Source organism: Camellia sinensis, chromosome 12 (genome assembly GCF_055761805.1).
Source record: "Camellia sinensis isolate YWXY chromosome 12, ASM5576180v1, whole genome shotgun sequence".
Lineage (NCBI taxonomy): Eukaryota > Viridiplantae > Streptophyta > Magnoliopsida > Ericales > Theaceae > Camellia > Camellia sinensis.
In genome coordinates, this window is record NC_138972.1 from 93,800,817 (window position 1) to 93,872,905 (window position 72,089).

Sequence of the window (72,089 nt, forward strand, 5' to 3'; positions counted from 1 at the left end):
CCCGCTCGAGCGCAAGTTTCCCCGCTCGAGCGGTCATGCAACAAAGGTACACGCTCGAGCGTAACCTTACCTGCTCGAGCGTACTGTAAAAGTACTGGATGGGTGAAATCCCCGCTCGACGCCCGCTCGAGCTTGAGACAAGACTCCGCTCAGCGCCCAATCCTCCGCTCGAGCGGACTGTAAAATAGTGCAGAGAGATGCTGGATGCTCGGATTCCACGCTCGAGCGGCATTTCCCCCGCTCGAGCGGAAGTGCGAAATCTGGAAAACCCAGATTGCACCTCCAAGCTCAAACTCAAGTTTAAATGCATCAAAACCCGACCTCTTGGGTTAAATTTCCAGAAAACACATGTAAACTCATAGTTAAACATGATTCAAAACTCAATTTGAGAAATCAAAGCCCAAGGGTGTTTTATTCAAACCCAATTTCAAACCAATTTCAAGAACAATATGAACATGCAACATGCATGAATTCAAACCAATGTCAAAGCTTCAATTTGATGCTCTAAGGAGCTAATTGTTTCCAAAACATGATGAAATCATGGACCATTACAAAATTATGGACATGCATGTGAGGAAACATGAACTTACAACCTCAAAACTCAAGAATGGCAACATGCATGCAACAATCAAGCTTCAATCCAACAACAATGAACCAATTCATGACTTAGTTCTACAGTGAAGCATGAATCATGCAAGAATAACTCAAAGACACCATTAAGATGATGAATGATCTACCTTAGGTGTAGAATTAGAAGTGAGGGAGCTCAAATAGGCAGATACACTTCAATTTCAAGCAATTCTTCAAGTTGACTAAGCCAAACCCCTAAGAACAATCCTATTCTCTCCCTCTCTCCCTCAAGGTCGGCAAGAACAAGAAGAAGGCTGAGGAAAATATTTTTGGCTCAAGTATAGTGAGCTCAAGGTGTAGAGGTAGTGGCCCACTCAAGGGAAAAACGGTAATTAAGTCCAACTCTTAAATTAGCTTATTTAATCTAATGTAAGCATACCTAATCAGTTTTCGGATAATTATACCATAAAATCTCATTAATTATGAAGATCATAAAACATCAATCAATTTCAGATTCGGCCGCTGATAAGGCCTTCAATTAGCAGTTTAAACACTAAAATACGAACAGATCAAACAAACAGTCAACAGATAAAATGCAATTCAAACAGATGTACTCATTCAATCCAGTTCCAGTTTTCAGTCAGTCAGTTCAGTACTTTAATCAGTTCAATTATCGGTCATAATCAATTCAGTTTAACGGTAATCGATGGTTATCGGTAATCAATCAGTCTTTAATCGGTAAACAGTATGAGGGTTGTTACACCTATACATATTGGTGGCCTCCCAGGTGTGTACAACACAAATATGGGGTTTAGGGCTAAAGAAAGTGGCCTCGGGGTGGTCAACATTAGCTTTTTAGTGAGGAAAACGGGCGACGGAGAGCGATGAAGAAATAAAGCTGGCTTTTTAGCACAATTGTTGGCCTCCCACCCTCCTACAAGCTTCCTAACAATGAAAATAAGGCCTCCACCAAAAATGAACCAAAACGGATGCGAAACGGAGGTTCGGGGACCGAAATGCGCGGCCTGGGGCCCCGAAAATGGGCTGTTAAGCACCGAAGGTGGCATTCGACCACGAAGTTGGTCTCTCGGGCCACAGTGTTCCTCAAAAGGGAGGAAATAAGGTGTATGCCAAAAACCGGAGCAAACGGAGGTGGTTAGGCGGTCCCGAACCAAGGCACACGGCCGTCGGCTCCGAAAAATCGGAAACCGGGCTTCAAATGGGAAAAATGGCCTACGACCACGAAACGTAGCCTACGGCCATTGAGAGATGATCTACGAGACCTCTCCCTCCCTTTGATCCTAGTTCGCAAACCGAAGCAAGGCACGAAAGAGTCCGGAAGTCCGGAGGCGAGGCTCGCAGCCGAGACTCTGAAACTTCTGAACGAGCACGACATGCAATATGACCGAGCGCTCAACTGGTGACGTCTGAGTCTTAAGGTCGGTCAAAAATAGGGTGTCTACAACGTGAAATTGAAGACATCTTCTTTCTTTTCGTGAATGTTGTCAATCCAATCACACTTAAACAACACATGTTTCTTCTCATTGGAATATCGAATATCAACAATATCTGTCAATTGTCCATAATAGTACACAAACCCCACACGAGGATTCTTGTCTTTTCGACTAGCATAACTTATGGTATCCGCCTTCAAAGCTACACCACAATTTTGTGTGGCTCGACGATCATCCATGGCCTTTACTCGATACCGAAACCCATTCAGTATATACCCGTTGAACCTCCTTGCCAGGCTATGAGGACCATTTTCCAATCGAATAATCTCTTCAGAAAATATGACATCAGTAGTCCTTCGCAAAGTTTGGACCTATTTAACATGAAAATGTAAAATTTAAAATGTAGTTCGACTTAAGTAACTAGAATCTATAGAGTTAAACACATACATGCTCCTTGAACCAAATGTGAAAAGTTTCAAAATGTTCACGCCGAAGCTGATGATCGTCAACACGAGGCATTTTGAGCTTAAGTACTTCAAGGTGTTTGCTGTGTAGATTAAAATTTGAGCAATACAAAAAATTTTGTTGAAAATTCAATAAAACATAATAAAATATTGAGTGAGTGACTTAACCTACTTTATGAATGGTTGAACCGCGCTTGTATTGAATAAGATGTACCGATGAGCTTGTACCCAAGAAGTATTATCAAGATAAAAGCTTGTGTTTTCACCAATAGCATGACCCAAATTATCAGCACCGCTATAGTTCTTCACGGGTCGACTAGATTTGGTTTCTACATCATTGAGATATTGTGCACAAAAATTCATGCATTCTTCCATAAGATATCCTTTAGCAATTGATCCTTCAGGATGAGCTCTATTCCGCACGTATTACTTCAAAGTAAGAAGATACCTCTCAATTGGATACATCTATCGAAACTGAATCGCTCCACCCAATAAGGCTTCATCAGCTAGATGTATAGACAAGTGCTCCATTATATGAAAAAAACCCAGAGGAAATATTTTCTCTAGATGACAAAGTGTTACAGCGATACGATCTTGAATATATTGCAAATCCGTCGCACGATTCACTTTCGAACACAATTGTCTAAAGAAATTGCTCAATTCAATGAAGGGTTCAATTACATTCTTCGGTAATGATCTTCGAATAGCCAATGGAATAAGTTGTTGCATTAGAATATGACTATCGTGGCTCTTAAGACCCCCAATACTTCTATCATGTGTGCGCACACTACGTGATATATTAGATGAATACCCGTCGGGAACTTTTACTTCCTTCAACACTTTCAAGAACAAATCTTTTTCATCCTTGGTCATCGTTAATTGTGCTGGTGGTAAATAGGCTTTATTCGACCCTCTTAACTGCAAATGTAGGGGTTTTCTAATATTCATATCTTGTAAATCACGCCGAGCATTAACACCATCCTTCAATTTTCCTGCAACCCCTAATATTGTCCACAACACATTGTCACAAACATTCTTCTCTATATACATCACATCGAGGTTGTGTCTTATTAGATTGTGCTCCCAATATGGCAATTCATAAAAAATACTCTTTTTCTTCCAACTATGGGTGCGATGTCCAACTTTCTCATTCTCTACCTGTCTCCTATGCCTCTCCTTAAAGTCATCCCTCTTGTATTGGGTTAAAATACCCTCAGATTCTAATTGTAGCAACATCTCAGTTCCAGACAACAATTTTGGTTTGAGTCTGACTTCCCGACTACCATCAAATGATACTTTATCCTTCCGGAATTTATGACCAATAGGTAAAAATCTGCGATGACCCAAGTATGATTGTTTCCTACTATGCTTCAACCAACATGATGTAGTTTCCTTATTACAACAAGGACATGTATATTCGCCTTTAGTGCTCCATCCTGACAAGTTTGCGTATGCAAGAAAATCACTAATTGTCCACAGTAAAGCTGCATGCATTTGAAACATTTGATTTGTTGATGCATCAAATGTTGACACACCCTCATTCCATAGTTCTTTCAACTCCTCAATCAACGGTTGCATATACACATCAATCTTGTCACCAGGTCTTTTCGGGCAGTCAATAAGCAGGGATAAAATTAGAAATGGTTGCTTCATGCACATCCATGGCGGCAAGTTGTATGGAATAAACACAACAGGCCAAGTGCTATGAACTATGTTCATCGTCCTGAATGGGTTAAAACCATCAGATGCTAAGTCAAGCCTTACACTTCGGCAATCATTACTAAAGTCAATATTTCGACGGTCAAAATCTTTCCATGCAAGGGAGTCAGTAGGATGCTTGAAGACACCATCATCAGTTCGTTCCTCTGCATGCCATCTCATGAACTTGGCCATCTTAGATGACATAAACAACCTCTGCAACCTTGGCTTTAAAGGAAAATACCTTATCTGTTTTGCAGCTATTTGTTTGCCACATTTGTTAGGACCATTTGAACCACCATCACCATTTGATTTCCATCTAGAACTGTTGCATATGACACATTTATCAAGATTGACGTCCTCGTTTCAAAACATGCAACTGTTGGGACATGCATCCCACGTCTCATACGTGAAGCCCAAATCTGTTATGACCTTTTGAGCTTTATAATATGAGTCCGGGAGTTTCACACCTAACGGGAACACCTCATTCAATAACTCATGCAACATGTCAACAGACTTGTCTGTCCACTGATTAAGCACCTTCAAATGTAGAAGTCGAACAATGAATGACAAAGATGTGAACTTCTGACAACCCAGATACAATTCACTTTGTGTATCTTGAAGAAGTTTGAAATACTTTGTAGTCTCTGCATTTGGACCAAGCTGGGGTTCAGATGCATGGGGATCAGGCCCCTGTGGTTCATCACCCTCAACACTTGTACCGGCATGTGGATTTCCCATAGCCCCTTGTATCATGTCAATCATATCATCCCCAATGTCTAAATTAGCTAATGTTTCATTCTCTCGATTACCATGCAGAGATACGTAAAATTCCCCATGATTAATCCAATGTTTGTATTTTTTAAAAAAACCATTCAAAATCAGATGCTCCCGTACACCCTCTCGTACAAAATAGTATCGATTCTCACACTTCCTACACGGACAACTGATCATCGAACTTTCAACCCTATTGGTGTAGGCAAACACAAGGAATTCATCAATCCCATTAATGTATTCGCTCGACATCCTATTTGGAAAATCAATCCAACTCTTATCCATCATCTGTACACATCCAGAAAAATATCTCACCAAAGTAACTCTAAATATAATACCTACGCAAACTAAGTAAATGATATCATTCCTCTCCGCAAACCAAGAAAGAGGGAAGACAATAAACCAAAATCAAATTCCTACATTAAACAATGCTTAAATGGATTAACCTTTTCTTTTTACTTCTTTATTCGAGGTGGGAAGAGAATACCACTCTCCAACTTAAAACTTTGTTGATAAATACCATAAGCATCTCCAAAACTACTCTTTATTTCAACTTGTAAAAATATATTTAAAAAAAAATTTAAATCATTCAAAATCAAAGCTGAATTATGATAAAAATGCAAGAATTTATTTTCAAGTACTAATGTACAAAAAGTAAACATAAATTTTTTTATTACAATTACCTTGGCCCCTAAACAAAATTCCGGGTTCCCCATGTCTCCATTAATTAAAACACCATACAGTAAAAGGATATCCCTCAATGGAACACAATATTGACGAGTCCTTATTGAATTTTTTTTGATTAACATTATTATTTTTATTTATTCGAGTTTAATTGAAATAGTTCTAGTAAAAAAAATCAATTGGGGTGATTTAGGTATGAGTGTTGTGACAGAAATAAACTAATAAAAATATTTTCAAAGTCTAATCGCATCTCTAGAACTAAAATTTTAATTAATTGCTTACATCTGACAATATGTTTTTCTTGTTTTTCAAAAGTGAAAATTATTTTTTACCCAAATAAATATATTTTTTATTGATTACAAAAAAAAAAAAAAATTGTCATATTAAACGTCAAAAAATACAAAAAAAAAAAAAAACCTAATAAACAGAATAAATAAGTGAAAATATTTTCAAAGTCTAACCACATCTCCATAACTAAAATTTTAATTAATCGTTTACATTTACAATTTGTTTGACTTTTCTTATTAGTGGTTACATTTGTAAGATTTTAATTTTTTTTAAAAAAAAATTGATTTTCACCTTTAAAGTGAAAAACGGGCGGAAAAATATTTTATATTCAAATTAACTTAATTTCTATTAACAACAAAAAAACTTTTTTTTCCAATCATACCAAATGTAGAAAATACTAAAAACATTTCTACTAAAACAAACAACGTGGAGCATAGCATAGCATACAACTATACAAATTAGTTTTTGAATTGATCAATGACTAAAAAGGTTACCCTTTTATGTATATCAGATTAGCCATGGAAGTTCTTATCATTTTCTGTTTTCATTTTTTGAAAAATACAAAACTTGTTTAATGAACTGTTTTTGAAATAAATTTCTGTTAACAAACCACTTTCTAAGAAAACCTCCAAAAAATTGCTTTCAAATTTTCAAACACATTTATTTATTCGAGTTTATTTATTTGTCGTTTACTTTTTAGGTCTCTATAAAAAAATTATCTACAAATTTATGTATATATATATATATAAATTCATCTACAGATTTATCTACAGGGAGTTATCTACAGATTTATGTATATATATAAAAACTATACACATTTATTTTCAAATTATCTATAAAAAAAAATTCCATATATATATATATATACAGAGAGAGAGAGAGAGAGAGAGAGAGACAGAGAGAGAGCATACGCAGAGAGAGAGCATACGCAGAGAGAGAGAGACTCGTCGCCGGACCACCGCTACCTGTCGTCGTCGCCGCCGCACCAGCGCAAGCCTGCTCGCCGTTCGTCCAGAGAGAGCCTTCTGCCTTCGTAGCTCGTTTGAGGAATTTGGGGGAAAAAAAATGTTTCAAACATTTAGGGATTTGGATGAAATGATCGAGCGGCAAGATGAAAGGGAAGAGCGGGGGGAATTTTTTTTTTTTACTTTTTGCGATGGTACGTTTTACACCGTCGCAAATGGTAACTAATTAGTTCATAAAACGGCGCCATTTTAATAATCCTTTTTTGCGATGGAAATTTGCCGTCGCAAATGGGCCACTTTTTGCGACAACAAACATATGCCATCTCAAAAAACTTTTTTTTGCGACGGTAAAAAACGCCATCGCTAATACTTCCGCATTTACTACCCTATCCGCGTAGTTTTATTACCAACGGGACAACACCGTCGCTAAAACCTTTATTTGCGACAGTTGATGTTGCCGTCGCAAAAAACCATTTTTTGGCGACGGGAGGCGCGCCGTCGCTAATTCTTCCGTGTTTTTTACTGCCTTTTCTTACAGTGAATACATTCATATCTAAATAGGACTTGAGACTCTATAAGAAATTACACAGAACTTAACCTACCATAAGTGTCTGAAAAATGACTTATAAATAAGTCTCCCTAAATTAAATAAATTATAATTATCAAATTAATGTAATTTTTAAAAACATTATGTACACGATTGAAAATATCGAAACGCCCATAGTCCAAACATGGCCCTCCCGCGGAGTGTACGAGTAGTTTGTGCAACTAGTCAAAACAAGTCAATGACACATGCTCGCATCACGTGACATTCAAACGGCCTAATGTGGGTTTCACGCCGTCTATTCTTTCACTCGACACCGTCTCCAGAGCGAGAGAGAGGGGCGTGTGGAAAAGAGTTGAGTTAAAATGAATTAACAAGATAAAATTTTATATTTAATTTATAATTCATGAATTAATTAAAAAAATAACTAACTCTTTAAGCCTAAGGTGGTGTTTGGCAAGTGGTTTTGGGGCTAAAATAGTCACAAAAAATAAAATAGGCTATTTTAGCCATAGCAAACAAAACATCACATCCAACCAATAATCATTACATTCTTCTCTCACAAAAAAAGTCAAAAAAGTCAAAAAATTCTTCCCAAACCAAATTTTTTAGCTCAGGCTAAAATAGCCAAAAAATTCAAAAAAGCCAAAAAGTTAAAAAGCCAACCCACATCCCAAACGGAGACTTAGTTATCTTGTGAAAGGATTTAAAATATATATATATATATATATATAATTAAATGAAATATAAATATACAAGCGTATACCCGTGCCTAAAGGCACGGTGTAAATAATATTAAGATTAAAATACAGTTATAAAAATATATTTAACAAACTGTACTCTACAATTCCAAACAAATCAAATATAAAAAAAAAATTGAATATCAAATGAAACAATTGAACAGAGTACTTAAATGGTTGGGTTTCACAGAGAATGAAGCTAATTATCAAGTAAAATGGGCTGCTGTAAATATTCTCTTAATATTAGTTCGTCATCAGGAAGCTCGATCCAAAATAGTAGAAGCCATGGCTTTGGGAAAGTCCGTTGGCTCTTGCATTGATATAATAGAGAACACATTAATTGACAAAGAAATATAGATATATTATTACCTTTTGTTTCTGCCAAAACTATGTGTGTGTTAGACAGATCAAAGAAAAATCTTTCAAAGTCTTCTAGTCACGGTTGAAAACTTGCTCCATATTGTGCAAATTTTATGAGAAGTCAAGAAACCTAACAGATTACTAATGCAATTCAATTTCCTTCAAACCTGTTTTAAGACTTCAAATTAATTACATACATTCATTTATGTGTTTACTCTCTTTGGTATTGTTTAGAATGTTGGGGCTAGTATTGTCGAAAATGCTTACTCACCCATTTCTTGGTGAGTTTTTCAGATACAGATGGAGCTCAAATCTAATTTTAATTTAAGATATTGTTGGTAGCTTAATAACACTATTGTTTATATTCATCTATAGTTGTAGACTCCTCTCAAGTCGTTTTGATGCTGAAGTGCGATTAAAATGATTAACAAATATCATAATGTTTTACTTTATCGGTCCCTCTTAAAAGATAATTTTTTTTTTAATTCTAAAATTTAAAAAGTTAAAATAAACTTTAAAACGTTCATTATTTTTTTCCTTTAATAAAAAACGTTAACTATTTTTAAATATTTCATTTAAAAAAAATAATATTTTTCAACTTGTCTTGTCATCCAGAAACTTGGGCACTCTTATATTTTGGTCTTGCACATTTTCCATGCAGAGGTTAACTGGGCTAGTGGTCCAAATTTCACATTTGAACTTGAGGATCTATAACCAACTTGCATGTTTGTTTACAGTATCTAAACAAACTTGATTTCCAAGTATTGTTGATCTAAAGATTTGGTACATATTGGATAAATTAATCAATTGACATAAAGCCATCAACCACAAAATTCCCCAGAAGAGAAAAAAAAAACAAAAATCACAATTGACATCAAACTTCACCCATCAAAACTATAGTAACTTTGATTCATATGCCCCCAAAAGGAGCTATACCCATAAAGCCACAATAAATTTTTAAAAAGAAAAACCAAAAAGAGAAAAATCATTGTACATCACATAAGTCTGGTTAGCTCCTAAAACTCCTGAGAAGCATAACCAATATCCCCTTTCCCTTTATCCACCTTCTTAGGCAACAGAGTCTGGTGAATGTGGTTTGTGGGTTTCTACACGTTTGAGAAAATGTGGGTGGTCATAGATTTTTTTTTTTTTTTGAAAGAGTAAGGAGTGAATACACCAATTTATAGAAAATTCAAAAAATTTATATAAACATTCAGCGAAACATTGGAGTGAATTCACCACATTTGAAACAACACATGACAGAAAATAGTAGAAAAGTGAGCGAACCTTTACCTTTAGTTTGAGAAGAGTGAGCAAAATGATCTGTTTGAGGATCGAAGACGAAACAGAATGTGTTTGTGAGATCAATTGAAAGTAAAGTAATAGCAATCAAACATAATAAAGTAAGCGTGTCTGAGACGTGCTCTGCTAGAGAGTGATTGAGCAGTAAAAAAATAATTAATCCATTCAAGTTTGGCTAATAATATTAAATGGTTTGAAATAGATGCAAGTCACACAACAATTAAAACCCCACTACACACTTGCCTTGATTCTCCTAAAACATAGAAGTCAAGTATGTGTTCCATCTAAGCTTCACGAATTGCAAGTACCTACTTTCATGTTCTCCCAAGTGATATAAATCAGAATTTTTGCAAATCCATTAGTTTCTCTATGGAATTCTAATTCCTCTCAATAATTTCTCAGATATCTTGCAGATTATAAATTACTGTGATGCCAAAGAATTCCCTGAATCTCTTGTCACTGTGGGTGGTCATAGATTTTTTTTTTTTTTTGAAAGAGTAAGGAGTGAATACACCAATTTATAGAAAATTCAAAAAATTTATATAAACATTCAGCGAAACATTGGAGTGAATTCACCACATTTGAAACAACACATGACAGAAAATAGTAGAAAAGTGAGCGAACCTTTACCTTTAGTTTGAGAAGAGTGAGCAAAATGATCTGTTTGAGGATCGAAGACGAAACAGAATGTGTTTGTGAGATCAATTGAAAGTAAAGTAATAGCAATCAAACATAATAAAGTAAGCGTGTCTGGGACGTGCTCTGCTAGAGAGTGATTGAGCAGTAAAAAAATAATTAATCCATTCAAGTTTGGCTAATAATATTAAATGGTTTGAAATAGATGCAAGTCACACAACAATTAAAACCCCACTACACACTTGCCTTGATTCTCCTAAAACATAGAAGTCAAGTATGTGTTCCATCTAAGCTTCACGAATTGCAAGTACCTACTTTCATGTTCTCCCAAGTGATATAAATCAGAATTTTTGCAAATCCATTAGTTTCTCTATGGAATTCTAATTCCTCTCAATAATTTCTCAGATATCTTGCAGATTATAAATTACTGTGATGCCAAAGAATTCCCTGAATCTCTTGTCACTGTGTTTTCAGATCAACAATTTAATTTAAAAATTATTTGAAAATAAATAAACAAATAGAGAATGCATCTAATTTCGTACCTATCCCAATTTGAAACAAATGAGTTAATATGTTAAAATTATTTTGGTGGGTTTGGCGTTTTTCATTAAAAATTATTTTGGTGGGTTTGGACCCTTCTCTTTCCCCACTGACTCCAATTTTATAAAGATGAAATTGAAACCAAAATCAAAACCCATTATAATTATAGGTATTTTGATTTCATCATAGACATATATAAACCCATCATATTTGCAATCCATCAATGTAGAGAGAAATATGTAAAGAGAGAAAATGTAAAGCCGTCACATTTGCAACTCCAAAAGACTTGTTTAGATACCCCTAATTTCTTTAGTTAAACAATTATCAACCAAATGATGGTTTAAAAAAAAATGGCATGATTTCAATTTCTTTAATTAAACAATTATCAACCAAATGATGGTTTAAAAAAAGGAAATAGCATGATTTCATGACAACCCATAATCTGCTACTATCTTTTCCTATTGATCGGTCGATTCAGTAACTACAATGATTATCAAACTTTTTTATGGACATTAGGGAACTCTACACAACTTTGCTCCTAAATAAATAAATACTATTTGGAATAGTTAAAAGAAAACAAAACACTCATAAAATGCGCTACAATCAAAAGCAGATTTATAGAATTTACTTTTTTATCGTGGCTCGCTCATCGCGCCGCTCTGGCCGAACCGAGACAAGTGAATCCGATTGTTGGATTTGATTTGGGGGTTGTTTGAGTGGTTGAGATTGGGGGTTTTATTGGGATTAGAGGAGAGTGAACTAGGTTTGGAGGGAGGAGAAGTGGGAATCAAGGTCGGACCATGAGAGGGTAAAGGAGGAGAGAGAAGATGAGTGGGATTAAAGACCTTTGAAGGCTTTTCAAAGATTCTCTTTCTTCGAATCACAAGACTCACAGCTACTGAGATTGTCGCCATTGTCACCATTTTGTGAAATTTTGTATAAAGAGAGTCTAATGCTGCACTCATAGAGCAAAGAAGAGATTGAAGAATTAAAGGAAACGGAAAGAGGGTGAGTTTAAGTAGGAGAAGGTGGGTTTGTACATTTCTTTTGAAATTTGGGGTTAAAATGTAATTTTTTTTAACTTTTTCCGTTTTAAATGTAACAAGAAGGATTAAATTGATACAATTTCAAAAAGTATAAGGATAAAATTGAAATTATTCGAAGTCTGGGAGTGTAAATATAGTATATAGTGCATTTCTTACAAACAGCATAGGGAAATTTCAATACAAGTTGTGATTGCAAATTGACTCGATAACAGATAAAATCAACAAAAAGATCAAAGAATTAAAAGAATGGTCCGAAACAAAGAAATAGAAGAACTGAAGTCATATGGATTCACAAACTCAATTTATAGAAGATATCTAAATAGTTCTGATGATTCAATCAATGCAATGAGCAGCCTGAATTAAGGTTTTTTTTTTTTTCGGATAAATGAGCACCCTGAATTAAGTTAGAGATGATATAGATGCATATAGCGCATAACAACATTATCAATTTCGACTGGGAGAAGGTAGTTTCTTGGTCATGACACTCATCACCACTTGGAAGGAGCACTTACAACTGGGAAATGATACATATATGATATATGTACAGAACATAAGTTTTGACAATTTTGGCAACAGACACGTAAATGACCAGATACATTCTTGATCATAACTACATGCAAATGCAACCATGTAACAGAAGATTCTCAATACAATGCCAATGACAGCCAATTCATCAGACTCTAGTAATGAGGATGGTGCTCATCAACCATCAATTATTGATGAAGAATCGACTGGTATTCAAGCAAGTACTTCAAACAGTTTTCAGCAGAGGATTCCAGTACCTAATTGTGAGAGCCTTCGGTTTTCCCAGATGCTGATGTAAAAGTGACTGGGTCGGTTGGATGATCCCTCACAGTTAGACTAAACACTTCCGACCTTGAATAATGCCCAACCACATCAAAATCAAACTTCGCACGTGCTATTTCCCCAAGATCTGTCCATCATTGGATCGTCATAAAATACCAATGACAAATAGAATTTTCTGGAGTATGTGACGCAAAAACCGAAGTAACTTTTAATATTCCAAATTGGTAACCTAAGATAGTTCAGATTGATGAATATGGGGAAGAACCTGATATTTCACTGAAGCACAAATAGTCACAAAGTGAAGAGAGAGAGAACGTTTGAAGATATATGCTCCACACAAGCAACAAGAAAACATTGAAAGATTCTTGCACTAGGCTTGGTTGCTATTAGAATGCAGAACTTTAAAAAAATAAAAATAAAAAAAAAATCATAATTTTATAATAAACTAGATCACAATATAGTCACATGATCCTATGTTATTTACCGAGAAATGCTAGAGACCCATATGTTTAGACCCACAAATTAATGATGTGACAAAGGAGTTGGGCCTTATATAATTAGGTGTGTAACAAAACAAATGTTGACACCTATTATACTACATCATTGTGGATCGAATTGTGGGAGTTTTTTTGTGGGTTTCAGACATTTTCTGTTATTTACCTATCCTGTTTCTTTTCAGAAAATTTATTTACTTTTATCGTGAACAACAATATGAGGATAAGTTAATGAGGTTTGGCATAGATTGTACAGAGAAACCATACCTAGATCAGCAGAGATAAGTGCCTCCCCATCATAATTGGGGCCCGCTAGAACAGTGCCTGATGGTGAAATAATGACGCTGCCTCCAGCACAAACAACAGAATCTGGTGTGGGATCTTCTTCTATTCCATGAAACACATAGTCCGGAGGAGGTGGGTAATCTTTCCTTCGGCAGAATTGGTTGGCTGATAAAACAAAACATCCACCCTCAAGAGCAATGTGGGTCATTGATGCTTGCCATACATCCCTTGCATCAGCAGTAGGTGCACAGTATATTTCAATGCCTACAAGGTTAAAGTTCATTACTAAATCAAGGTTCAAATATATATTATACAAAAAGAAATGGTAGTGAAAACCTAAGCTGACTTGGGATGCGGTAGGGAAAAAATATAAATAATATAATTTAAGCCTTTGATAGAGCAGAATGGTGAAAAATTATCCAGGTAGCCTACCCAATTTTTGATAACATAACAAACCTTTTGCATACATTGCTGTCCTCAGAAGTGGCATTCTATTTTCCCAACATATGGCAGCACCTATTTTCCCTATTGGAGTATCAAAAACTGGAACTGTTGATCCATCTCCAAACCCCCAGATTATACGCTCCAATCCTGTTGGCATCACTTTGCGATGCTTTCCAAGGAAATGACCTTGAGAATCAAAGAACAGAACTGAACAATACAGTGTATATCCATCTCTCTCTATCACACCCATCACTAAATATACCTTATATTTTCCAGCCATAGCAGCCAATCGATGAACTTCAGGTCCTGCATATGTCATAGATAAAAAATATCATACAAATTAATGGAAAAGTAGATTACATGTAAGTGTTACATGGACTATTAACTCTTCAATTCCATTCCACCTATTGTATCTATGTCCACTGGATAAGACAAGGGTAAGGGCAAGATATGTATCCAACCGCAGTACCCAAATTAGACACCTTTATTCGTTTTCTTTTAACATCAAGTTGGCCACTTGGATCCTCATTTTTTTTTTTTTTTTTTTTGTGTATTATTATTATTTAATGATGTTCAAGAAGAAGAAGCCCCACATTTAATAGTAGAGAAAAATGTATACTCTCTCACACATATGGAAATTAACCTCCTAAATCCAATTTAATCCAAGAACATTCCTAACTAATAACATCTCATATGCTATAGAACATATTTAAATTTTCAGGACATGTGCAGTACCCGTTACCAACTTTTGTATACATTTCCCTATATCCTAAGATTTACGATTCAGGGAGGTCCGGACACATCGAAGCCTGATACTCATTCCCGAGCACATGAAACAACCTATATTTGTACAGATCCATCCTAAGAAGAACATGAATCACTAAATAATGACATGTAGCATTTGATAAGCATCATTTCCTTCTCATTCTCTTCCTCTGTCTCTCGTCATTTTTTTAATTTCTCCGTAGCTAACACACATGCATACACACAAATACATCACTTAAAAGTGCCTCCTTAAACCAATTCAACTTCTAGAATTTGGATACTCTACATGAAACCCTATACCTCATCTAATTATACCCTACATATACACGCTCTATATGTATGTGTGAACACAATTTGGTATTGCATAGAATTTTTCCTAAAGCAATGTTTCCTAAAAAGTACATGCAGCCTAACACAATACAAAGAGTCCAAATAGATCACATTCATTTTGGATTGTGACTCTTAATCAACTTTGCCTAGACCAAACACAAAAGGACATACCAGGCACATCAATGGCTGCAGCATGATACTTCCGGAACTCCTCTTTACCGTTAGCTGTGCGGTTACCAATTGTAACACCAAAATTTGAGCCACGAGGATAACCACCCACAAAGGCTTCCGGAAACACAACTAGCTGGGAACCAAACGAGGCTGCCTCAGCCAGCAATCTCTCAGCCTTATCTGAAAAAACAGTCAAGATTAGACCCCCATAATATCCAGAATTTTCAATTAGTTTCAAAATAGGGTAGCTTAGATGGCATAGATAATAATGAAATCTATCAATATCTACCATTTCTTTGACTACTTCAGTATGATAGAAATTGCCCTCCATTTTCTAGTAAAGAGAATCAAAATGAAAGAATAAATTTGAATAATAGTTTGTATCCTCTCATGTTGGTTTTCAAAAAGTAAGAAACACAGAATTGAAATATGCCAAGGTGTATTTAGGAAGTCGTTAAGTGGAGTCCAGTTGAGATGCACCTTCTGTTATCTTCCAGTCTCAAATCAGCAAAAATCCTACGGTTTCATTTTTTATTTTTATCTATTTCTTGTTTTCAAAATAAAATGGAGCCCTATGATAGCTGGGATGAATTAGATAAAAATCAACAAAAACGCATGTTCAAAAAGCCTAGAGCTCTTGGTTATGCGTTATAGATCTATCCTCATTTAAAAGTTGAAAAATAAGTTATTTGGAGGCAGAAAATAAAATGGTACTACAAAAATTATGTTTATGTTATCTAGGTTCCTAAAAAATGACGTTAGCCTACATGGAAGAGTTGCATGGAGTTTCCAATCAGTGATTGCCCCACAAACATAAGTTTCCAGTGCTCCGAATAGCACCTTAAGTAAGCTTTCTCATGGAAACAAGATTGCTACAATGACCTAAATCCAGAAATTCAGGTTTATCATCATGTAACCCGAGTGGTAATATATATTAACAGTATATAAAGACTGAAACCATTAATTTGGCTTCGGTGCAAGTGCATTTTGGAGGCAGAGAAAGAAAGATACAGAAGAATGACACACTAGTTCGTTTGGGAAGTGGGTTGGCTTTTTTGGCTATTTTAACTTGGGGCTAAAAAGCTTTGTTTGGGAAGGACTTTTAGCTTTTTTGACTTTTTTGTGAAAAAAAAAATGTAATGATTATAGATTGGATGTGATGTTTTATTTTATTCGGCTAAAAAACCTATTTTGTTTCTTGTGGCTATTTTAGCCAAAAAAATCCCCAAACCCTCTTTCCCAAAGGACCATTTAGGAGGTCACATTTTAGATTTGTGAGCTAAGTACAACACTCTTGCTAATTGCTATCATCCACTATGATAACACCAATCTTTCACTTACAATTACATATCCCACTTTTTCGTTTTTGTTTTTAAGTAGAAATTACAAAAAGAAAAAAGAAAAACAACAGAGTTTGACCCTTGTAACTGTAACAAAATAAATCTTGAGTTTTTAATTTTATCAATTTAAATCATAATCTTTTGATTTGTTTTCAATCTTAATATTCACGTATTTTCATCAAGTAAAACCAATAGAAAAAAAGAATGTTTTAGCAACTAAACTCAATGTATGTGTATATAAAATGTCTAAAATATCATTTTTCATTGAGTTTAATAACTAAAATACCATTTTTCCATCGATTTTACTTTAACAAAATAGGCAAATAGTTTAGATTGAAAAGAAAAAAAAAATCAAAAGATTAAGGCAGTATTTGGTTTTTAAATGAACTTTTGGATTAAAAAATGCAAAAGTATGTTTGGTTTACAATCATTCAAAATTGTTTTTTCTCTCTCCTCTCTCCTTCTCTTTTTCTTTATTTTTTTTTTTTAGGACGTATGTGTAAATTCTAATAAATAGACTTATTGTCCAATAGATCCTGTAATAATTAATGACATTTTTCATCAAACACTAACTAAAAACATCACTAATTGTTAATTTTCAAAGACAATATAAAATTTTTGTCACAAAAAAATGTTACTAATTATAAGTTTAAGTTACAATTTTAAAAAATCGTCACAAAAAAAATCACTAATTTTCAACTTTCAGCGACAGTTTGAAAAATTTGTCACAGAAAAACGTCACTAATTGTAAGTTTTAGTAACAATTTATAAAAATCGTGACAAAAAAAAATCACTAATTGTCAATTTTTAGCGGCACATGCAAAAAATTGTCACAAAAAAATTATTTTTAGCGACAATTTTAGTAGGACTTATTTTCAATAGGACTTGATAGGAATTAAATTCAACTATTAAGACCTATTCGTAGTTTACCTTTTTTTTATACATCAATCAATCACTTTTTCTCTCCTCTCATGTTCTTACATTCTACACATCAATCAATCAATCAATTTTCTCTCATTTATTCAACTACAAAAAAAATACAAATTATCCCAAAACTATTTTCAAAATGTAGATGGCTTCTCTCCAATCCACATAGTGGACTAGAGCGTACCACCACGGGTCTCGTTTCGAGAATCTGAACCGTTCAATGTGTAGAACTCGCTGAATACTTTATCCTTGTAAAAAATCACGTTGGTCGGATATCGATAGTCCTTTAATCGGAACACATTTTTGTTAACAATTTATTTTTAAAATCATGTTTACCATTGACAAAAATGTGATGCGATCAAGGGACTACCGATATTCGATCAACGTAATTTTTTGCAGGCACAAAGTACTCGACGAGCTCTACACATTGAACAGTTTGAATCATCGAAACGGGACCCGTGGTGGGACTCACGGGCCCAATAGTATGCTTCAGTCTACCTCTCCCTCTCAAAATATATAAGCAAACAAGTTTTCAAATTTTACAAACTCTTTGCAAAAACCATCTTCCAAAATTGATTTTCAAAACTAAAGCAAATGAAACCTAAGGTTCAAATTGGCCAAATAGAAAATTCATTGTTTATTTTGTTTAAAGGGTCCAATCCTAATTTTTTTGATCCCCCCTTACTAATTTCAATTTAAAAATACATTATGCATATGTCCTTTGTTCATGAAGTTCAGGGCGATTTGGGCACAAGCTGGACAAGCTGCCGCTTTGAGTTTGAAAAATTAATTAAAAATAAGGTTTCAAAATTTTATTAATTATTACATTAATTTATAAAAAAATCCCATTGAAATTTAAAGAATCTCAACAAAATTCAGTTATGATTTAAAATTAATTAATGTGGTGAATTGCTTAAAATTATTGACTGGTTATTTTCCAATTATAGAATATGATTAATTATACTACTTGCAGCTACACTTTTCAAATTAAAATTAATTAAATCTTGCCTTTACTTATCTATGCCAAATGAAAGATGAGAGGGTAATTTGTGAACAAATTGGGCCAAGCTAGGAAAAGTCTTCTTTGGAAGTTAGGCCGCGCAATGGGCCGAGATAACAGCTGATGTAGCTTAGTCTTAGGCTAAGAAGACACTAGGTCGGCCAGAGATGGGTTGCCAGGGCCTGGACCTAACTATCTGAAGGTAATCCTTTATCGAACTGGGATGTTGTCAATAGAGAAGGCCGAGCTCTGTGTAGCTCGGCAAGGTACCATTTGGTGGCTCGGCTTCCGATCACACGGCCTAAACAGTAAGGGACCAAGATAAAATAGCTCAGTCAATAATGTATATTTGAGCATGAGGGTGTGGCCATCTCACCTGGCTTGTAGTGATGAGGGTGTTTTAAGGATAAGCATTATCCTTGGATATGAGACTCTTAGGAGGACTCTGCTGAGTAGAGTAGAGTCCTACTAGGATTATGCAAACCATCTCACTTGGTTGGTAGTGAGTAGAGTGTTATCAGGATAGACACTCTTCACTGGAAGTGTGATTCCTAGAAGGACTCTTATAAGGAGAGTTAAAATCTTGTCAGGCAGAATCTATAAAAGCTCATAGTTGGAACTATGTACAGGTATCACAATTCTTGAGTTTTTGTGTCTATTGTCTATTTGCTGACTTAGACATCGGAGATGTTTCCGGCACACACCTGCCAGTTAGCTCACGTTTGTGTTTTCAAGTATTAAATCGACGACGTTTGTAGGAGTGTAAACTTGATCAACAGGATTATACGAGAAAATTATTTCGTACTCGTACAAAAGATTAAATGAATTTGTAATTTTATCCGGCGAAAATAATTTAACTTATAAGTTGAATTATGTCAACTAAATTAGTAATTTTACAGCTAAACATGACAGATCAATGATGTTTAAGTGATTTTTGTTACATTATATTTACTTTTTATTTGATCCTTCATTTTAGATTATTTTAGTCATTTTTCTTATTATAAAAGTTAATGGAAGTAATTTATGAGAACTGTCAAATACTTTAAAAAAAATAAAATTAAACACATAATATTTTTTTTTTTTTAAATGTATGAAGGCCCGTATGAAAAGTGAATTAATGCTAGAGATAATGAGAGAGAGAGAAAAAAAATATATATATATGAAGATCATAACGAAAGATAATAAAATATTATACACTAATCAAAGAATAAAAAAAATTTATAAAATAATATTATTTTTATCATCCCTAGTATTATTCTTTTAGGTGGCCACAAATTAAATGTTAAAACCACGTGGTTTTGATATTTTCAAAGTTGTTTTATATTTAAAATGACGTCGTTTTGACATTTTTAGACCATTTGAGCCACAAAATTTGTAGCCACCAAGGCCCATTCTTAAAATGTCCCTGAAAAAGTCAGAGCGGGTCTGCCTGTCCTTCTTCACATTTCTCTCAGAGCAATCAAACAAACGCACAAACGGCGGTGTTTAGTATAAAATTCAGAAGAGAAATCAATATGGAATTCGAGATTCGAAAACCCTAGAGAAATCACACGAATGAATTCGAAGTAAAAGGAATCGAGCGAACCTAGGGTGGCAGGGGTGTCGTAGAAGACGGTGGAGGCCTGGACCACGGTGGCTCGAACCGTCGGAGCGGAGTCGCTGCCGCCCATATCCACCTCCGCGAACAGTGGTCCGTCGGTGGCTGGTGCAGGGACGAGAGCCATGCTGTTCCGAGTCGCTTTTTCTCTCTCCTCAGTCTTAGCACTGGCTGACCTTTTTGCATAGTATTTAAAAGGTTGTGGGGGGACCTTTCTAGAATACACTGCACTGGGACTGACGAGGCTGCTGCTTTTTAATTTAAAAAATATTATGAATTTTAAATAATTTATTAAATCTTTATTAAATTTTTTTACGAGTGCTGCTCCGAACTCTCTATACGGAACGAACGAACCCCAGCACTCCACTTTTACGTGGGCGGCTGCCAATGATATTAAAAAAAATAATAATAACAACAACAATAATAATAACAGTTTTTGATCAATCAAAACAGACCCACACTCCATTGGGTCTTATGCATTTTTCATTTTTTTATGTGAGTACGTGATTCATATGAATTTATATATATGTAAGTTCCACACTCATATAAAAGATTTGTTAAAAATTTTAATAGATTATTTGAGACCGTAACATAACTCTTCTAATTTAATTTGTAGAAAATAGTTTGTCGCAAATGAAAATTTTTAATTGGTAAAAATTATTAAATATAAGATTTTAATTGATAAGAGTCATTAAATAAAATATTTTTATAAGTAAAAGTCTTTAAAAAAATTTAATTGAATTATATTTTCATAAACTTTTATTGATAAAAAATATCTCCAGTAGACACAAATTACATCCTAGTTTTTATATGGAGAATGTTAATCAATGCATCTTATGCATTGTTTAATATTAAGAAATATATTAAAATATATATATATATATATATATATGTTTAAAATATAAAAAATATTTAAAAAATTATTTATTTTAATAAAAATACATTAAATTTAATATAAAATATTTTATATATTTTTAATTATTTTATATTTTATTTGTATCTTAAAATACTTGTTACCTAGACCTTTTAATGTTGAGCAGTGATGACACGAGGTAATGTGTGGCTATAATCGAAGGGGTTGTGGCATTTTGGTGAAGCATTGGGGCATACGTTTTGAGATCCTAAGTTCCACACTTTTTAGGACAAATTCTCAAAATTTTTGGTGTAGTGGTCTTAGGACAGTCCTTTAAGTGTTGGACAACCAGTGTTCAGGGTTTGGGTATAGGGTTGAGTTTTGAAAGCTGTACTCTCTGACTGAAATGGTGTGTACGTTGTAGAGTTGGTGCACACACACGAGGTTTGTTCCTCGTCCTACTCCGATTAATCGATATTAGGTAATTGATTCCAAAATCGACGGATGACAGGTTGGAGAGTAGGGTTGAATCTTGGAAGTTGTACTCTCCGACTAAAATGCTGTGTACATTGTGGAGTTGGTGCACACACCTGAGATTTGTCCCTCGTCCTACTTCGATTAACCGATATTAGGTAATTGATCCCAAAATTAACGGATGACAAGTTGGAAAGTTAATTGTTAACTAAAAAATCGTGTGGCTACGAAGAGATTTGAATTAGCATGTAAGAAGCTGCCAACTGTTCAAGGCCCCACGGATTTAGAAAGCAAATGGAAGCCATCCAATTTGACATAACTTCAAAATTTTAAATCACATTATCTCTCTATTTTTTTACATATTTTTTAAAATAAAAATTAAAAAATCAATTTTTAACTAACTTTTTAAAACAACTCTTTGTTTACCTTTTGGTTTGGATTATCTTATGTTAGTTATCTTTTTATCTTAGTTAGGTTACATCATCTCTCTATTGTATTATATATATATATTTTTTATAAAAATATATATATATGTTTATTTATATCATCTTAAACAACTGAAAAAGTATTTGGGTATGGTGTACCCATTTTGGGACTGTCGTTCAGCTTTTAGTATTATAGCACTCATGTAAAAAATTAACATAATAGAATATCAGTAATTATATATTTGAATTACATTTGTATTATAAAAAATACAATTATAATTTCAATAGTAATTATAGTATTTTTATAATATAAATGTGCTTCAAATATATAATTATCGATATCTGATCATCTTAATTTTTTATGAATATTCTATTTAACGAATCTTAAAAAATAAACAATTTTGATCACTAAAGTCGGCTCCAAAATGAACCCCATCAAGCCCAAATGCTCTCTTAATTTTGAATTGCCAATCTATTCCCATTTTTTTTTTAAATTAAAAGGTTAATAATTGAAAAATAAAAATATTTTTGAGCTTGAGTTGTACCTCTCTTTTTTTTTTGTCATTTATTTATATTATTTTGTGTCATGGTTTATATGTAGAAGTTGCATTGTTTTGGGAAGTTGATTAAAATTTAATTTTTAGTTTTTTTTTTTTTTTAAATGTGTAAAAAAATAGAATGATGGTATGACACAAAATAGTTTAAATATTGATTTTTAACTTTTAGCCAAGTTTTAAAATTGCCCATTTAGCATAATAAAATTATTAGATTTTTATTGAATGGGGCATTGTTTAATTGGCAATGTCATAATTGGCCAATTTAGGTTTTGTTTGGAAATAACGTTTTTTAGATTGAGTTTTTAACTTTTTGACTATCATTTAGTTAAAAAAGTTTTGTTTGAAATGAACTTTTAATTTTTTTGTAATTTTATGAAAAAAAATAAAAGTAAAATGATTATAGTTTGAATATACCTTTAGTTTATTGACTTCTTAACTTATTTTATCTTTTAGTGGGTTAAATTAGTCCCAGCCATCTTGCCAAATAACGGTTTAGGCTCCGTTTGGTTTAGTTTTTGAAACAAGTTTTGAGTTTTGAATTGTATTTTGAAAGATAAGTTGTTAAAAATAGTTTTGAAAATTGAAAATTTGTTTAGTTATGAATTTTGAAAATAATTTTGGGATGATTTATATATATATATATATATATATATATTTTTTACAATTGAATAGATCGGTGTGAGAAGAAATTTGATTGATTGATGTATAGAATGTGAGAGAATGAGAGAAAAGAGAATAAAGGGGAGAGAGAAAAAGTGAATGATTAATTGATTAATAAATAAAAAGAAAAAAGAGGAGGTGGGGGAAGAGAAAAATAATTTTGAAAAGAATTTTAAATCGGACCGGAGGGCAGTCATTTCCTTTTAAAAATTTGTTAGCCAAACATATTTTTTTAATTTTTTTATCCAAATGATAATTTAAAAACTAAACCAACAACTACCTTAGACTCTCTAACAATACTTAATATATATATATATATATATATATATTAAAATTATAGAAAAAATACAATAAAATCAATCTAGAAAGGAAAGGCCTCATTCCAACCCATTTTGTGGATTGAACGTGTTAATAGACTTGTGGAATTTATCATGTGCCTCATTTCGATAATTCAAACCGTTCAATATATAGAGTTTTCGATTACTTTATCCCTACAAAAAATCACGTTAATTGGATATTAATAGCTCCTTGATCGAAACACATTTTTGCTAATAATTTATTTTTAAAATTATATTTACTATTGACAAAAATATGATATAATCAAGAGACTATTGATATCCCATCAATGCGATTTTTTGTAAGAATAAAATACTCGACAAGCTCTACATATTCACGATTCAGATTATCTAAATAGGATTTATAGTAAACTTCACGGGCTCAAAAGCACAATCCAATCCATAAATAAACAGTACGATCCAAGCCCTTTCCACCTAGAAAGAACATTTTCATTTGAATAATCTAAATAAATACACTTTCTAATTTCTTATGAAAATATATATAAAAAAATAAAAAATAACATAACATAGAAAAGATAAAATAATAAATAGATATACTTTTTTTTTTAATTCATGCCAAACAAGTTCTCGATCTCACAAACAAACAACGCTTTTCGAAATTGTAGTGTGGGAGTGAACAATTATTCACTGCGCAAGTATATTGACGTGATAATGTAACAAAATAAGGATCACTCAAATATACATATTTACAAAAAAGTGTATATCATATATAAAATATCATAATTAAATAATTTTTAGTTATAATAAAAACAATAAATTATATTTTGTCCTTTTATAGTGCTTACTTTTTTATTTTGCTAGTTAAAATTTATTTTTTCTCACCCTGACCTTTTGTGTTTATAATTTTTCTCAATTTATGTTAAAAATTATGTAGAAAAAAATTGAGAAATTTGATGATAAATCCAATCTAAGAAGGGTGCAAAGATTAGGTCCAGTGAATATTTTTTGTTGGTGAGAAATCCATGCTTCGTGAAATAATTTGATGAGAAGTCTTGGAAGACATTTTGTTTTTAATTTTATCCATTGACTTTTTTTTATCTGTTTGACTTTTCATTGATTATCTGTTCAAAACTATATCTATATGTTCAAATTTTTTGTCTATTTGTTCAAATTTATATCCATCTGTTCAAAATTTTTGACAATATGTTCAATTTTCCCCCTAAATTCTATCTATCTATTCATTTTTTTTCACTACCAGTTGAAAATATGTGTTTATTTGTTACAATTATCATCATCAACATCAATTTTTTTCCAGATCTGTCTCATATATACACGCACTCACTGATATACATACATACATACACTCACAAATATACACAAACCCCACTATATGTTAGCAAAATCTTTCTCTTTCTCTCTTTACAACAGCAATTATCTGTTGAAATTTATACAGATTATAAAAAATTTCAACATATCATAATCTTTCTCTCTCTCTTTGTATACAGATTATCCTTTTCCATAATCTTTCAACAGATCATAATTTTAACATTTCTGCAATAACAACAAAATAATAATTTGTTTGCTTTATATCCCTCAATAAAGGAAGAAAAAAACAATAATAAGAAAAAATATATCCTCTCCTACTATATATACAAGTATCTTCACAAAGCATTTTCCGTCTCCAATCTCCGACATTGACGACATACTATTCATTCTGTTGTTCAAATTTTAAAATTAAATAAATAGATTTATGAAGAAATCAAATTATATATATACTAAGAACACATACTAATAATTACAACTAAATTTCAACAGAAATACACAAAACAATAAAAGGGTAAAGAGACGAAACCGAAGCCTGCACGGAAGCAGTTTCCTTAAAACAGATTTCGCCGCCTCACTGGTCGAGTGCTTGAGGAATCCCGGCGTCTGTCTCCCAGGATACGACGGTCAAAACCAGCTACGGCAGAAGCACTCTCTGTCTAGCTTAGCGAACAAAACAGTGGCAGCACTCTCTCACTGTAGGAACTTTCAGGCAAACTGACTTGTGAAATGGAAGTAAAAATTTCTGTGTTTGAGACTTGACAGGAGGGTCTCAATTTATACATGTATAGGGGAAAGAAGAAGAGCCTCCAGCCTTTATGGCTGTTCATAATGCACCATTAACCTCTGCAATAAAGACAGGAGTTACAAAACCCATTAATGCAGGAGTTACAAACTTTATTACCTTTTTTTCCATGAAGCTAACTTGATGAGGTAATTTTTCATTCAAATCTCAATGGTTTTTGGCCATTCTATCTGTGGTGTAAAGATCTCAATAAAAAGTATCTAAACCCATTTAGACCCAACACAATAGATGGTTGGGACCCACTTTAATTTTTAATTAAAGTCACCACATTTTAATATTAAATTAAAGTCCCAAAAAATATTTTTTCCAACACATTCCACCGTCCCTAGCTTCTGCAAATCTATAGATGGAAGTGTATACAACATATAGATACAGCTAAGTGAGCCCAAACCATAGATCTACAGATCTGTAGATCGACTTCTTCCTCTGCACCACTACGTAGTCGATTACCACCGCCACCGACATCACACTCGGTTCTCCACCAGCGCCGCCAGTGTAAATTTTGAATCGAGAAATATAAGATATTAGGAGAACACAAAAAGTAAAAGGTTTATAACATATCAAACATTAATTGAAAATTTGAATTTTATCTTTCAAATCAATCAAATTTAAATAAATATCATCAAAATCAAAATCCAATAAAACAATTCACAAAACAAAAAGAGAAATTAAGAACATATGAGTGTATATATATATATGTCTGCTAGATGATTATATATATACCTTTTGAGAATTCCATGCATCATGACAACCAGATGATCAGCTGAAGAAGCATCGGATTTGTTAGAACTCGAAATATCTTGAGTTCCATTGACCCATTTTCGGTGAACACAGTGTTCTCCACTACACCGTTTTTCCATTAGATTTTCATACATCGCTTCATCGACATTGTTGGTAGGTAGGGTTTTAGAAACACCAACTGTGTGTGTGAGAGAGAGAGAGAGAGAACAGCAGCAATGCAAGTGACGGCGGCGAGCGGCTCTACTACAATAGTGAGGTAAAAGGAGGAAGTATAGGGAAGAAAGAGAGAGTAGAGAGATAAGGGGTTGAAAGTATGGTTCTGAATACCAAATGATATGTTGGGGGGGGGGGGGGGGGGGGGGGGGGGGGGGGGGGGGGGGAATAATTTGGTTTTTTTTGGTACTAGTTTGTCTTTATAGACTAGATCTATAGACAAAGAAAATTCAAATTAAAATTTGAATTTTTAGCCTGAGTACTCTAGAAAATAATATATTGACAGTTACGTGGTATAAAAATATTTTATTATATATAATTCATATATCTGATAAAAATTCAAATTTTAATATAATAATATATTTTTATATTATGTGACAATTATCATGGTATTTTATTTTTTGTCCCATTTCAAGCAAAAGTTAACTTTAAGAATAAATTAAAAAAAAACTTAAAATATAAATGGCGAGAATGAAAAAAAAAAATTTTAAGAGGGTCAATGTAGGAAAGTGACTAAACATAAAAGGTTAAAGTGTAATTTGCCCATCAAAAAATAATAATGATTCATAATTAAATATTACATAAGTTATAATAAAAAATATTTTCAATCACAACTAAAACAATAATCACAAGAGAAAAGTTAGGGATCATAAAAAAAATTTCATGAAAATGATCATGAAAGATTTATGATCTTTGGATTACTTTGATTAATGTGTGGTGCTTTATTCTAAGTGTAATCCAAGGGTAACAAAGCTTTCATGATTATTTTCATGAAAGATTTTTCATGATACCTATCTTTGTTGTTTATTCTAAGTGTAATCCAAGGGTAACAAAACTTTCATGATTATTTTCATGAAAATTTTTTCATGATACCTAGCATTGTTGTAATCACAATGGTTAAAACCAATACCATAGTGAGTTACAACTAAGTTATAATTAATGACCACAATAGGTCATAACAAACACCATAATAAATTATAACCAAGTCATAATTATAATTAGTGTGATGCTAGGGATACCAAATTTTCTACCAAACAAATGACCAAATGTTTTACATGGGTACGGGGTCCGCAATTTTGTGGACCCCACACTCATGTAAGACATTTGGTCATTTGTTTGATAGAAAATTTGAGGCCTATAACATTTTTTTTATAAGTAACACCATAATAGGTCATAAAAAAAGACCACAAATGTCATAATTTGATTTTTTTGTACTAATTTGTCCTTACAGACAAAGTATTTTAGTGTCTAGACCTATGGACAAAGAAAATTCAAATTAAAATTTGGATTTTTAGCCTGAGTACTCTAGAAAATAATATATTGACAGTCACGTGGTATAAAAATATTTTATTATATATAACCCATACATCTTATACAAATTCAAATTCTAATATAATAATATATTTTTATATTATGTGACAATTATCATGGTATTTTATTTTTTGTCCCATTTCAAGCAGAAGTTAACTTTAAGAATAAATTAAAAAAAACTTAAAATATAAATGGCGAGAATGAAAAAAAAAAAAAAAAAAAAACTTTAAGAGGGTCAATGTAGGAAAGTGACTAAACATAAAAGGTTAAAGTGTAATTTGCCCATCAAAAAATAATAATGATTCATAATTAAATATTACATAAGTTATAATAAAAAATATTTTCAATCACAACTAAAACAATAATCACAAGAGAAAAGTTAGGGATCATAAAATTTTTTTTATGAAAATGATCATGAAAGATTTTTGATCTTTGGATTGCTTTGATTAGTGTGTGGTGCTTTATTCTAAGTGTAATCCAAGGGTAACAAAGCTTTCATGATTATTTTCATGAAAATTTTTTCATGATACCTACCATTGTTGTAATCACAATGGTTATAACCAATACCATAGTGAGTTACAACTAAGTTATAATTAATGACCACAATAGGTCATAACAAACACCATAATAAATTATAACCAAGTCATAATTATAATTAGTGTGATGCTAGGGATACCAAATTTTCTACCATACAAATGACCAAATGTTTTACATGGGTACGGGGTCCGGAATTTTGTGGAGCCCACACTCATGTAAGACATTTGGTCATTTGTTTAGTAGAAAATTTGAGACCTATAACATTTTTTTTATAAGTAACACCATACTAGGTCATAAACAAAGACCACAAATGTCATAATTGAGACATATGGTACACAATTCGAAAAAGAGTGTACATTATAGAATGAAAGTAGTTTCCATTCAGTCCATAATCTAGATGGGAGGACATTGCTTGAGCTTGTGAGGTCCATCAAGAGTTCGTTTCGATAATCTAAACTGTTTATTTTTTTTTAATATTTTGTTATTTATACAAAAAATTATATCGATTCAATAATTGTAACTTATTTAATGTATTATATTTGTCACTAGATGTTTTATTTTTAAAAAACATAATTTTTATTAATTTTTTTATAACAAAGGTAATAAGTTAAAGGGAAAATTATTTATAAGTCCTATTAGGGAGACTTATGCTACATATGGTCCTACTAAAAAACTTATGTTCCCATAAATCCTGTGGGAAGTTTGTTGACACATTTATCCTCAATATTAGTTGTTAATATCATAAATAATAGTAAAACCATATATAGGAAATTGAATGTTACCATAACTCATATCTATATAAACGTAACGTAACGTAACGTGACACCTACATAAACGTAACGTAACACCTATGATCTATAGTAATATGCAATTTCCTATATAAACGTAACGTAACGTAATGTAAACGTAACGTGACACCTATGATCTATGGCAACATTCAATTTATATGAAACGTAACGTGACACAAACATAAACCAGCAACATTTTCACATTTAATTTAAAAAAAAAAAAACTCATTAAGTTTGCGAAACGTAACGTGTTACGTTACGTTTATGTAAGTGTCACGTTACATTAAGTTTATGTAAGTGTCACGTCACGTTACGTTTATGTAGGATTTTGTGAAATCACTACAAAAAAATTTGTTTTTTGCGACGGCAAAACGCCGTCGCAAATACCCCAAACGCCGTCTCAAAAAGTTTTTGCGACGGTAAAATATCTTTTTGCGACGGCAAGTGGGGGTCGTAACAAAGGGGGTTGCAAAAGGGCTTTAGCGACGGCAAGTGTCGTCGCCATTGTTTTTGCGACGGCAAATTACTGTCGCCAATAATCCACAAAAATCTGGGTTTTTTGCGACGGCACAGTATTACCGTCGCTAAAAGAGCTTTTTGCGACGGTAAAAATCCCGTCGCTAAAAGTGTCGTCGCTAATGACTATTGTCGACGGCAACCTGAGCCGTCGCTAATGACTATTATCGACGGCAATTATACCGTCGCTAAAGGCCTTATTTTTCAATTCAATTCCCTACCTTTTGCGACAGTATTTGTGCCGTCGTAAAAAGCTTGGTACAATTTTCTTTTTGCGACGGGGTGTTCTGCCGTCTAAAAAAAAATTTTAAAAAAAAACTCTGTATTAAAATTATTAAAAATATAAAAATAACCTGTATTAAATGAAAAATAACTAAAAAAATCCAAAAATTACATAATAATATAAATACATACATAAACAAAAATTGGCACATGATGAAAATTCATAATGCTGTTCCATTCATAACAATACATAAATAAAAATTCATAATAATAAAAATTATGCCACTACATAATGTTGCATAATACATACATAATGTTGTTCACAAATTTAAATAACATAAATCAAAATCAAAATCAAAAGTTTTCGTCTTGATTCTTTCGTGGGTTACAAAAATAAAAGTTGGTCATAATCTTTACACGCCCGCATTCCACAAGAAGCAAACTGCTACTTAGGAAATATCTGAAAAAAACAAAATAAAAATAATTAATAACAATATAATGGTGTTAATATTTTAATTACAGAAAAATATAAAAAAATTAACCAAACCGGGAACCCGATTCGAGCCCCGTCTTCTCCCATAAGTCTCTCATGCCTAGGCGGTCGTGTGTAGGGATGGCAATTTGAAACCGACCCGACGGGGACCCGACCCCCCGACCTCGAATTGAGGGGGTTTTCCCCGAAAAATATCCCCACGGGGATGGGGATGGTATTTAAAAATTAATCCCCGAACAGATTCGGGCCGGGGACGGGGATAAGTGTTCCAACCCCGTACCCGGCCCCGTCCCCGTTCCCCGGCCCGGTTTATCCCCGAACTTATCCCCGTATATATATACTTTCTTATTCACTCATCTGCCCTCATTTCTTTATTCACTGATTTCACAAATCCATTCTCCTCCACACTACTCTCTCTCTCTCTCTCTCTCTCTCTCTCTCTCTCACACCCTAATCTAGTTTTCATCTTGGTCTTCATCTCATACCCTAAGCCCCTTCTCTCTCTCTTCTCCTCACCTCTGTTACTGCCTTGTCATCGACCACCACCAATCGTCAATGGAAGAACCACTCTTTTCTCTCTTCTCTTCTGTCCCTCTCGGTTTCACGCTCGGAATCACTCACGGAATCAGCCAACAGATCGTGAATCAGAGAATGGTTCTTCTGTCCCTCTCGGTCTCACGCTCGGAATCAGCCACAGATCGTGAATCACTCTCAAAATCAGATCGTGAATCATCCAACAGATCTCAGATCGTGAATCACTCTCGGAAACAGATCGTGAATCAGCCCTTAGATCGTGATCGCCAACAGATCGTGAATTAACCCTTAGATCTCAGATTTTTTTTTGATTCAGATATATATATATATATATTTTGAATCACTCTCTCTCTATATATATATATATATATATTTTGAATCACTCTCTATATCGTGAATCACTCTCTCTCTCTCTCTCTATATATATACATATATATTTGTTGATTCAGATTTTTTTTTTATTCAGAATATGTATATATATCTCGTTGTTGTTGTTGTTGTTGTTGACGAAGATTAAACATAGGATCATTATTAGATTATTATTGTTGTGTATTGTTGTTCATCTCAGATCTAACAATATTATTACTGTTGCTGCTATTTTATTTTATTTTTTATTTTTTTTTGCCCGGGGAATGTCCGGGGTCGGGGACGATGATGGGTCCCCCGTCGGGGATCGGGGTAATTTTCACCATCGGGGATCGGGGACGAGGAGGGTGATCCCCGGCCCCGCCCCGTTGCCATTCCTAGTCGTGTGTGCCAAGTTTCATGCTAAACTGACGCCGTTTGGTGATTTTGGAGCATTAACACCTTGAATTCAAGTTTCTTAAGAAACTAGTTTGCCTAAAATGAAATCCGACTCTAACTCTCAAACCGGGAACCCGATTTGAGCCCCGTCTTCTCCCACAAGTCTCTCATGCCTCGGCGGTCGTGTGTGCCAAGTTTCATGCTAAACCGACGCCGTTTGGTAATTTTGGGGCGTTAACACCTCGAATTCAAGTTTCTTAAGGAACTAGTTTGCCTAAAATGAAATCCGACTCTAACTCCCAAACCGGGAACCCGATTCAAGCCCCATCTTCTCCCACAAGTTTCTCGTGCCTAGGCGGTCGTGTGTGCCAAGTTTCGTGCTAAACCGACGCCGTTTGGTGATTTTGGGGCATTAACACCTCGAATTCAAGTTTCTTAAAGAACTAGTTTGCCTAAAGTGAAATCTGGCTTTAACTCCCAAACCGGGAACCCGATTTGAGCCCCGTCTTCTCCCACAAGTCTCTCGTGCCTAGGCGGTCGTGTGTGTCAAGTTTCGTGCTAAACCGACGCCGTTTGGTGATTTTGGGGCGTTAACACCTCGAATTCAAGTTTTTTAAGGAACTAGTTTGCCTAAAGTGAAATCCAGCTCTAACTCCCAAACCAGGAACCCGATTCGAGCCCCGTCTTCTCCCACAAGTCTCTCGTGCCTAGACGGTCGTGTGTGCCAAGTTTCGTGCTAAACCGACGTGGTTTGGTAATTTTGGGGCGTTAACACATCGAATTCAAGTTTCTTAAGGAACTAGTTTGCCTAAAATGAAATTCGACTCTAACTCCCAAATCGGGAACCCGATTCAAGCCCCATCTTCTCCCATAAGTCTCTCGTGCCTAGGCGGTCGTGTGTGCCAAGTTTCGTGCTAAACCGACTCCGTTTGGTGATTTTGGGGCGTTAACACCTCGAATTCAAGTTTTTTAAGGAACTAGTTTGCCTAAAGTGAAATCCGGCTCTAACTCCCAAATCGGGAACCCGATTCGAGCCCCGTCTTCTCCCACAAGTCTCTCGTGCCTAGGCGGTCGTGTGTGCCAAGTTTCGTGCTAAACCGACACCGTTTGGTGATTTTGGAGAGTTAACACCTCGAATTCAAGTTTCTTAAGGAACTAGTTTGCCTAAAGTGAAATCCGACTCTAACTCCCAAACCGGGAACTCGATTCGAGCCCCGTCTTCTCCCATAAGTCTCTCATGCCTAGGCGGTCGTGTGTGCCAAGTTTCGTGCTAAACCGACGCCGTTTGGTGATTTTGGGACGTTAACACCTCGAATTCAAGTTTCTTAAGGAACTAGTTTGCCTAAAGTGAAATTCGGCTCTAACTCCCAAACCGGGAACCCGATTCGAGCTCCGTCTTCTCCCACAAGTCTCTCGTGCCTAGGCGGTCGTGTGTGTCAAGTTTCGTGCTAAACCGACGCCGTTTGGTGATTTTGGGGCGTGAACACCTCGAATTCAAGTTTCTTAAGGAACTAGTTTGCCTAAAGTGAAATCCGGCTCTAACTCCCAAACCGGGAACCCGATTCGAGCCCCGTTTTCTCCCACAAGTCTCTCATGCTTAGGCGGTCGTATGTGCCAAGTTTCGTGCTAAACCGACGCCGTTTGGTGATTTTGGGGATTTAACACCTCGAATTCAAGTTTCTTAAGGAACTAGTTTGCCTAAAGTGAAATCCGACTCTAACTCCCAAACCAGGAACCCGATTCGAGCCCCGTCTTCTCCCACAAGTCTCTCGTGCCTAGGCGGTCGTGTGTGCCAAGTTTCGTGCTAAATCCGGTTCTAACTCCCAATCCGGGAACCCGATTTGAGTCCCGTCTTCTCCCACAAGTCTCTTAACTTAGAATGTAAAGAATGCAAAGATACATTTTAGCTTAGAATGCAAAGATACATTTTATACCTGATCTTCTGGTGGTGGTGTATATGGATTCTCATCTTCTGCAGATTCCCTAAATGCCCTGTGGCCACTCGATGCATCAGGAACCTATGATAGTCAATGCCTAATGTGTTAATCATATTCGAATTTTATACATAATCTTGTGTGAATATTGAACTATCAAACAATTTAATTTATATCGAACCTGTCTGTTGGGATCCACACTCGCCCCCTGTGACACAAAGGCCATCATCTCAGCTCTCATTTGCTGTAAATGTGTAGAGAACTCTGCTCGCAGCTCCTCCCTCAACTCATCCCTTAGCTCTGCACGAACCTGCTGCGTGATCTGATCAATAGTCAATGGCTGGGGTGTTGACTATGACGGCCCAGCACTATCTTTATACACCGCTCTCCGAGGCACAATTCTCCCGTATGTGCGACAATATCTATGTCCGTCATGACCTATCAACTCATGGAAAATGGCATTCCTAGCCTCCAAAGTCCGACCATCCTCAGGTAGCATAGAGAGTTGACGATTAAACTCATCCTGTATTGAATAAGACATACAAGTATATGCCAAATTAAGATGGTTGACACACAAAAAATAAACTTTAAATACAATCAAAGGTGTTTGGAAACTACCAAGGTCTGGATAACCTCTGGGTCATCTGCTCTACGTGTCATAAGCCAAATATTCATCTTATCAGTAGACTCCCCCTTATTGGTCATCTACATTTTTTTAGAAATATGAAAATTCGAATCCAAATAATTTGCAAATATACAATGTTTATTTATATACAAAAATAAAACAATAAAATGTAAACCTCATACCGTATCTGAGAGAAAGTAGTACGCCCTGTGGTATGAGCTATGCCGTGAGCTCGCTGATTTTTAACATTCCTACTTGTAATTTTCTGTAACAGGTTCAACAAATGTAAGTATGTAAATATGATTTGTATGTTTACATATCATAAATATAACTTATTTGTATACCTCAGCATCGGAAGTATGTCAATACTCCACAAGTTCTTCCTACTGGCTTGGCACAATGTGCAAAGGAACATCATCCTTCAGATTAGGATCAGAACTTCTAGGCTTGAAATACTTAGCCTTAATCTTGTTCTTGTGATCCTTCCATATGCTGTTGCAGTTTTTCATGCAGATTGGCTTGTATTCCTCTGGACATATATTCAAATTGTCCTATAAAACACAATTTCAAAGTTTAAATAATAATAACACAATTTTGGAATTCGAATTTGTGGACAAAAATATACTTTTACTTTCACATCCTTCCAGATAGCATCAACAATATCATCAGGCACATTGTTCCAGTCAAGAAAAGTAAGAGGAACAATGTTACCATTCCGCACAATGATGCCAAGTTGAGTAGTTAACTTCGCCACGTTATCCCCTATTGGGCATTAATTTTCATCAAATTGTATGTCCAGCTTTTTACCAGTACCCCACTCTTTAATGTCCTTGGCATATCCTCTACCACGCCTAGTCGAGGTTGATGAAGAACTAACATGACCTGCGAGATACAATAACAATAAACAATATGCAATGGTAATAAACAAATGCAAATTTAAATAATATGAATACAAATCGAATTCTTATACCTGAGGTAGGCTGTGAAGAAGTCGAAGGGTCTGCAAAATACAATGAGAATAAACAAGTTATATATAATGAGCATAAATAAATGTATGTTTAAATAATTTTCATACAAATCAAAGCAAATTTATATACCTGCGGATGGCTCATAAGCTGATGACTCTAGTAAGGATGATAGCTGCTGTGGTGCCACTGATGGTGGACGCACTGATGGTAGGCGTGGAGGCTGAGTACATGGTAATTGCTGTGGTGCCACTGATGGTGGTCGATACGGTGGTACTAATGGGCCCTCAGATGGTGGTGGCACTAATGGCCCCTCCGATGGTGGCCGATGTGATGTCTCCTCTGATGGTGGTGCTACTGATGTCCTGTTATGTAGCACATCAGACATCATGCGCCGGGGATGATCAGGCTTCCTCTTCCTTCCCATAATAATCTGCAAGCAATATAACATTAATTGACATTAGAAACATAGAAAATGGTTTGTTATCAACTATAATATGACATTAATTGAACTAATACAATTACAAAGACAAAGTAAATTAAGAAATTGATGATTAACTACAACCTTGGCCTTAATTGAATTACTAACGTTGATTAAATATCAGCCTATTTGAACATCAACTGTTTCCCCTTCTGCGGCTTCCCTCACCCAACCAACTTCTTCATCACGAAGCATTATATTTTATTCCAATTGTTGGCTCATGTATGGCTCGATTTGTGGATCAGTCGAACTCATATCAAATAAACCTCTTTGAGACATCTTCACCACGACTTACCAGTCTGGTTGTAACAGGTCTGCAACATACCAAACTTGCTCTGCTTGGGATGCCAAGATGAAAGGTTCATTGGTAATTCGATCATCTCGGTACAACAAATGATTGAAGTTCACCAATGTGTGTAGACGTCCCCGAACGCCCCGGGAGGGATGAGGTCCCGTTCTGTTCGTATTGGGGTTCACTACAGGTTCGGACTCTCAAATTGTCACGGTTCTAAATCTGAACCAAAGAGTCCAAATCCGGCAAATCGTTTTGAGAAAACAGATTTTTTTAGAAAGAAGTGCCAAACATGGACTGTTTCGCCAGATACAGAGTCGCCACCTAAATGTTTTATTTTGGGGAAATTTAGGAAACCCTGACTCGTTTGCCTAAGGCCACGTGTCCGTCATCACCAAAGTTTCCTCGGCTGGGGAACTTGGATACGATTGGGGAAGGTCACTTCGTGAGCACCCCCGCTCGCCCGATCAAAGATCGGCCTCTACTAACCATGATATCTAGTTTTGAAAACTTTATGCGTTCTTATTCCGGTTATTAGCCTAGATTTACTATGTGATGCGCACAGCATACAAGTATAGACTGGATCGTCTGAATTGGAACAAAACATTTCATGTTTATTCTTGAAAGTGGTTTGATGGTGCCACCCGCAAGTAGGCTAAGACGTGGATTTGCCACCCTCGGGTGGGTTTAGAAAAACATGATTTTGCCACTTATCTAGTGGGCTTAAAACTCATAGTCAATGCATTTATTCCAATTCAAATAATCCAACCTTCACCCACAGGCATTCATGCAGTTTATATCACGTAAGCACATAGCCTCATGGTAAGCATGCTATCATGGCAGTCACTCACACGCATGCAAGGATGCTAAAGCATAAAACTTACCGAGTACTCCAAGCCAAAACAGAAGCTAATTAGAAATCCATGCATGATCCTAACTATATAGAAATGCCTAATGCAACACATGCAAAAATGCAACTATAGAAGGCTCGGCTATTCTAAAGATGGCATGTGAAATGCTACAACTAACAAGTATTCAACTTGGAATTGAAATATAATGCAGTTAGTATGATGCGCTGAGCCCGGTGCATGCAAAACAGATGAATGAATGCAAACATGCTATCATACTGTATGCTAATTGAAACATGCCTTAATCTAACCATCATAAGCGGGTAAATAAAAAGGAGAAAGACGTGGGATTGGAAGACATACATCACGCACACGCACACTTATTACAATTGTGCCCTCACCCGGAGGGTCCGAATAAATAATATACAGTCCCAAATGAATAAATAATGCAGTCCCGAATAAATACAAAATCCTAATTAATTAGCAAATTAATCTAGGAAAGCAGTAAATTGCACGCAAATCCGTGGACTGCCTCATCTCTGTTCCAAATGATGAATGACGCATGCTCGGGTTACCTTGTGCGGAGAATCCCTTGCGATGCCCGGTTTGCCTCTGTTTGCAATTATTCTTGGGATGCGTGCCAGGCTCCGGAAGGTTGTTGATTTCTGATTTGCTGTAACAGAGAGCAACAAAAGGGCATGGCAAAGTATTTTCACATATGTATGCATGACTACTCTTCAGGGAGTGTAGTCCTCGATCCTCGTGCCACCAATCACGCATCTCGATGCATGATGGCCGTGGAGTCGATTTGCATGACTCAATATGAAATGAATGCACATATGGACACAACAAGGCCTAGACTCCATCATGGATAATCCGGAGTGTCGGTGACCAGGAATTGAGACACGTTCCGTCACTCGGAGTACGAAACGTCCCTCGTTTCCCGTGCTTGGGCTAACTCCTATCCCAAGCGCAATGCAATATGCATGATATGCATGAATGCAATTCTAACATGCAACCTAGCATACACAACGCTATGAAATGGCATACACAATGCGCGATGTAACATGACATACACGATGCTCTAACATACAACCTAGCATACGCAATGCTATGAATTGAAATGGCATACACAATGCATAATGGACTTACACCAACATGAATGGACCTCAGCCACACTCACATCAGTAGCCATTAGGTGAAAATGAGACTCTCGAAATGCGTGCACGCATGCACGCAAACCGGGGACCGAACCTAAGGCATGACATGCAACTCTAACAAGGCATGGCAAGGCATGGAACAAGGTATGCAAACATGCAAATTTCAGTACTGAAATATGATACAAAATGGTCCCGAATCACGGAAATATGGCACCCGATGCATGGAATGGTCCCGAAACTCAAAACTAGGCACATGAATTGACCTATAGCTATACAAAGCACGCATTATTTGATCATGAAGTCTAAAGACAGAGCCAAGGCAGTCCCAAATCATGAATATTTCTAGTTCAAAGCATGGCCAAAAAATGCTAGCAAGATGGACTAAAATAGCATGCAATTTTGACTAGCAAACATGGTTTACATGGCAAGTATAGGATGCACATGGAATCTCACCAAACCAGAAAAAATCAGTGAATAAAACATGTGAAAATAGGCCCAAATAACCACTGATATGCAACCATGGAATGCAAAAATGATGAGTTACTTTAGAGGGCCATGCAAGGAGTCATTAAGCACATGCAAGATAGACATTTGGCATGGCATAAAAAACTATGAAAATCAAATATGGTAGTCTCAAAACTCACCAAATTGACCCTAGAAAGTGACTCCAAAGCATGAAAAATAGGGTCTCTTTGGAAGGCCAAAATGACCACCAAACAAGTCAAGGTGAGAGGGGGTCACCCCCCTCTGATTTGGAGGCTCAAAATAGTGTCTTAGCCACTGAAAATCCACTGTATTTCAGTGGCTATAAGGCCAAACAAAGCATGCAACAAGGGCTTAGGTGTAAGGCTCAAAATAGGAGACAATCAAGCATACAAGGAAGCATATGACCTCAAAAAAAAATTGAACCTTAAACAAACTTGAATATGAGATTAAAAAAAGATATTTTTCAGTTTATGACAACTCTCAAAAACAAACACAAGTAAGGCTAATCTATCATGCAAAAATGGCCCTAAAAGAGAGAATAGAGACAAGGGACAGCAGCTGACCTCAAACAGTGAAGAACCCTTCAACAAAGTTGAAGAGAGGCTCAAAAAAAGACACTTTAAAGTTTATGTCGAGCTTCAAAAATAATCAAAAGTAGGCCTAAAATATCATGCAAGAAAAAGGCCTAAAAGAGGGATAAAGAGACAAGTGATAGCTTCTGGCCTCAAAAATAGGAGAGTCCTTCAACAAAGTTGAAGAGGAGCTCAAAAAAAGACATTTCACAGTTTATGACCAAATCTGAAACAGCTCACAAATAAGCCTAAAATATCATGCAAAAAAAGGCCTAAAAGAGAGTTTAAACACAAAGGGTGAGGAGGAGACCTCAAAAAGAGAAAGACCCTTAATAAAACATGGAGATGAGCACAAAATATGACTATTTAAAGTTCGGGTCGGAGCCCAAAAATGCAAGCAACAAAGGCTAAAATAGCATGCAAGATAGGGCAAGAAAGAGGGAAAATGGGACTCACCCTTGTAGAACCAAGCTTCAATAGCTTTTGGACCAGGTTTAGGAGCTCTTAGCCTCTGGAAAACAGCCTCAAGTTGCTGGAATGGAGTGTGGAGGTGTTGTGCTATGGATTGGTGCAAGAATCTTAGGGTTTTGAGGCTTGGAGTAGAGAGAGAGGGAGAGTTAATGCAAGAGGCTCAAAGCAATTTTTGTAACCCTGAAAAATGGAGCTGGGGGGCTGGTTTTATAGAGGAGAGGAGTGGAGGAAAGGGGGGGAAAATCAAATTCAAATTTCCCCCCCAAAAGACCCCCCCTCGGATACAGGATCTGGGGGGAAAATGAGGGCATAGCTGGAAAGAACAAGGTGTGGGGGTCATGGCCGGCCAGGTTCAAAAGGTTCAGGTGGCCGGCCGGCCACCCCCCATGGTCGGCCGGCCAAGGGTCAAAAGGGTTAATGCAAATTGCTGGCCGGCCACCCCAAAAAGGTGGCCTCCCATGTGTGCACAACACAAATATGTGGTCAAAACCCAGAAAATGTGAACCAGGAGAGAGAAAAGCCAACTTTTTAGAGGGGTTCAAATGGGTCAGAGACAATTGCTGGCCGGCCTATACATATTGGTGGCCTCCCAGGTGTGTACAACACAAATATGGGGTTTAGGGCTAAAGAAAGTGGCCCCGGGGTGGTCAACATTAGCTTTTTAGTGAGGAAAACGGGCGACGGAGAGCGATGAAGAAATAAAGCTGGCTTTTTAGCACAATTGTTGGCCTCCCACCCTCCTACAAGCTTCCTAACAATGAAAATAAGGCCTCCACCAAAAATGAACCAAAACGGATGCGAAACGGAGGTTCGGGGCCCCGAAAATGGGCTGTTAAGCACCGAAGGTGGCATTCGACCACGAAGTTGGTCTCTCGGGCCACAGTGTTCCTCAAAAGGGAGGAAATAAGGTGTATGCCAAAAACCGGAGCAAACGGAGGTGGTTAGGCGGTCCCGAACCAAGGCACACGGTCGTCGGCTCTGAAAAATCGGAAACCGGGCTTCAAATGGGAAAAATGGCCTACGACCACGAAACGTAGCCTACGGCCATTGAGAGATGATCTACGAGACCTCTCCCTCCCTTCGAGCCTGGTTCGCAAACCGAAGCAAGGCACGAAAGAGTCCGGAAGTCCAGAGGCGAGGCTCGCAGCCGAGACTCTGAAACTTCTGAACGAGCACGATATGCAATATGACCGAGCGCTCAACTGGTGACGTCTGAGTCTTAAGGTCGGTCAAAAATGGGGTGTCTACAACGTGAAATTGAAGACATCTTCTTTCTTTTCGTGAATGTTGTCAATCCAATCACACTTAAACAACACATGTTTCTTCTCATTGGAATATCGAATATCAACAATATCTGTCAATTGTCCATAATAGTACACAAACCCCACACGAGGATTCTTGTCTTTTCGACTAGCATAACTTATGGTATCTGCCTTCAAAGCTACACCACAATTTTGTGTGGCTCGACGATCATCCATGGCCTTTACTCGATACCGAAACCCATTCAGTATATACCCGTTGAACCTCCTTGCCAGGCTATGAGGACCATTTGCCAATAGAATAATCTCTTCAGAAAATATGACATCAGTAGTCCTTCGCAAAGTTTGGACCTATTTAACATGAAAATGTAAAATTTAAAATGTAGTTCGACTTAAGTAACTAGAATCTATAGAGTTAAACACATACATGCTCCTTGAACCAAATGTGAAAAGTTTCAAAATGTTCACGCCGAAGCTGATGATCGTCAACACGAGGCATTTTGAGCTTAAGTACTTCAAGGTGTTTGCTGTGTAGATTAAAATTTGAGCAATACAAAAAATTTTGTTGAAAATTCAATAAAACATAATAAAATATTGAGTGAGTGACTTAACCTACTTTATGAATGGTTGAACCGCGCTTGTATTGAATAAGATGTACCGATGAGCTTGTACCCAAGAAGTATTATCAAGATAAAAGCTTGTGTTTTCACCAATAGCATGACCCAAATTATCAGCAGCACTATAGTTCTTCACGGGTCGACTAGATTTGGTTTCCACATCATTGAGATATTGTGCACAAAAATTCATGCATTCTTCCATAAGATATCCTTTAGCAATTGATCCTTCAGGATGAGCTCTATTACACACGTATTGCTTCAAAGTAAGAAGATACCTCTCAATTGGATACATCTATCGAAACTGAATCGCTCCACCCAATAAGGCTTCATCAGCTAGATGTATAGACAAGTGCTCCATTATATGAAAAAAACCCAGAGGAAATATTTTCTCTAGATGACAAAGTGTTACAGCGATACGATCTTGAATATATTGCAAATCCGTCGCACGATTCACTTTCGAACACAATTGTCTAAAGAAATTGCTCAATTCAATGAAGGGTTCAATTACATTCTTCGGTAACGATCTTCGAATAGCCAATGGAATAAGTTGTTGCATTAGAATATGACTATCGTGGCTCTTAAGACCCCCAATACTTCTATCATGTGTGCACACACTACGTGATATATTAGATGAATACCCGTCGGGAACTTTTACTTCCTTCAACACTTTCAAGAACAAATCTTTTTCATCCTTGGTCATCGTGAATTGTGCTGGTGGTAAATAGGCTTTATTCGACCCTCTTAACTGCAAATGTAGGGGTTTTCTAATATTCATATCTTGTAAATCACGCCGAGCATTAACACCATCCTTCGATTTTCCTGCAACCCCTAATATTGTCCACAACACATTGTCACAAACATTCTTCTCTATATACATCACATCGAGGTTGTGTCTTATTAGATTGTGCTCCCAATATGGCAATTCATAAAAAATACTCTTTTTCTTCCAGCTATGGGTGCGATGTCCAACTTTCTCATTCTCTACCTGTCTCCTATGCCTCTCCTTAAGGTCATCCCTCTTGTATTGGGTTAAAATACCCTCAGATTCTAATTGTAGCAACATCTCAGTTCCAGACAACAATTTTGGTTTGAGTCTGACTTCCCGACTACCATCAAATGATACTTTATCCTTCCGGAATTTATGACCAATAGGTAAAAATCTGCGATGACCCAAGTATGATTGTTTCCTACTATGCTTCAACCAACATGATGTAGTTTCCTTATTACAACAAGGACATGTATATTCGCCTTTAGTGCTCCATCCTGACAAGTTTGCGTATGTAGGAAAATCACTAATTGTCCACAGTAAAGCTGCATGCATTTGAAACATTTGATTTGTTGATGCATCAAATGTTGACACACCCTCATTCCATAGTTCTTTCAACTCCTCAATCAACGGTTGCATATACACATCAATCTTGTCACCAGGTCCTTTCGGGCCGTCAATAAGCAGGGATAAAATTAGAAATGGTTGCTTCATGCACATCCATGGCGGCAAGTTGTATGGAATAAACACAACAGGCCAAGTGCTATGAACTATGTTCATCGTCCTGAATGGGTTAAAACCATCAGATGCTAAGTCAAGCCTTACACTTCGGCAATCATTACTAAAGTCAATATTTCAACGGTCAAAATCTTTCCATGCAAGGGAGTCAGTAGGATGCTTGAAGACACCATCATCAGTTCGTTCCTCTGCATGCCATCTCATGAACTTGGCCATCTTAGATGACATAAACAACCTCTGCAACCTTGGCTTTAAAGGAAAATACCTTATCTGTTTTGCAGCTATTTGTTTGCCACATTTGTTAGGACCATTTGAACCACCATCACCATTTGATTTCCATCTAGAACTGTTGCATATGACACATTTATCAAGATTGGCGTCCTCGTTTCAAAACAACATGCAACTGTTGGGACATGCATCCCACATCTCATACGTGAAGCCCAAATCTGTTATGACCTTTTGAGCTTTATAATATGAGTCCGGGAGTTTCACACCTAACGGGAACACCTCATTCAATAACTCATGCAACATGTCAACAGACTTGTCTGTCCACTGATTAAGCACCTTCAAATATAGAAGTCGAACAATGAATGACAAAGATGTGAACTTCTGACAACCCAAATACAATTCACTTTGTGTATCTTGAAGAAGTTTGAAATACTTTGCAGTCTCTGCATTTGGACCAAGCTGGGGTTCAGATGCATGGGGATCAGGCCCCTGTGGTTCATCACCCTCAACACTTGTACCGGCATGTGGATTTCCCATAGCCCCTTGTATCATTTCAATCATATCATCCCCAATGTCTAAATTAGCTAATGTTTCATTCTCTCGATTACCATGCAGAGATACGTAAAATTCCCCATGATTAATCCAATGTTTATATTTTTTAAAAAAACCATTCAAAATCAGATGCTCCCGTACACCCTCTCGTACAAAATAGTATCAATTCTCACACTTCCTACACGGACAACTGATCATCGAACTTTCAACCCTATTGGTGTAGGCAAACACAAGGAATTCATCAATCCCATTAATGTATTCGCTCGACATCCTATTTGGAAAATCAATCCAACTCTTATCCATCATCTGTACACATCCGGAAAAATATCTCACCAAAGTAACTCTAAATATAATACCTACGCAAACTAAGTAAATGATATCATTCCTCTCCGCAAACCAAGAAAGAGGGAAGACAATAAACCAAAATCAAATTCCTACATTAAACAATGCTTAAATAGATTAACCTTTTCTTTTTACTTCTTTATTCGAGGTGGGAAGAGAATACCACTCTCCAACTTAAAACTTTGTTGATAAATACCATAAGCATCTCCAAAACTACTCTTTATTTCAACTTGCAAAAATATATTTAAAAAAAATTTAAATCATTCAAAATCAAAGCTGAATTATGATAAAAATGCAAGAATTTATTTTCAAGTACTAATGTACAAAAAGTAAACATAAATTTTTTTATTACAATTACCTTGGCCCCTAAACAAAATTCCGGGTTCCCCATGTCTCCATTAATTAAAACACCATACAGTAAAAGGATATCCCTCAATGGAACACAATATTGACGAGTCCTTATTGAAATTTTTTTGATTAACATTATTATTTTTATTTATTCGAGTTTAATTGAAATAGTTCTAGTAAAAAAAATCAATTGGGGTGATTTAGGTATGAGTGTTGTGACAGAAATAAACTAATAAAAATATTTTCAAAGTCTAATCGCATCTCTAGAACTAAAATTTTAATTAATTGCTTACATCTGACAATATGTTTTTCTTGTTTTTCAAAAGTGAAAATTATTTTTTACCCAAATAAATATATTTTTTATTGATTACAAAAAAAAAAAAAAAATTGTCATATTAAACGTCAAAAAAAAAAAAAAAACCTAATAAACAGAATAAATAAGTGAAAATATTTTCAAAGTCTAACCACATCTCCATAACTAAAATTTTAATTAATCGCTTACATTTACAATTTGTTTGACTTTTCTTATTAGTGGTTACATTTGTAAGATTTTAATTTTTTTTTTTAAAAAAAAAATTGATTTTCACCTTTAAAGTGAAAAACGGGCGGAAAAATATTTTATATTCAAATTAACTTAATTTCTATTAACAACAAAAAAACTTTTTTTTCCAATCATACCAAATGTAGAAAATACCAAAAACATTTCTACTAAAACAAACAACGTGGAGCATAGCATAGCATACAACTATACAAATTAGTTTTTGAATTGATCAATGACTAAAAAGGTTACCCTTTTATGTATATCAGATTAGCCATGGAAGTTCTTATCATTTTCTGTTTTCATTTTTTGAAAAATACAAAACTTGTTTAATGAACTGTTTTTGAAATAAATTTCTGTTAACAAACCACTTTCTAAGAAAACCTCCAAAAAATTGCTTTCAAATTTTCAAATACATTTATTTATTCGAGTTTATTTATTTGTCGTTTACTTTTTAGGTCTCTATAAAAAAATTATCTACAAATTTATGTATATATATATAAAAAAAAATTCATCTACAGATTTATCTACAGGGAGTTATCTACAGATTTATGTATATATATAAAAATTATACACATTTATTTGCAAATTATCTATAAAAAAAAATTCCACATATATATATATATATATCTACAGATTTGTTTATCAATATACATTCATCTATATATATATATATATATACAGAGAGAGAGAGAGAGAGAGAGAGAGAGAGCATAGAGAGAGAGACTCGTCGCCGGACCACCGCTACCTGTCGTCGTCGCCGCCGCACCAGCGCAAGCCTGCTCGCCGTTCGTCCAGAGAGAGCCTTCTGCCTTCGTAGCTCGTTTGAGGAATTTGGGAGAAAAAAAATGTTTCAAACATTTAGGGATTTGGATGAAATGATCGAGCGGCAAGATGAAAGGGAAGAGCGAGGGGAATTTTTTTTTTTTACTTTTTGCGATGGTACGTTTTACACCGTCGCAAATGGTAACTAATTAGTTCATAAAACGGCGCCATTTTAATAATCCTTTTTTGCGATGGAAATTTGCCGTCGCAAATGGGCCACTTTTTGCGACAACAAACATATGCCATCTCAAAAAACTTTTTTTTGCGACGGTAAAAAACGCCATCGCTAATACTTCCGCATTTACTACCCTATCCGCGTAGTTTTATTACCAACGGGACAACACCGTCGCTAAAACCTTTATTTGCGACAGTTGATGTTGCCGTCGCAAAAAACCATTTTTTGGCGACGGGAGGCGCGCCGTCGCTAATTCTTCCGTGTTTTTTACTGCCTTTTCTTACAGTGAATACATTCATATCTAAATAGGACTTGAGACTCTATAAGAAATTACACAGAACTTAACCTACCATAAGTGTCTGAAAAATGACTTATAAATAAGTCTCCCTAAATTAAATAAATTATAATTATCAAATTAATGTAATTTTTAAAAACATTATGTACACGATTGAAAATATCGAAACGCCCATAGTCCAAACATGGCCCTCCCGCGGAGTGTACGAGTAGTTTGTGCAACTAGTCAAAACAAGTCAATGACACATGCTCGCATCACGTGACATTCAAACGGCCTAATGTGGGTTTCACGCCGTCTATTCTTTCACTCGACACCGTCTCCAGAGCGAGAGAGAGGGGCGTGTGGAAAAGAGTTGAGTTAAAATGAATTAACAAGATAAAATTTTATATTTAATTTATAATTCATGAATTAATTAAAAAAATAACTAACTCTTTAAGCCTAAGGTGGTGTTTGGCAAGTGGTTTTGGGGCTAAAATAGTCACAAAAAATAAAATAGGCTATTTTAGCCATAACAAACAAAACATCACATCCAACCAATAATCATTACATTCTTCTCTCACAAAAAAAGTCAAAAAAGTCAAAAAATTCTTCCAAAACCAAATTTTTTAGCTCAGGCTAAAATAGCCAAAAAATTCAAAAAAGCCAAAAAGTCAAAAAGCCAACCCACATCCCAAACGGAGACTTAGTTATCTTGTGAAAGGATTTAAAATATATATATATATATATATATATAATTAAATGAAATATAAATATACAAGCGTATACCCGTGCCTAAAGGCACGGTGTAAATAATATTAAGATTAAAATACAGTTATAAAAATATATTTAACAAACTGTACTCTACAATTCCAAACAAATCAAATATAAAAAAAAATTGAATATCAAATGAAACAATTGAACAGAGTACTTAAATGGTTGGGTTTCACAGAGAATGAAGCTAATTATCAAGTAAAATGGGCTGCTGTAAATATTCTCTTAATATTAGTTCGTCATCAGGAAGCTCGATCCAAAATAGTAGAAGCCATGGCTTTGGGAAAGTCCGTTGGCTCTTGCATTGATATAATAGAGAACACATTAATTGACAAAGAAATATAGATATATTATTACCTTTTGTTTCTGCCAAAACTATGTGTGTGTTAGACAGATCAAAGAAAAATCTTTCAAAGTCTTCTAGTCACGGTTGAAAACTTGCTCCATATTGTGCAAATTTTATGAGAAGTCAAGAAACCTAACAGATTACTAATGCAATTCAATTTCCTTCAAACCTGTTTTAAGACTTCAAATTAATTACATACATTCATTTATGTGTTTACTCTCTTTGGTATTGTTTAGAATGTTGGGGCTAGTATTGTCGAAAATGCTTACTCACCCATTTCTTGGTGAGTTTTTCAGATACAGATGGAGCTCAAATCTAATTTTAATTTAAGATATTGTTGGTAGCTTAATAACACTATTGTTTATATTCATCTATAGTTGTAGACTCCTCTCAAGTCGTTTTGATGCTGAAGTGCGATTAAAATGATTAACAAATATCATAATGTTTTACTTTATCGGTCCCTCTTAAAAGATAATTTTTTTTTTTTAATTCTAAAATTTAAAAAGTTAAAATAAACTTTAAAACGTTCATTATTTTTTTCCTTTAATAAAAAACGTTAACTATTTTTAAATATTTCATTTAAAAAAAATAATATTTTTCAACTTGTCTTGTCATCCAGAAACTTGGGCACTCTTATATTTTGGTCTTGCACATTTTCCATGCAGAGGTTAACTGGGCTAGTGGTCCAAATTTCACATTTGAACTTGAGGATCTATAACCAACTTGCATGTTTGTTTACAGTATCTAAACAAACTTGATTTCCAAGTATTGTTGATCTAAAGATTTGGTACATATTGGATAAATTAATCAATTGACATAAAGCCATCAACCACAAAATTCCCCAGAAGAGAAAAAAAAAACAAAAATCACAATTGACATCAAACTTCACCCATCAAAACTATAGTAACTTTGATTCATATGCCCCCAAAAGGAGCTATACCCATAAAGCCACAATAAATTTTTAAAAAGAAAAACCAAAAAGAGAAAAATCATTGTACGTCACATAAGTCTGGTTAGCTCCTAAAACTCCTGAGAAGCATAACCAATATCCCCTTTCCCTTTATCCACCTTCTTAGACAACAGAGTCTGGTGAATGTGGTTTGTGGGTTTCTACACGTTTGAGAAAATGTGGGTGGTCGTAGATTTTTTTTTTTTTGAAAGAGTAAGGAGTGAATACACCAATTTATAGAAAATTCAAAAAATTTATATAAACATTCAGCGAAACATTGGAGTGAATTCACCACATTTGAAACAACACATGACAGAAAATAGTAGAAAAGTGAGCGAACCTTTACCTTTAGTTTGAGAAGAGTGAGCAAAATGATCTGTTTGAGGATCGAAGACGAAACAGAATGTGTTTGTGAGATCAATTGAAAGTAAAGTAATAGCAATCAAACATAATAAAGTAAGCGTGTCTGGGACGTGCTCTGCTAGAGAGTGATTGAGCAGTAAAAAAATAATTAATCCATTCAAGTTTGGCTAATAATATTAAATGGTTTGAAATAGATGCAAGTCACACAACAATTAAAACCCCACTACACACTTGCCTTGATTCTCCTAAAACATAGAAGTCAAGTATGTGTTCCATCTAAGCTTCACGAATTGCAAGTACCTACTTTCATGTTCTCCCAAGTGATATAAATCAGAATTTTTGCAAATCCATTAGTTTCTCTATGGAATTCTAATTCCTCTCAATAATTTCTCAGATATCTTGCAGATTATAAATTATTGTGATGCCAAAGAATTCCCTGAATCTCTTGTCACTGTGTTTTTATATCAACAATTTAATTTAAAAATTATTTGAAAATAAATAAACAAATAGAGAATGCATCTAATTTCATACCTATCCCAATTTGAAACAAATGAGTTAATATGTTAAAATTATTTTGGTGGGTTTGGCGTTTTTCATTAAAAATTATTTTGGTGGGTTTGGACCCTTCTCTTTCCCCACTGACTCCAATTTTATAAAGATGAAATTGAAACCAAAATCAAAACCCATTATAATTATAGGTATTTTGATTTCATCATAGACATATATAAACCCATCATATTTGCAATCCATCAATGTAGAGAGAAATATGTAAAGAGAGAAAATGTAAAGCCGTCACATTTGCAACTCCAAAAGACTTGTTTAGATACCCCTAATTTCTTTAGTTAAACAATTATCAACCAAATGATGGTTTAAAAAAAATGGCATGATTTCAATTTCTTTAATTAAACAATTATCAACCAAATGATGGTTTAAAAAAAGGAAATAGCATGATTTCATGACAACCCATAATCTGCTACTATCTTTTCCTATTGATCGGTCGATTCAGTAACTACAATGATTATCAAACTTTTTTATGGACAATAGGGAACTCTACACAACTTTGCTCCTAAATAAATAAATACTATTTGGAATAGTTAAAAGAAAACAAAACACTCATAAAATGCGCTACAATCAAAAGCAGATTTATAGAATTTACATAAAGATTAAAAAATTAAAAATTAACAATTTGAGATGCATTTTGATACTAAAAAATAAATAAAAAATACCATTAGCAGCCCAAGCGATTTGTTGGTGGAAAGAAGTGGCCACTCAATCCTTTGCAGGCTCTGTCTTCCACATATTATTTTTTGCAGTCCTATTGAAAAAAATAAAAATATATCAACACGATTTGATTATATAAAATATAGAAAGATTGAATATATAAAATACATAATAATATACATAAAGATTGATTATTTTTTGCATTCCTTACTATGTTTCTTCACCATGTCTTCAACCAAAGATGAAGAAATAGTTTACGAATTTCCACACTTCGTTCAAGTGTACAGATGGCAGAGTAGAAAGATTAATATTGGGATTAGAATATAATTGTAATCCCAACCCTTCAATCTTATTATATAGATTATAAATTTTATATAAAAACACTTTGATGAGGCAAACAAACCCTTCTGTCAAACTAATAAATAGACAAATACCATTGTATATGAGCCAATATGCAAAAACACTTTGATGAACACTATGATATTGTTTTTTGCACATAAATTGCTTCATACGGACAACATAAATGCTTCACTGAAACAGTGAATAGAACTCACTTGAGAAGATGGGATGCCATCAGCAACTCAAGCTCTCCACCCCATACATAAGGCTTTCGAATTCTTTCCACATACGCATCAAAGTCTCCTTCAATGAACCTAAAACCCATGAAGAGAATGAATAAACACTTGCATTCAAATTTAACCATGTGCAATAACACTACCTATACACTTATCAAAAAGCTCACCATTCAGTCTATTTCCGCCTCGTTAAGACTTCATTCACAACCTACAAATCACACTAACTAATGTACTTCAAAAAAATAAAAATTAAGTTAAACCATACCTACTGTTTTCAAAGTGTTTGATGGAGGAAGTCTTGAATTGCAGCAAAGGAAAAGGTTGTACACAACTAAATTATCAATCTCAAGGGAAAAGGTTGATTTAAAGGCTTGATTTGAACTCACCTAAAGAAGCAAGCAGCTGGCAATTACCAGAATCAAGTGGTCTGCCACGACCCCTTTTGGAAGAAGAGGACTCCGAAGAAAAAGAAGAAGGAAAAGGAGGTGAGAAAGAAAAACCTGGTGGTGGTGATGATATAGATGGTAGTCTCAAGTTACCATTTGATTCATACTTTCGTGGCCTCCCTTTCTTCTTCACCAACAAACCACCGCCACCACCACCAACTACACCATCACCACTTGCAGTGGTGACCTGTAGGCTTTTCTCTATGTTCATGTTCATCACGTCAATAACAAATTGTATTAGTATTAAAGAATGAAATAAAAAAAAAATAGAACAAATAAGTCCTAAATTCAGACTTGGACATCAAATCAAAGGGAAAAAAAAAGCCCCGTCATTAACTAATGTACTTTAAAAAAATAAAAATAAAAAAAGCACACCAACAAATAGGGGAAAAAAATCTAAATCAACAACCAAATTAAACTCACCTTGGTAATGAAAAAAGAAACAGAGAATAACATTCAGATTAAAAAGTAACAAAGAATAACCCTCAATGGTGTATTAAGCATGCTAGATGATCTTCAACCATATATGTATTAAGCATACTACACTACCAGTTTTCTGATCATTAAATCAAATCTATATAGATAAATTACAATCAACTACCAGTTTTTCTGATCATCTACTGTAAGGGAATGTGTTTGATGTTTAACCAAATCTATATAAATTCCAGGGCATACATTATAAAAGGTTAAGGAAGAAATTACAATGCCTTTAATCGAAAAAAATTTACTGGGAAAAAAATTACAATGATCATTATATTTAATCAAAAATAGAACCAGCCAAGTGACAATTTTATCACATCAACACTGCATCACTGGAAAATAAAATGTTATCAGACATAATTTTGACAATGCCCTCAAGAGGGAGGTTTTGACCAAACCTTGTATCACTGGAAAATACAATGTTATCTGAAAAAAAATTAACAAACTAAAAAAATTGTGGGAGTTTCACAAACTTAAAAAATTTCACAAACTCAGAAGCTGTGGGAGTTTCCACTGAAAGTCAAAAAATTGGATTTGATTATATTATGGAAAATACAATGTTATCTAAAAAAAAATTCACAAACTCAAACAATTGTGGAAGTTTCACAAACTCAGAAGCTGTGAGAGTTTACAATAGCCAATAAAAAGACTTGAGGGAATAAATACTTTAATTAGTTAGAATTAGAGGGATTTACCTGTTGCAAAGAATGTAAACACTTTAATGGGAACCTCACAAAAATGAAAAGGCACAAAGGAAAAAAAGGTAGGTTTTAGACATCCTTACCTGCATATCTTCAGGCTTATGATCTTCTAAAATCTGTGGGATCAAGAGAATTCAATATTTCAGGCTTATGGAATTAGTAAAAACCTTCCCTCAGCCCCCAACCAGTTAGTTGAGTTAATTTTCACAATGCCCAAAAAAAAAAAAATACAATGGTCATTCTATTTAATAAAAAACAGAACCAGCCAAGTGGCAATTTTATCACATCAACATTGCATCACTGGAAAATACAATGTTATCAGATATAATTTTTACAATGCCCTCAAGTGAGAGGTTTTGACCAAACCCTGTTTTTTTTTTTTGAAAAAAAATTCATGAACTCAAAAGCTGTGGGAGTTTCCAGTGAACTAAAATGTATTAGATTGATTTTAAAAAAACCTAAATGACCCGTAAACAAAACCCTAAAAAAACCTGTTTGTTTATAGTAGTCACAGCCCGACATGGAGAGAAGGGGAGAGGCAACAACACTGAAAAGGGAAAAAGACTGAAACCAAACCCATTTGATACATATGCTAAGTTTCAATTACAATCTGAACCCAACAGATTCTAAAAAAAATATGAACGGACACATTACAGAATAAAACCCATTTGCTATGAAAATACATATGCATATACTAAGTTTCCATTACAAATATTTTTCCATTTAAAAAAATCAAACTTTGAATACAAAATTAAAAATAAAAAAAAAAATAGAGCAGGGAATTCTTAAAAAAAAAATCAACCCAATGGAACAAACACCCAATAGATTCTAAGTTTGAATGCTTTTCTATACATATACTAAGTTTCCATTACAATCTGAACCCAACAGATTCTAAGTTTCATTAGCAATCAAATACTTTTCCATTACAAATACTTTTCCATTTTAAAAAATCAAACTTTGAATACAAAATATTAAAAAATAATAAAATAATAAAAACAGAGTAAGGAAATAAATAAAATAAAATAAAATAAAAAAAACCCAATGGAACAAACACCCACCTGATTCTAAGTTTGAATGCTTTTCCATTTACAAATACTTTTCCATTTAAATATTAAACCAAAAAAAACTAACTTGGGTATTGGTATTTTCCTGGAAATTAAGCAAGAAAGTCAGTTGAAGGTCCCAAACAACTGTTGTTTCAAGATAGTAGCTCTTGTACCATAAACAATTTGACAACCTAACATTTTTCAAGTGTTTGCTTGGTTTTTCTAGGAAATAGATAAGCTATGTGATGAATGGGTTCCGGAATCTCTTATACCACCAATTACAGAAGAGATGTGATATAAGCCTCTAGTATTGGAAAGGTAAAATTAGTTTTGGTTTGTCTTTATATCTAAACCAAGATTGGCTTATGTGCGGCTCCATGCTTTATGTAAATGTGTTTCTTGCTTGGTACTACACTTATATCTTTTTCATGCACTATCCAACCCTTTCATAATTTTATTTTGCAAGAATTATTATATGTTGCCTTTTCCTTTTTCCTTTTTTCTTTCTTCTTTTCCTTTTTTAAGTTTTTCCCCAGTTAGGTTGGTTAGCCACTGTCATGTAGGTGTTCATTATTTTGAGTATGAGTAAAATCTTTTTTTTAATCACCATGTATATGTTAAGATCCAATAAATAGTGAATTCTTAAACATGGATCAAAGAGATTTGTCACTATAGCAAAGACATTCTTTCTCACGGGTTTGAACAGACACAGCCACAAAGAACATCAATTTAAACCATAGAGACACAGGTTTTCTGGCCTCAAGGAATATAGGGTTTGAGAGAGAGGGAGAGAGGTACCGGAGGGGGTTCGAAGCAAAGATGATGACGGTGGCTGTGGTGGTGGTGATATTCAGAAAATACGTAATTAACAAATCAATTTAAGGTTTAGAAAAACAAAAATCAAAATCAAAATGAGTACTCTGTTACTCTGTTATATGATCAAAGCCCCAACTCTTCTGGATATATGATGTAAGGGAATCTTACCTGAGAATTATGTTTGATCGTTCTGATTCTGTATTAATATGAGTGTAATCTGGATATATGTTTGATCGTTGTGAATGCAAATTCATTTGGAAACTCAATTGATAAAAATTTTAATACATCCTCATTCATTTTTATTTTTTTATTTATATTTTCAATTGCATAATTTTTTCTTTCTGAATTTAATATGATATATATACACACTCAAATAAAATAAAAATATACTCACAAAGATAATATATATAAAAAATCTATACAATTCTTTGTAATGTTTGGAAAAAATTTATAAAAAATCTATATCCAGATTCTTTGTAAAAAATCTATATATAAATAAAAAATCTATACAATCTATATCCAAATAAAATCTATACAATCTATATCCAAAACTAATCCAGATTCTTCTGCATTATCTCAAATAAAATAAAAATATACTCACAAATAATAAATCTATAAGAATATGAGAATGTGTGTTTATGTCCAGATTCTTTGTAAAAAATCTATATAATCTATAAAAAAATCTATACAATCTATATCCAAATAAAATCTATACAAGCTATAAACAAATAAAATCTATACAATCTATAGATTGACGAAGTACATAGTCACCACATTTAATCAGTTTATAAATGAAAGAGAGATAATCAGAAAATAGTAGAAAAATAGGGGTGTGATAAACGAACTCAGAATGATAGCAATCAAACATAATAAAATGAAAAAATTGTTGTAGTAAACAGAGTGATCTTTACCTTTAGTTTGAGAAGAGTGGGAGAATTCTGGTGCGACGCAGAATAGCCTGACAGAGAGAAAATTTGAAAATAAATCGTTTGTGAGATCAATTGAAAGCAAGAACAGAGTGATAGCAAGAAATCGCGAGAAAGTAGTCTATTAGATCTGTTTGTGAGATCAATTAAAAGTAAAGTGATAGCAATCAAACAACAGAGTGATCATCCAGATCATTGTTTCGAAAGTGCTAGATCAAATTCAAAAGAGTGATCTCGAAGATCATTGTTTCGAAAGCCCTAGATCGAATTCAACAACGCAATCAAATCGTCTGTGAAGCACAGTGGAGAGAGAGAGATAGAGAAGAAACTCAACAAGTCTCTTTTATGACAGAGTGATATTACCTAGACGGCGCCTTGAAGATCATTGTTTCGAAAGCCTTAAACCGAATTCAGCAATGCATATATCGTGGGTAAGTGGGAAGGTGAGAAGAGAGAAGGGAGAGAGATAAAAGGTAGAATAGAGGGGAGACGTGGGTAAGCAACTTACTCTTTGGGCGGGAAGTAAATGTATATAATTAGGATTGATATATATTTAAGCGATCTCAGCCATCTATCTAAGTAGACAAATGAATCATAACCATTAAAACGTCCTAGTAGGACAATTGTCGCTAGTGTATGCCCGTGCCAGTGATATTACCTAGACGACGCCTTGAAGATCATTGTTTCGAAAGCCCTAGATCAAATTCAGCAATGCATATATCTTGGGTAAGTGGGAAGGTGAGAAGAGAGAAGGGAGAGAGATAAAAGGTAGAATAGAGGGGAGACGTGGGTAAGCAGCTTACTCTTTGGACGGGAAGTAAATGCATATAATTAGGATTGATATATATTTAAGCGATCTCAGCTATCTATCTAAATAGACAAATGAATCGTAACCATTAAAATGTCCTAGTAGGACAATTGTCACTAGTGTATGCCCTTTCGTTTTAATAATTTTCATTTATTATTCTCTCTTAAGTTAAGAACATTGAGAATCAAGTATACCTAATAGATAGTATGCATTTGAGCAAGATAATCTCCTTTATTATAGACACAACTTCAAAATAAGAGGAACAACAAAATGGTGTTCTCCCTTTGGAACACCCCATGCCAACACGAAAATGGTGTTTTTGATCAAAATCCACATAGCAAACACCCACACCAAACCAAACCTATATAAGTTTACACAACATCAATCTGCCTTTAAATAATCTTTAACTTTATATAACGTCAATCATTTTCTAAGGTTGTCAACAATAAAACCAAAAATAGTGTAAATTCTACACTCGAACTCTATAGCTTTGCACCAATATAAACTTATTAACTTTATATAACGTCAATCATTTTCAAAGTTTGTCAACAATAAAACCAAAAATAGTGTAAATTCTACACTCGAACTCTCTAGCTTTGCACCAATATAAACTTATTGACGTGCAATGCATGTGCTTACACTACTACACATAGTCAAAAGATGCTTTATAAGTAAAGAATCATCTTTTAGAAAGTGTATTAGTATAGTCACAAATTACTTTCACATATACACGTGACAAAGTTTCAGATTTACACTTGAAAATGAAATGCATAATTACATACACTTGAAAATGACAAATCAAGATAAGTTTCTTCATCAGCAAAAGGGCAGAAATCAGTTGTGACAAAAGTAACTGTAAAACTAATGATGCCTAAGCTCTCCTACATTTCAAAACAATTACCAAATCATTTATAAGAAGTGTCTAGACGAAAATCGGAATACTTAAGACGAAGCTTTAAAGATAGAAGGTTTGGAATATATAAAGCTTAACAAATTGCTTAAAATTTGAAACATTCTAATTGACTCAAATAGCATGATGAAATTTTCAACAACCAATAAGAAATTCTAAAAAAATAAGAAGACTTTTGCTAATGAAAGTTTGAAAAGTGTGACACTACAAATTCAAACCAATTAAGATATTAATTTCAAAATCAATTAATTGAAAAATTCAAATCCTAATCATTAACACAAAGAAGCCATGCATTTGACCATGAATTTGAATCTTAGTAAATAAAAACTCGAACTCAGCTTTATAGCTTTAAAAAAATTAACTCATTAATTCTATAATTCTGTTAAGAGTCCGTTGAATTTACAAAATCATTGCATTCATATAATGTCCTAATGTGACTAAACTAATCATGTAAATGAAAAAGTACTTTAAATAAGAGTAATTACACAGATGATTAATTTGGAAGTCATTAATTACATCAACTACGACAATTTTAAAATTGAAATTGTTGCATTAAAAAATAACTATAATAAAAGGACTTTCAAATGGTCCAATAGTCATTTTAGTAACTATATATGAAATAAATAATAAAAAAATCAAATCAAATCAAACGAATTAAAGGAATGTTATTCAGAGAAAAAAAAATGTCTAATATGAATTGCTAGCATATCACTCATGCCTAAAGGCACTCCCATATAAACAACTTAAATGGTTGAATCTTTTCTCTATAAAAAATAAAAAATAAATCATACAACATAGAAGTTTGAAGAGATTACCTTAATTGGAGAGTTCAAGGGTGCCATTGGTTTGTTTCCTTCTATCAATGAACAACCCCTGACTCTTTCAAAAGCTTCTTCATCTCATCCAATTCCTATAGATTCATATCCAACCAATAGTGGTAGAGTATTTAGCATGAATAAGGAAGAATATCAAAAAAGCAAAAGTACTTAGGAACGTGACATATTTCAAAAAATTATTTAGGAACATAAAGTCGAAATAGGAGAGTATTTAGGAATATGACATATTTTCATAGTACATACCGTGGAAAAAAGTAGAAAATTTAAAATTTACTTCGCAAAAGTGTCACCTTTCCAAAAATATATATTTAAAAAAAATCCATTTTCACTACTAAGATAACTGTGGAACATAAAACTTTATAAAATTCATGTGAGTTTACCGCTTTGGATGCCATTTAGGATAAAGATGAAACAAATTGTCATATCTTTTCAAACAAATTGAACGAAGTATGCACAAATTGTTGCACACTCAAGATTGCCACTCTTTCAACACTCATCTATCAAAGAAGTGCACGTTTAGTTTAATATTGTAACTCCCAGAACAATAAATACAAAATCATTAGAGAGATAAGAAAAACTTAACCTTAAAAAAATGTAAACCTATAAAAGGTAGCCGATATTACCATTCGCTTCTAGTCTTCATTCACCTGTAAAATACAGAAAAGAGCCAATATGATAATTAAAAGAGACTACCCAATTTAAAACAAACACACGCATTGTCACACTATTAAAAGGTTTTTCATAGACCACCCAATTCAATCTAAACACAAACAATGTTGCACAATAATAATAGATTACCCAATGCAAACACTACCAAAAAACACAACACATTGTCAACACAGATACAAATTAATGACTGATAAAAACATTAAGTTACAAAAATCAATCAATATTTTCTTTGGGTTTTATTTTTTTCAACTCTTACTTTTTGTAACTTTCCTTAATTGATCACATAATGTTAGAGGGAAAATTTAAGAAGTAAGTGTTCCTAAGGTCTTTGGTATACAAAGAAGAGATTTCATTACATTATGTGATTAAATTCAAAAAGCAAACTCTTTGCTTGGCAATTCAACAACAAACTCTAACTAACTTAATTCCCCCATGATTTACAAATCAATAGAGCCCCAAAACCCCCATTTACTTTGTCCAAAAACCCAAATCACCCATTCAGATTCATTTTGCTTCCAAGCTTGAACTGAAAATTATGAATACTTCTGAAAATTCTAAATAAAATTGGAATATTTGTTAAGCAATACATGACTATAAACAAAATATCCAACCAACCCCTTGCCACAACAAAAACAAAATTTATCACAGCTTACCAATCCTCACTCCCAAAGAAAGAAAGAAAAAACAATAGAAAACCACAAAAAAAACCCAATAAATATAGAAAAACTTCATATCAGTATTTCAAAAGTAGCAAACTCATAAGTGTTTAGAATTAGAATGCATCAGAAACAACAATAATGCCTTTGCGTGATTTTTTTTTTGGTTGATAAATAATGCCTTTCATTGCGAATTGACATTTAATGTTTGAGGTTTTTATATTGGTACAAAACTTGGACAATGCACTATTGTTATGAGATTCAATTTGTGCTGTTTTTGTTTTGAAACAAAACAGCATGGTGAAGGACCTTTGGTAAAACATCTTATTCAGCAGTTGCAGCAACCATCAAAATTCAGCTTTAAATTTTTTCTCTACTCTTTCATTCTCTTCAACAAAGCAAAAAAAATTAGGTGCTACAAAAATCAACATTTTTTCTCTACTCTTTCATTCTCTTCAACACCGCACCTCATTACCAAACTCTGGATACTAATCTTAAAATGCAAGCTCCCATAGAGAGAGTGAGAATATTTTATAGAGCAACAACATGAAAGTAGTTTAAAAACCTAAGTACTCCATTTCAGTTTAAAAAATTCTTAGAATCTGAAACCAACAGATTCTGTAAATATTTAACCATATTTATAACGTCTATAAATACCCACAAATACCCACAAATCGGAAATCCATCTATAAATACCATATTTATAACTTGCGAAATATGAAATCCATCTATAAATACCAAATCTGAAATCCATCTGAAATCCATCGATTAGCAGTAAACTTGAGAAATCTAACCATATTTATAACATCTATAAATACCCCCAAACCTGAAATTCATGAAAACATGGTACTTAAAAACAAACACAAATCAATCTGTAAAATTCAACACAAAACATGTAATTAATAAACAAAACTTTAAATCACACCAGTGAAGCCTGTAATTACGATCTCCTTGCTATGTATTCATGAAATGAAGGAAAAGAACAGAGAGAGAAGGCTAAAAAATAAATCACACCAATCAAACCCGAAGAACAGAGAGAGTGGAGTTGGAACTGCAGCAAGCCAAATGGCAGTAAGGGAAATTAGTCAAAAAGAAAAGCAGAGAGAGAAGGGGAGAGGCAGAAATCGAGTGAAAAGGCTCAATCTTACCTTGCGAGAGCAGCGTCGGTAGCATGGACAGCGAAGGGAGCCGAGTTGGAAGGGTTGTAGGGGAAGGAGGAGTAGAGTAGCGAAGAGGGAGGGTGGGTATCGAAGGGTTCGAAGGGTCTTCAATGGTTGTGGTGATGAGAGGCAATGTGACAAAGAACGTGGGAGAGAGGGAGCTGAAGAGAACGAGTGGGAACTAAATGTATCTCTGACCATTGATCTAAATTTTCAAAAACCTTTCTTCAAAATTAAATGAAATATAAATATATTTTATTCACATTTTTTTTTATATTTTTAAATTTCTTTTTAAATTTTTTAATCAAATATAATATTAAGTTAAAAAGAAAATTAAAAAAAAAATTCAGATGCCCCGTGTACACCTTTCCAGCTAAAGCGACCGAAAGAGGAGAGAGAAAGTTAGAGAGAGAATAAAGAAAGAATTTAATAGGGAGGGAGAGAGAGAGAGAGAGATTGATGTGTTAATGTAGAGATGATGATGGGTGAGGCGTCGAGAGAGGCTCAGATATCAATTGCGGCTTCGTCGATGTTTCCAGGGTTTCGGTTCTCGCCGACAGACCAAGAATTGATATCGTATTACCTGAAGAAGAAGCTCCGAGACTTTGACAAGTGCGCTGAAGTGATTTCAGAGGTTGAAATCTGTAAACACGAGCCCTGGGACTTACCAGGTTAGACAGATTTGTTTAATTTCACGTTGCATAGTATAGTATAGTTACTAATCATCATTGTTATTGTTTCTTGTAGCTTCTCTCAGTATAATTGCTTTCTTCGTTCGATTATTGAATTGTATATTGACGATGCGAGTGGAAATTTTGCAAGTGACTGATGCTGTGTGTTTAATGGCTCAAGTTTTTTGTTTTGATCGCTGCTGTTTTGAATGATAGGCAATATACGATCTGAAATGTCGAGTAAAATTCTCTAGTTGGAATGGAATGCATGAAGAAATTACATGTCATAAAAATTTGAAACAAACGCCTTGTAATTACACTTTTAGTCATTATTATTTCAATTTTAATAATTTGGTTTAACTTTAGTTTCAATTTGATCGTTCCATTGATTTTTACTTAAAATACAAATTATGCTTCTGAAAATTACATCCCATCCTTGAAGTTCTAATTTCATAACAAATGACCATTTTTATTAATAAATCATCATGTCAATTAATATTATTTACTGATGTTAGAAATATATTTTAATTAATAATTCAAGTAATTTTATTATTGTATATTGGAGTATTTAGAAATTTCATTTTTTTTTTTTGTTAATTCCGTTAAATAAAAAATTCTGGCAATAGGGAATTTGTAATTTTTTCAAACCACAATAGCAATCTATGTTTTAAGAGGGTGTATTTGTAATTTATCCTTAAATTAATGAATTTGGGACACTTGTCAAATTCTCTTGAAGTGCATACCTTAAAAAAAAATGAAGAAATAATAACAGAAATTTAGATGGAATGAACCAAATTAAAATTAACCTTAAAAGTGTAGAACCAAATTGTTCAATTTGAAATAATATTATCAAAGTGAAATCTGGGTCGTATAATTTACACTTAATTTAAATTTTAAAATTTTCTTCCACTATCGGTTGATATGCCTCTTTCACAACACTTTGTTCACTTGCTACATTTGGTTATCTATTATAATTTGGTACTTCTCTTCTGATTCAAAACCTTGAAAATAACAAAATATTTTCATGATCAATTAAAATACTAATAAAAGGGTAATCTAGTGCATGAGGCTCATGCTGAAATGGAATCCAGGAGGGCAAGATGTATTCAGCCTTACAACCACTTTTGCAATGATGATTATGGCAAACCTTACCACTGGGCTAAGCCAGCCACAGACTCTTCTTAGACTAATTATGTTATTGTTGAAAAATTATATTTGAGAGTTATAAAATTATAGAAATTATGGCTTGGTTTTATGTAGTTTTCACTATATGTTTCAATAGTTCTTAGTTTTTTTATTGTACTAGAGTTTCTAAAATGACTGGGAAATGTCTCCTAGAAGTTTCCCTTAAAATTTCTTGAATGTTGCGTCTCTATTTGCAAAAAGAAAGGACTTTTTTGTTTGGAAGAGAACTGTGATATAAACCTATCTGGGCTTCTAGTTATATATCTTATTCTCATTTTTTTATGGGTATCAATATCAAGTGCCATTGTTAGTACCTATTTTTTTGTTCACATGCTTAAATGCATTTTTGTGTATTTTATAATAAATTATTCTGACTTGTATTAGGTATAAAGATTGATTAGTGATTTTCATACATTGCCAGCCAAATCTGTCATTCAATCAGATAATGAGTGGTTCTTCTTTTCTTCTCGTGGAAGGAAGTACCCAAATGGCTTACAGAGTAAGAGGGCAACTGAATTGGGCTACTGGAAAGCTACCGGGAAAGAACGAAATGTTAAGTCAGGTCCTAATGTGATTGGCACAAAAAGGACTCTGGTGTTCCACACGGGCCGTGCACCAAAAGGGGAGAGGACAGAATGGATAATGCACGAGTATTGTATGAGCGGAATGTCTCAGGTGATTAGTCTTATACTTTTGACAATATTGATTTTTCTGATAGATGTATCCGACTTGAATTGTTTTATGCGATACGGTCATTTGGAAAGCTTGTCGTATGAATACGATACCTACTCCAAGAACACTTGTACTGATGTTATGATTACAAGCTCTCTATCGTTCAATATTTCTCAAAATTGTCCTTCATCTAATAGTTAGCTAGCAACTTGGATGACCACATGTTAGTTGAATGGGACTTCCTTATATTTGGAGTTCCACGTGCCACACAAAATTTGATGAAGAACTGGTTTGGAACAATAAATTTACAAATTGCTTCACATTAATAATTAAAATGTTCAGCCCCAAAGTCTGAAGAATCTAGGTGGAAGTCTATTTTCTCATCACACTTGAATGGAATTTGTTATTTCTCTTCATAATTTCTTTATATATCTCATCTTTCTCATCACACTTGAAAGAAATTACGTAAAAGAAAATTATTGAAACATTTGGTAGATCAAAACAAAATGGGCTTCCTTTTAGATGAAAACAAGCGGAACCTACAATTTGATCCTTTCATCTATAACTTTTCTCTAACAGGCACATAAGTATTCATACGCATGACTCCCTTTGCAATGACATTTTAAAAGATGTTACTTGGAGAAAATGGTTTATGTTTGTTATTTACTTATTTAATTGTTTCTTATTTTTGGCATTGAAACTACGAGTTAAATTTTATGTACATCGCACATTTTACATACTGAAGCTAGATGACATTTCATGCAATGGAGAGGATGTGTATCCAGCTGAAAGCACCATTGACTAAGAAGCTTCATTTTGAGATACATGATACAAACAAGATAGATATATCTAGGGATGCATAAGTTCTCACTTTGAGTCAAATATCGTATTGCTTCTTTCTACTTGATTTAGCTTGGTCGATTCTCATTTATGCAATAGCGTCCAACAGAGTGTTTAGGCATGAGAAGATGATCAAAATGGCATTGCATCAAGAATCATAATATATGTTGATTGATGTACAAGATGCTAATGGATAGACATGCTTCCCATGTAGTTGGTCACTCCTGACCTCTATTTTCAATTTTCATTTCTTTGAACGTTGAGTTATTTTCTGCGATCGATATTTCATGTTTATTTATTCTTCTTGGCCTCATCCTGTTGAAACCATATGTGGTAATCTACTTCATCTATTGCAAATGTAATTTTTAATGTTTTCTTGTGAAATGTGAGTATAATTTGCTGGCATTGTTTCATTCTCAACATGTTTTCACTTGCTTAAAATTTGTAATGAGAAAATCTTATTTGACTAAGTCTGGCCTCATGTATTTGTAGGATTCTTTGGTTGTTTGTCGCCTTCGAAAGAGCAGTGAGTTTAGATTAAATGATAGTCCAAAACAGGGTTCTTTGAGTCGAAGGCATTTACCAACAGAGAATAATAGTAATTTTAGTTTATCTGAAGCTGGTGTTGAACAATTAGGCATATTGGAAGCAGCCAAGCCAGTCAAATGTAGTTCAAAGGAGTGTAGCAACCGTGGTAGTTGTCATTCAGCAGAACAACAGATTGATTATGGATCTGAATCTGATAAGACACTGAAGTGTCAGTTCTCTCAGCCAGGTCATCAGGTTTGTTTGCTTTTTCTGCTTATTTTCTTTGTTGTTCTTTTTAGACATATTTAGATTGCTATTGCAATTTTAAGATACTAGTTTATTGGGAACTTATAATTTCCTAGTTGAAGGGACTCCCCTTAATTTCTCATATATATGGCTTTCTGTTTTTGTCCAAATGGTTAAGTGCATATTTGATCTCGACTTTTAAACTATGTTGCATAGACTCGGGTAAGTATCGGGTGCAGGTGTTTGTCCAATCATCAAATCATCAAAAAGCTAAATCTAAGGATTTTGGGACCCAAAAGTTGGATATGAGGATGGGGATTTATCATGAACACACATATATTGCATATTTGTATAACATTAAGATGTGAATTATCTACAATTGTAATTGAAATTAAATAAAATATATAATTTCCATCTCTCGTCTATGTTACAGCTATACATGTTTGTTTACTAGCAAATTTGAATTTCTTATTCTTCAAATACCGCAAAAAGTTAGAGGATCATGTCTAAATTGGGCACGGTTGTCACACACATATCCCACATCATTACTCCTGTGATATCCCATGGACACAGGTAGTTTGGAGGAAGTAGAGTAGTCCATGTAGCATAGTTTTTAATTGCTTGACTAGCAAGGGAATTTTAGTATCTTTATTCTTAAATTGCAGGGTTGCGACGAAGAAGATTATTATGCTGACATACTAAAAGATGATATCGTCGATCTTGAAAATATTTTCCCTCGAATTTCTGATCCCATGACAATGGTTGCTGACAAGTTGGAGGATGAGACAAGGTCTCAACAGTTGGTACAAACAATCCCGTTACGTGTGATTCCTTTCCAGGGCACAGCAAACCGAAGAATCAGAATGAGGTGGTCGGAAAAACAAAAAATTTACCATGCTGCTGAGTTGGTGGAGGTTGAAGCAAACAGTAAGAATTATTCGATTGAGGGATCCAAACATCTAAACTTAGAGCAGAAGCCAAAATGTTTGATGGGCATACTTTCAGATCAGAGACTGAATCGACGCTCCATATCTGTAGTCATTGTCTTGATCATACTGACCTTGCTGTTTCTGTTTGTGTCTTTGTTGGGAGTACCATGGCAAGTCCAAAAGTTTACAAATGCTTTCTTCTTGTGATGTAGGGGAATCAAGGTCAATAGTAGAGTACTGTTTTCTTTTTGCACATTTTACAGATTTCAGGTGAAATCTTTGGGTTTCCTTCCTTTTTTCTTCTTCTTTTATTTTTATTTTTTTTTATCAAATCATCGTTTGTAATTATTAGGTAGAATTAATGGAGGGTACACGTTTCCTCAGTCATTTTCCTCTTATTTCTTCTCTTGCACTTGAAAAGTAAAAGAAAAATGAACAAAAAATTGCAAAATTGATCTTTGTTGACTAGGTGTGATAATCCATTGTTGATTTTTGCTTTTTAGAAAAGGCAAAGAAAAAGATTTTTCTTTTCTTCATCTTTATCGACCTTAAAATGTATTCAAAGACAGTTTTGCTACCATACAATTGGTTGCATTTTGTACTTCATCGATTGTTTTCAAAACAAGTGATTGTGTTTTAATGCATGTTGCACAGTGTCTTGATATTTGTTTCCTTATCTTTCTTTTTGTTATAGGACAAAGTGAATCGGTATATTCACTAGCTTGTGTGATGTTCCATCAAAAATGTTGAATTTGTTAATAATTTGAAATATAGTGAACTAATGTCAATTAATTTTTAGAATAATTGTTCAAATTAGTAGTTTCCTGGGGAGTAAAATAACACAAGTTTGATCAGTAAGTTTTTCCATCTTTTTTAGTAATTTTTTTAATATTTTAATCAAATTTTATATTTTTTAGATTTACTTGACTTAGATGTACTTAAAAGTAAAATATTTGTGAAAAAAATTATAAAAAAATTACAAAACAAAAATAAAAATAAAAATTTAGTGCATATTTGTATTTTTTAAAAATTTCTTGACAAATATTTTATTTTTTAGGTGTATTTAGGTTAGGTACATCTAAAAAAAAATTATCAAAAATAATAAAACACAAAAACTAAAAACATTAAAAGTTATATTTGAAAATTCAAATATAAACAAAGTGATTATTTTTTTATATGAAAGCATGGGAAATAAACAGAGAAATTTTCGTGATTAATTAAGGGGTTGTTTGGGATTTGCTTATTTAGGGTCCGATTGTTTTTAGAGATAGAATGGAGGGGATTATTATTGAGGGGACTATTAGTGAGGGAACTATTAGTGAAGAGATTAAGAAAAATTGTGTTTGTTTGATAACCAATGGACTAGTAATAGTTCAGGTTTATTTTGAGAGATGGAGTGAAATTAACCATATAAAATTACATAAATACCCTTATTGTATTAGTATCAAATTTAAACTTATACCAACTAATAAATGCATTATCCAATTAAACTATTCAAAAACTAAAATTAAAATTACATAATTGAAAATAATAAAGAATTTAACTATTAATCTATTTATTATTATTATAAAAAAAAACGACCAATGGTTTCTTTAAAACCGGCCCATAGTTTTGAAAAAGGTTTATCCTCACATGTCTCTCTCTTCTCTCTCTCTTGCTCACATGTCTCTCTCGTCTCTCTCTTTTTCTACCTCACATGTCTCTCTCGTGCACAAGCTTTACCATTGACAACCACATGTTGAAGTTGACAACCACATGTTGAAGTTGATTGGAGCTCTGTCAGCGACGATATCAACCTTTATATTCGTCAATAACGATGTTGACCTTCAAATTCAAGGTGAGGCGAACTTGATGAAGACCAGAGTGTTGGATCAATCCTCTCTTGGTAATCTTGTTGTGATTTTGTTGATTTTTTTTTTTTTATTATTTTGTTGATTTTGAGAACTTGTTGGATGATATTTGTAATCTGTTTGTGAATTTGTTGATCTTTTTTGTTTTTGTTTTTTTTTTGATATTTGTGATTTTGAAAATTTGTTAAAAATTTTAAAAGCAGTAGTATTTTTTTATTTTTGAAAATTATTGATTGTTTATGAGTGTGGTTAAAATTTTGGAGGAGGGATTTATTTTTCTATTGGATGATGTGGTGGATAGTATGGTCATTTACATTATAATTCCAACAGCTTCTTTTTTCAATACTAAGGCCAAGTTTGGCAACTCTTAAAAAATTCAAAAAGTCAAAAAATTACTATCCTATTTAAATCACATCATCTTATTTAAGTCATATCACCTCTCTAATACATCACTTCAAACCCAACTCAAACCTAACCCATATTTCATAAAAAGTCAAAAAGTGCACTTATTTAGTCTTCCCAAACTTGGCCTAAGTCCCATAAGGGATTGTTAATCCGTTCATCTGAGGCCCCGTTTGTTTTGGGGTTAAATAGATAGGAGGATATTATGATGGAGGTGGGGTTATTTAGTATTGTGTTTGTTTGTAGAGTTGAGGAGGGGATTAGAATGGAAGAGGTGATATAAATGGAGGTTGGAAGGGGGATTGAGATGGAGGAGGTGGAGGTAGAGATGGTATTAGAAAAAGAAAAATGCTTGGGAGCACTAATTAGTGCTCCCACTAATTAGGTGGCAGTGGGTCCCGCCATTAATGATGTGATGTTTTGATCTTGGAGTTGTATTTTTTTTATTTTTTTTTACTTTTTTAATGTATTAGTGCTATTAGTGGTGATGTTTTTAGTGGGATGAATCATTGTTGTTAGAAAAATAGTGAGGGGATTAGAATTTTTTTTATTTTTTGTATATTTAGATTTTTTTTTTAAAATATAAATGTTTAATTTTTTATATTTGTTTTATTATTTTATATAAAAATAATTTAACAATTCCTACACTAACAACTATTATCAAAACAAACACAATTTTACTTAATTCCTTCAGCGTGCGTTTGTTTGGACGGACTGGATAAGGGGGGATTGTAATCTATCGGACTATTAGTCCTAGGATACATTGTCCCGGGACTATTTTGTTGGACTAAATTTGTATCCCATGTTTGTTTAGTCATGAGATTAGATGTCTGGATTGGACTATTTCTAGTTATCCAATGTTTGTTTGGGATATTATGGAGAAGGAAAAATGCTCAAATGACTATTTTATCCTTTTCAATTATTTATTAAGTAATAGCAATATTAAACATAGTTTTAATATTTTAATTATTTTTAACTAGATTAAATAAAAATTTGTTTTATTTTATTTTTTGCACAATATTTTAATTATTTTAATTTATTATTTTCAATTAAATTTAATTTATAATTTAAATTTTTTATTTAATGTATAATTTTAAATTAACGACAATAAAAATAATTTTATTTAATATATAAATTAAATTTTTAACAACACTAAAAAAATTTAATTTATAAGGTCATAATTTATAATTTATTATTTTTAAATAAATTTAATTTATAATTTATATTTTTTATTTAATATATAATTTTAAATTAACAACACAAAAAAAATAATTTAATTTAATATGCAAATTTAATTTTTTAACAACACTAAAAAAATTTAATTTATAGGGCCATAATTTATAATTTATTATTTTTGATTAAATTTAATTTATAATTTATAATTAAATTTTTTTATTTAATATATAATTTTAAATTAATAACACTAAAAAAATAATTTATAAATGTTCAAAAGACTATTTTATCATTTTCTAATTATTTGCTAGTAATAGCATAAAGGGTAAAATGGACATTTCACAAAATAATTCCATGGGATACCAATCCCATGGTTTCTATTCCACCCTCCCTCATGGGATAGGATAGTCCTATATTTGTGGGACTAATAATCCGGGAGGACTATTAGTCCGGAACAAAAAAAATGAAGCAAACATTGGACTATTAGTCCCACCGGACTAATAGTCCAATCCCACCCTCTAATCCTTCAAAACAAGCACACCCTCACTATCAATCCTCTCATTAACAATCCCCTCACAATAAATCTCCTCCATTCTACCTCTGAAAACAAACATGGGGATTCATAATCCATTCAGACTATGACTTTGTCAAAATAAACCGGAGGTATGTTTACTGTTCATCATTCACAATCACAGTCCACTCCGAACGGTGAAAGAGAAAAACAAACGGCCGTTAGTGTATTTTTTAATTATTATTAAAAGATGTATAAAAAAATAAAAAATAATATAATCCAAATAAATATACTTATCAAATAAATATACTTATTTAACTCATCCCCAAACAACCCTTCAATTACTTAAAAAAGTTTGCCATAAGCAGCCTGATTTAAAAACGTGCGACAAATGTGTTATGATCATGAGCATTGCCCCATTCATATAATTGAGCACTCGCAGAACTGTGGACACCCACGTTTATTTGATTTGATTTGATTTTGATATGTACCTAATACTTTGTTTGTTTGTAATCTTCAGTTGTTATATATACTAAGAATTAATGTTTGTGTTTGAATAGAGAGAGATAGAGAGTTGGTCTGATCTTCTGTTTGGCTCTTCTGTTTGGCTGTGTATCTAATTCCAAGATAACAAGTTCAGAAACAATGGCAAGTTTCTCAATTCTCTCAGCCGCAGCTAGAAGGTAAAAGAATTGACTTCATGTCTTACATAAAGCCAGTTGTTTGGAGTTTGACTATTTAATTTAAGTTTTTGATCTTTTAGTTCTTTTATAAGGTGAAAATCTCAATCACATATTGGGTTGGCTCGGAAAATGAGTTGGTTTTTTTGATATTTTTTTTGATTATTTTAGTGTGAAGTTAAAAAGTTTCGTTTGGAAAAGATTTTTTAAATTTTTTTTGACTTTTTTTTGAAAAAAAAAATAATGATTATGAGTTAAATGTGATATTTTGTCTTATTAAATTAAAAAATTTATTTTGTCTTTTTATGACTAAAATAATTCTAAACTCATCTTAACCCATCTTTCCAAACAGAGGCATTCATTCCTATCTAAAAAAAAAACAAACAGAGGCATTCGTCACAATTTTTTTTACCCTTTTTGCGGATTATGAATAAATCATGAGTTTTGAATGATTAAAATATTTATTTTTAGTTAATTTTATTTTAAAAAATAGATAAATAATTTAGATTAAAAATAAATTAAAAGATCAAAATTTAAATTGACAAAATTAAAAACTTACTAAGGATCTGTTTAGTTTAACTCTGGAAACATGATTCTACCCTTATGTTTCAATACTTTGTTTGGTTTAAGTTTTCAAAAATTGATTTCAAGGCCACATTTCAAAATTCATTTGACAACATGTTTGGCAAAGCAAGGAGTTTTTGAATTTTGAATTTTGAAAAGAGCAGATTGGGTTTACCCGATCATCTTGCTGGACATCCTCTCGATTATCTAGAACAGTGTTCTTTTTTTTTTTTTTTTTTGGGCAATTGGCACTTGTTATGTGAAATTTGTTATTTATTTATTTTTGATATTTTTTAAATATATAAATTATTTTTTATACCAAAATGACAAATCATTTGGCCATTTATTTAAAATTAACCAAAAAAAAAATTCAACAAAAATTAAATTGTCATAGTAATTTTTAAAAAATAAAAAAATATTTTTAAACAAAACAATTTAAAAAAAAATTCCAACCAAATATACAATCAAAAATAATATTTTCAATTTTTTTTTTAATTTTTCAAATAAAAAAAATAATATTTTCAAACTTTGCACCAAATAGGTTATGTTTGGTTTAGTTTTCAGAAACGTATTTCAAATATTTTTTTTTAAAAAAATTAAAAATAATTTGGTGAAAGAAATAAAAAAATAAAAAATATTTATCATTTTTATATAACTTTATTTTTGGGAGGCTAAAAATTATTTTTAAAAACTTTAAAATATATTTTTTGATATTTATTTTTATTAAATTAGTTTATATTTAAAAAAAATTGAAAAATAAAACAAACATGATCGTTGTTGAATTAATTACACCTTTTACCTCTATAGTTTGATTTAAATTTTTATTTTAGTCTTAAACTTTTAAATTGAACAATTTAGTATCCACATTCAAATATAGTTTTAATTTGATTATACCATCTAAATTGAAAGTTAAAATTAAAAATTTTGAGATACTTATTAATTTTTAAGTTGTACACATAAATAAAATTAACAAAAATTTAGATGATAAAGATCAAATTAAAACTAAATTTAAAGTGTAACAATTAAATTGTACAATTTAAAGCTATAAAGACTTAACTGAAATTTGAGGTGGTGTTTGGAAACCAACCAAAAACATAATAAAATCAAAAAACAAAATATAAAAAGTCAATTTATTCTTTATAAGTTTACACTCATTTTATAAAAAATTATTAAAAAAATCAATTCTCAAAAACTCAAGCTATTGGGGCAAAAAATGTAATTAACCCTATGGCTATGTTTGGGAAGTTGGGTTGGAGAGTTTTTTTTTTTTTATTAAAATAGTTAATAAAAAAAATATAATTTAAAGATTAATGCTTGAGATTCCAAAATAGGTGACTCGCATGACTTCCAATTGATTGGTGACCACTCATTATGTATTTTTTTTTTTTTGGTTTTGATATAACCCCCACAAAATACAATTTTCACGACGCCACGCACATCTGAGAGAGAGGAAAGAGAAAAAAATACAAACATGTGGTCTACCATCAATTGGGGATCATGGGGTCACCCATTTTTGGAGTCTCTTTCTCAAGTGGGTTGGGGGGTGTTATGGGGTTTGTAGTACTTCTAATAGGTTAAAATAATATAAAATATCATATTCAAATTATAATTATTTAATTTTTTTTTCTACATTCATCAAATCAATTATAAAAAAAAAAACACAACTGTCATTCTAAATACAACCTTTTCATTTGGTCTAAAATAGCTAAAAAAAAATAAAAAAATCAATTAAAATAACTTTATTGTTCACCCTTTCAGGCTGGAAGGAAAGGTGGCTTTGATCACAGGAGGTGCAAGTGGGATAGGAGAGTGCACTGCGAGACTCTTCTCTAAGCATGGTGCCAAAGTGATGATTGCAGACATTCAAGACGATTTAGGTCTCTCAGTTTGCAAAGATTTGGACGAAAAATCTGTATCTTTCGTTCACTGCGACGTTACTAATGAAA

The 72,089-nt window shown here is 33.6% G+C and overlaps 3 protein-coding genes and 1 long non-coding RNA gene across 8 annotated transcripts in view; 2 read left to right on the forward strand and 2 right to left on the reverse strand.

Moving 5' to 3' along the window:
• Nucleotides 1–12,491: 12,491 nt before the first annotated feature.
• LOC114287616 (bifunctional nitrilase/nitrile hydratase NIT4A) lies at nt 12,492–20,524 on the reverse strand. 5 transcript variants are annotated; one of them, XM_082897500.1, is made up of 6 exons: nt 20,214–20,475; nt 15,362–15,541; nt 14,108–14,401; nt 13,634–13,915; nt 13,138–13,148; nt 12,492–13,047 (listed from the first exon to the last, which is right to left on the reverse strand). In XM_082897500.1, exons 1-6 carry the CDS (start codon nt 20,350–20,352, stop codon nt 13,018–13,020), a joined length of 936 nt encoding a protein of 311 aa, XP_082753626.1. In that variant the 5' UTR covers nt 20,353–20,475; the 3' UTR covers nt 12,492–13,017. The 5 variants fall into 5 exon arrangements, with proteins under 5 accessions (XP_082753626.1, XP_082753628.1, XP_082753625.1 ...); XM_082897502.1 differs by lacking the exon at nt 13,138–13,148 and having other exon boundaries at nt 12,492–12,999; nt 20,214–20,524; XM_082897499.1 differs by lacking the exon at nt 13,138–13,148.
• Nucleotides 20,525–30,157: 9,633 nt separating this feature from the next.
• On the reverse strand, nt 30,158–34,356 carry LOC145804217 (uncharacterized). The gene is made up of 3 exons (XR_014345844.1): nt 33,833–34,356; nt 33,652–33,735; nt 30,158–30,406 (listed from the first exon to the last, which is right to left on the reverse strand). It is a non-coding gene; the product is annotated as an uncharacterized LOC145804217 (long non-coding RNA).
• Nucleotides 34,357–60,239: 25,883 nt separating this feature from the next.
• On the forward strand, nt 60,240–65,350 carry LOC114287607 (NAC domain-containing protein 60). Its single transcript, XM_028231006.2, has 4 exons — nt 60,240–60,563; nt 62,170–62,423; nt 63,753–64,043; nt 64,700–65,350. Exons 1-4 carry the CDS (start codon nt 60,368–60,370, stop codon nt 65,168–65,170), a joined length of 1,212 nt encoding a protein of 403 aa, XP_028086807.2. The 5' UTR covers nt 60,240–60,367; the 3' UTR covers nt 65,171–65,350.
• Nucleotides 65,351–66,587: 1,237 nt separating this feature from the next.
• LOC114287606 (borneol dehydrogenase, mitochondrial) overlaps nt 66,588–72,089 on the forward strand; it is a 10,081-nt gene continuing 4,579 nt past the window's right edge. The window contains exons 1-3 of the mRNA XM_028231004.2: nt 66,588–66,848; nt 69,460–69,582; nt 71,902–72,089. The exon at nt 71,902–72,089 is cut by the window's right edge and continues 153 nt beyond it. Coding sequence (XP_028086805.1) covers nt 69,545–69,582; nt 71,902–72,089 — 226 coding nt within the window. The 5' untranslated portion in view covers nt 66,588–66,848; nt 69,460–69,544. The remainder of the gene's footprint in view (nt 66,849–69,459; nt 69,583–71,901) is intronic.

Bases quoted from the DNA above. Each gene is read 5' to 3' on its own strand.
- LOC114287616 (XM_082897502.1), bottom strand. From the start codon at position 20,352: ATGGCTCTCGTCCCTGCACCAGCCACCGACGGACCACTGTTCGCGGAG. The intron at 14,402-15,361 runs GTATGTCCTTTT...TGACATATGCAG, and splicing joins TGCAGCCATTGATGTGCCTG to GACCTGAAGTTCATCGATTG. The intron at 13,916-14,107 runs GTTTGTTATGTT...TTAACCTTGTAG, and splicing joins GACAGCAATGTATGCAAAAG to GCATTGAAATATACTGTGCA.
- LOC114287607 (XM_028231006.2), top strand. From the start codon at position 60,368: ATGATGATGGGTGAGGCGTCGAGAGAGGCTCAGATATCAATTGCGGCT. The intron at 60,564-62,169 runs GTTAGACAGATT...ATACATTGCCAG, and splicing joins CGAGCCCTGGGACTTACCAG to CCAAATCTGTCATTCAATCA. The intron at 64,044-64,699 runs GTTTGTTTGCTT...CTTAAATTGCAG, and splicing joins TCTCTCAGCCAGGTCATCAG to GGTTGCGACGAAGAAGATTA.